Source organism: Phragmites australis, chromosome 20 (genome assembly GCF_958298935.1).
Source record: "Phragmites australis chromosome 20, lpPhrAust1.1, whole genome shotgun sequence".
Lineage (NCBI taxonomy): Eukaryota > Viridiplantae > Streptophyta > Magnoliopsida > Poales > Poaceae > Phragmites > Phragmites australis.
Window position 1 is genome coordinate 7763771 of NC_084940.1, and position 71714 is coordinate 7835484.

Below are 71714 nucleotides of genomic sequence, written 5' to 3' on the forward strand. Positions count from 1 at the left end.
TGCAACCGCAAAGAGCAAGAAATAAATAAATTAAGAAATAAATTGGGTTCACTGGTTGAGTATTTCTCACTTGCTAATTGGGTTCACGCAAACAAAGAGCAATCCAGCACCCTGCCTAGCTGGAGCGGCGGAGATTGGAGCTGCCTGCTGCGGTGCTGCCAGAGCCAGGTGCTAGCAGCTGAGCACTTGACCTGTTGAGCAGCTAAGCAGGTTGCTGGGTGTGCCTGCGCCTGCGTCGCTGTGCTTGCGTGGCCCTGCGTCTGCTCAGGTCGCCGGGCGCACCTGCGTGTGTCTGGCCACTGTGCCAGCGCCATCTGCGAGTGCGCGTCTGCGGCCCTGCACGGCTGGGTAGCGCCGCAGCGGAGGTCACCGCCTCGCCGGGTGCCCAGGTTGTGTGCCTGCGCGATGCGCGTATGCACCTCTGCGGCTCTGCGTGAGTGCGCGCCTGCGCGGCTGGGCAGCGGGCGGCGCGCCAGCGTGTGGCCGCATGCTGGCGACTGGTGTGCGCCGTCCGCCCTAGTTTTCTTCTCGATCTCGAGTTGAGGGAAGGGGATTGCGTTTGGCATGGCTGCTCCCGTGCTCCAGCTGGCTGATGGCGTGATGCCATGGCCATTGGCCACTATAGGCTATTGGGCTTTTGGCTGGTTGTAGGGCTTAAGAGAAAATCGGCCCAACTAAACTATATACATTCATTTTTTTGGCAAAAGTTGGGTATTAAAATGAATACCCTTGCATCATAAGAGGTCCGCCCCTTGTATTGCAGCTCGTGGTCGCCTCGATTGCACACTGCTTACATCTTAAGGCGGTCTGGATTTTGGAGCTGCTCGTCTAGGGATTGACGTGTTTTTTTAATGAAACACTATGATCGTCCTCTAGTAATTATATATTAATATTAAGAACAAAAAGTACAAAGGGAAAATTACAAACCAAAAACAAAGAAGATATATACATGTTATTCTAAAGATGCAAGCTATTGAGACATTGAATCAGCTCTGGAGCCCTTTGTCTTATGGATAACTATAGCAAATTCCTTTTTAAAGAGAGTCCAAGCTGCTTCAGTTGAAGGGTCTAAAATGTTGAAGATCTAGTCATTTCTAATGCACCAAATACTCCAGTATATGATAGTGACAATTTTCATTACAAAATGAACCCTAACTTTTTCCTAACGCACCGAAGGGAATGGATAACCCGATGATTACTGCTAATCTAAAGCCCCAACCGAGCCCAGCAATTCTTTGCGAAGTTACAAAGTAAGAAGAGATGCAGTCTACTTTCTTCAATTTGAAAAGTACAGAGATCATATGTGTAAAAGGGTAGCTGCGTATTTTTCTTGCGAAGGATTTCTCTTGTGTTCTGTCTATCCTTGAAAAGAAGTCAAAGAAAGACCTTATGCTTCATCCGATAACAGCTTCTCTAGTTTCATTTGTAGATTAGATGCACTTGAATGTGTCCAATTAAAACTTTATAAACTTTACTATTTGAAAACATGGAGTTCGCCCAAATATATGTCCATATGTCATCATTTGAACAAACAGAAGAATCATCAATGTGTTGTTGAAGAACTTGAAATTGCTCAAAAGTCTCAGTAGAAAGAAGCAAATTAGAAGCATGATAAAGATTATCCATGCAAGTAGCAGCTTGAAGAGTTAGTCTTTTGTTTTTAACAAAAGAGTATAGCTCAGGATAGGAATTTTGAAGAATGGAACCGGTACAAAGATCATCCCACAGGAGGATGGTGCTACCATTCCCCACATGAGTAGCTGCTATTCCTTTGTAAATGTCAACCAGCTTAACCTTCGATTTCCACTAGAAAGAACCCTTTTTTTACATCTGCATGCAGACCTGAAGGATAATAGTTGTTCCAAATCAAATGATACCAAGGCAAATCCTTCTTGTTGTAGAACTTGTCAAGATTCTTTAAGGAGAAAAGCTTCATTATGAGTTCTTAAATTGATTACCCCAAACCCACCTCCTGCTTAGGCCCACAAACCATTTTCCAAGCAGCTAGAGGTGGCTTCTTTGTGTTTATATCAGAGCCTCCTCATAGGCAATGTCTTCGGTATTTATCAATTTGTTTGATGATAGTAGCTGGAATTTTGAGAGTGCACATGAAAAAAGTTGAGAGGGAGGAAAAAAACTGAATTTACCATTTCCAGCCTCCTTGCCATGGAAAGAAAAACAGAGGTGGTAACAAGATTCATTTCTGACCTTTGAATTAAAGGCAAATACTGTTCAAACTTAGGTTTAGTGAGGCCTAGAGGTAGCCCTAGGTAAGTGAAAGGAAGAGAAACCTTTCTGACAGTTAAAAGTTTTTGAAAGAACCTCCATCTTTTCCTCTGAAACATTGATAGGTACCATACCAAACTTGCTATAATTAATCTAAGACCAGTTGAATCAGTAAACGTATTGAGTAAATCTTTGAGGACAAAAGGTTGTCTTGGGAAAGCTGGTAGAACAAGTAAGGTGTCATCAGCATATTGCACCACATGAAAGTCTTGGTTAACACCAGCTTGGATAGGGAGTGAAGGAGGCAAGTCTTTGGCTTTGTTAATGATACTTTGTGTAACATCATAAGTTTTTAGCATTTAGATTATAGCAAAATTCACTTATTTTTAATTATTTCTAATTAATTAATCCAACATAAAATTGAGGAAGTATATGTTTGAATATATATATATATATATATATATATATATATATATATATATATATATATATATATATATATATATATATATATATAACTAGTTGGCTAAATTTAAACCCTGCAATAAGATGATAATATGCATTCTTGGTTTATTGGTTTCTCTCAATTCTTTGTGTGGAGATTGAATTGAATGTCTCTCAAATTCAATCTAATCTTTAGATTCAAATTCAGCTAGATCCAAATCTAAACTCAAATTCAAATGATCCTAATTAAATTAATTCCAAACCAAATCCACTTCTTTTTCCTCTTCCTGAGCCACCCTCTTTCTTCTTTCTTTAGTGCGGCCAAGCCAAGGCACCCGAGCCAGCCCTTTTTCCCTCTACATTGTGGGCCGCGACATGCTCACCCGAGCGAGCCATCCTAGCCCGACGTCGCCCCTCTCTCCTTCCACCGATGTGCGAGATCGGCCGACCGGAACCTTCTCCCTCCTGCATCCCTCCCTTGCATTCAAGGCGCCAGAGACCTTCGCATTCTCCCTCCGCTCTCGTCTTTCTCCCTCTCACTGCCAGCGTGCGACCTGAGGCGATGTTTGACACCACTACTTTGGCGACCACTCCTCCCTAGCTAGACGATGGGCACGCAGCCACACGCTGTTGGATTTCTGGTAAGCGCCACCCACCACCATCTTGCTCATCGAGAGACTGGGACACACACTGCTTTAGCCTGGGCCGCAACGCTTATAAAGTGGAGCTCTTCGAGCTCGTGCTTCTTCTTTTCCCCAAATTCGTCCCACAATCCCCAACACCGTTGTGTCGATCTCACCACCATCGTCGCGTGTTTCAACCTGGACTGCAAGAGAAGAAGAAGGACCGCAAAGGAAGAAGTTGGCCAGGTCCAAATCTCTCATTGACCCCCCCCCCACCTATGAGTTTGATGTTGGAACTCGAGGGAGATCTGTCGTCGCCTCTTCTTCATCTCCGGCCACCCGAGCCTCTTCAATGCTAGTAAGCTTCCGGCCACCTCCTCCCTTTTTCCCTTGGCTTGGTAGCTCGCTTTGACTTGCCTTCATGCGGCATAGAGTAGTCTGGGGCATTCTCTCCGCCGTCGCAGCAATGAGATCATCGCCGGCCACTTTTCCTTTCCCCTGTGCCACCCTCTATGCCGAGCAACCCCTTATGGTAGTGCAGGATTGCCTTGCAAGGAAGAACTGAGAGCCCCAAAGATAGGGGAGGTGTCATCATCAACTCCGACCACCGTCTAACGTCGCTCTGATAGCCGACCGTCGACGATGCCTGGCCCATAACCCTTGTCATGGACTGACGCTGGGAGCTTAACTCCAGTGAGGTTGTTGATGAGGCACCATCATGATTGCTCACCGCTGACCCCCTTCTCTGCTCCACTCCGTCCAACGAGATCGCGCACACGCCACACGAGCCTCCTGGCCATGTCAGCGTGGCCCAGTCGAGCATGCCACGTCTCAGCTCGCTAACGGGCCAGCCTGCTGGCACTACCCAGTGGTCGAAGGACTTTTCTAATGGGTCCTCGTTAATCATAAATCGCGCTTTGCAGAATTAAAGGATTTCGCGGAGGAACCGAAGGATCCTGACTTCAACCAAGGACTAGAGGAAAACTTTGGAGAAGGAAAATACTATCTCCTTGATCATTTTGAACCTAAGTTTCAATGATCTAATTGATCATCTTAAAACTTGACTTTTATCGCATGTGCTATATATTGTGCTATTTTAACTACTTGCAGTAGTTAAATCCTATCAAATAATTGTCATGCCTTAAATGTTATTATCTTGAATCCGTGTCACTCAAGGATTACCTATCGTTATCTATATTAACATCGAACAACTTCTTGATATCTAGCATTCTTAGGATTGAATACATCTCTTTGGTGATGTCACCTACAGAATACATCTCTTCGGAGATGTCACTTCTTTGAATATCAATTCATCTCATATGCCACAAATCATTGATGATTGTGGAATCCTTAATATCATGTGGGATATAGCGGGTGGTTTGTAAAAAGGGTGAAAATTGTCTTGGCGGGTGCAGGTAGAGTAGCCCTCCGGTGAGCATGCTCTTGGGGATTTGAGTTACCTGTGAGGTACTTGTTGGGACCGAGATCCCAGACAATATGGACCTTCGGTTACGGAAATGTCGAAGGGTCCTCGGGGTGACACGTGTTTGGGGTGGAACAGTTTTTCGATCCCTCTTCCGGGTACAGTATGGCCCTATTTATAGCCCGTACTCAACCACTCCAGGCGTGGTTTACAAGTCCTACCCCTTTACCTGCTACATTCTCGGAATATCCAAGGGCATTATGGTACAAGTGAGCATATTTACATAATTACAACTCTGCCCCGAACGACCAAAACAGGCTCTACTGTCCCGCCGTGATCTTCGTCTCCGAAGATCCACCGAAGTCTTCTCCATTCCGTTGTCCGCCCGATGGCCTTCGGCCCCCGAACAAAGGTCGGCTTCTACCTTCGCCCGCCGCGGTCACTCAGGACCGCTGGAAAGGACTTCATCCTTTGGTCGAAGGCTCACCTCCGTCTTCGCCGGCACGGGAAATCGAGGCTGCGGGCGCGCCTACACCCTTCGACCGATGGAGCTTCGTATTCTTCGCCACCTTCAGATGAGGTCCCTGAAACAAAATTGCAATGACAAGCATGCGATCTTTCCAGTAGACTTCGAGCTACCCTTCGAAGAGGGGGGGATCATCCCCAACAATACTCATTGCCAATGTTGAAGATGCATGTCTCGACCGTATAAAGGACCAAATCCGCCACCATGCTAAGCCACCCTAATGCAACCATTCGTCTTGTTATGGGTAGGACTTGACCTTTCTATCTTCCAACCAAGCTAGACATTTTACTAGGAGGTTAGGGGAGCAACGAGAACCTAAGCGTCTGTCAGGTACTCTGCGAGGGTGTTTATTCAACCAGGTTCTTTACGAAGGTCAAGGTGGTACCCTGACATCCCTTACGTAGGCCTAAAGCACTTTGGATATCTCGTAGTATGGTTCGATGAAGAAAGGTGATTGAAGTGTCTCGGTATGATTCGTTCCTCTGCTTGCAATGGTTAGAGGCTGAGCATATCGTGTGGGTACAATGTGTAACTGCTGCAGAGTGTAAATCTATTCAAATAACCGTGTCCACGGTCATAGATATGCAAATTAATGACCTCAGTTGGTTAGACTCAGGGCATGTGTATCCTTAATGGGTGAGTGTGTGGACTAGATGTCCGTATGATGAAGTTGTTGGCTCGATCTGCTAGGAGCTGAGTAGTACTGTAGGTACACCATACACATTAATAGGGATTGCAGAGTGTGATATGGCCCCTTCCAGGATCAAAAATCCCAGATATATCTTGTTACTTTGTTTAAACTATTTCAAAGTTAACAATAGAGAATATAACTGGATAAACTACTTTACGCTTAAAACTAACTATAAAGTATTATCCTTGAGTCATCCTTTAAGCATCTATCAACCCCTTAAGTAGTATAGAACTTGTTGTGTATCTTTCATACTCATTCTTGCTGTCATTCAGATGAGGAGATGGATGTCAACTTCGCAGGAGACGAAGGTGCGGATGAGGAGTAGATTTAGCAGTCACGTTTGCACCCGAGCTGCCTATGCTTTGGGTTGTTATTCTGTTGTGCTTTTGTTGTCCGGTTATAATGTGGAAATCGCTCATTCGGATAAACACAATGTGAACTTGTTCCTCACTATTCATTTTTTTGGGTAAAGAATAGGAAACTACTAAGTTTTTATGTTGCTTTGTTACTTAGGAACATGGGAGAAGCACCATAACCTTATCTAGATGTCACCCCTCGAATGTCAAGTTTACTCGGATTCAAAATTGAGCTCTAGTCGGACTCCAAATTCAGTTCGGAGTCTCACGATAACACGTCAATAAAATAGGCATAAATTTCGCATACAGAGTCCAATTGAGGCGTTCTTGGACTTGTTGAAAAGCTTATGATGAGACCTTTCCAATGGATCTGGTCTCACCCTTAGGTTCATTAGGAATTAATTAGAGTCATTAAAATAAAATTGTGTCACCGTTGTGGGCTTTGTCGGGTATTGTAAGCATGTCGAGGTCAAAATTCAAGTTGTGTATGCCTCTCCACAGGGCCACACAACCCTAGGTCGATCTCCTCACGTCTCCCCTGTATATAGAATAGTTGTCGTAGTTTATGCTTAAATTTTGCTTAGATTATTCTGTTTTAGAAAGTTTCATTGTATATCGATTTGTGGAACCTGAACTTTGAGTTCTTCATTGGTAATTAGTAATATTCATATTGCATCTACATGTTCTTGCTTGTGTTCTCGATTTGCTTGTAGGAAAAACCTTCATTGGAGATGTCAACTGTGTTTTGACACGATTGATAACCATGAAGCAGTGGTGTAGTGGGTGCGAGGATTTCTAATCTATTCTGGTCAAAGCCTTTGAATCATCAACATTGAAACTTCACCAATCGACTTATCATATTACCTTTGGAAGATCAGACATACTGTCATTAAGTGGTATTTTGAATTGACATTGATTTGATAAAAACATACTAATCTTGATAAATCAGTTTAAGGATTTCATAGCGAACATGCCCTTAAGAAGATTGTAGTAGAACATCTTTAGGGCATGTATATGATTTGGTGATTAATGACAATATAGTCAATAGTCAATAGGACTAACATATTTGTCAAGTATATTTTTTAATAGGTCTCATGAATGCATTACATAAAGAAACCACCACAGTCAGGATAAAGTTTGATTGAATTGAAGAAGTCCCAGGAGAAAAACCCTCACCAGATAGTCCGGTGTAGAACAACGTGTACACACCACAGAGCTTTATCTGCAGAAAAGAGCAAAACAGTTGAAGAATCCACTGGATAGTCCAGTGTTGATGAAAAAGATACACACCGGAGTATTCTCAGGGAAAGTTCACAAGCTGTGCATTGACTGGATAGTCCGGTGATGAAGGGTGTAAAGCACTGGAGCAATTCTTGCAGAGACGATTCCAACTGCTAAAGAATGGAGATCATGTGACCGGATTGTCCGATGAATGTATTATGTACACCGGAGCATTTCTTGTAGAGAAGGTGTGAGGAGTTGAAGATTGAAGCTTAACTCACTGGATGTTACGGTGTGAAGAGAAAGTGCATCGGAGGTTTGCACCGGAGTGTTTTACACAGCAAAGAAGTGGCGCAATTTGGTTAAAGTTAGCTCACATGAAGGTTAGGTGATGAACCACTGGAGTATCCGGTGTTCATGATGAGTTTAAGTGAAATTGAACGGCTAATTCCTGATAGTGTACTCACCAGATTTTACGCTAGCCATTAACCTAACGGCTCAGAAAAGCTGTTAACACTGGATTGTCCGATGATTGTACTTCTGTTGTTACTAGACAATCCGGTGTTAATAGCTTTTCTGAGCTATTGGGTTAATGACTAATGTGTGAGTTTGAGGCTATAAATACCCCTCAACTCAGTCATTTGAAGGTGTGGCTATCCACAGAAATCTATATACATTTGAGAAGATATTTAAGCCACCAAAGTGCTTAAAGTGATCATCCAAAACGATTAAGCACAAGTTTAGAGAGTGTTTAGTGCTTATAGGCCTAGAGTGAGTTGTAGCTAGGTGCTACAACTTGAAGAAGGGATCAAGGAGTGATCCTACCTTGTACTAAGTGGTATGCTGGTGTTTTGGAGTTTTGATGACTCACTGGCAACTTGAGCCGGAGCTTCTTAAGCTTGTTGACCCTCCGATTTGGTGTGTAGCGACTGCAAGACACGTATACAGGGATGAGGAGATCCTTACTTTGATGACTCAAGCTCCGAAGTGATCACAACAATAAGTGATCGGAAGAGAGGCTAGTGATGAGATCTTGTCTTGGTAGTTTGGTGGTTTATTTGACTTGAGATCTTGTCTTGGTGGCTTGGAGGCTCAAGAGTTATGATCGGATACCGACTGAGAGCATATCCTTGTGAAGCTTCAACGTGGACTGAGGTGATATTTATGTCATCGATATCACGAGATAAAAATATCTTGTGTCGAGTTTGCTCTCTCTATCTTATCTACGTTTCTACATTTACATATTTGCAATCTATTTTTGCGCATTTATCTTTCTAGAGTAATTTGCTACAATTGGTTATAGGTTGCAAAACTTTTTTAAATAGTAGAGCAGACACACTAGATAAATTTAGAGCATATTTAGATAGAATTTAAGATAGATTTATCATGTGAAATTTTTGAACTAATTTAATTTAAATTTTTAAGTATACTAATTCACCTCTTCTTATATGGTCACCGATCCTCACAGATTTCCTGCTGCAATCAGTCAGCCAAATTTTTTTTATCATCTTGATTGTGGAGTTAAGCAAAGAAATGGGCTAAAGTCACCAGCATAAGTGGGATTGACGTGTTTATGGTCTTGAAAAAACTGATGCCGTTTGGGAATCGAGTGACAGATCATCTGGTGATCGATGAGCCTCGAACAATCTTGGCGTGTCAGTCTTCTACTCCGCTCACCGTTTCTGAGTCCGGCTCCGGCATATTTCGTCTAACATTTCCCAACGTAGCATTCCGTTCATTGTATGCCTCCGTTAGACGATTAAGCAAGGATAAATAGAAAAAAAATTGCGACGAGTTGACACAAAATTGTTCAGGTCTGCACCGTACGTAGCTCCTCCAGAAAAGAAGGCTGTATACTGACAGGTGGTATACTCGATCATACCTGTGGCAAAATTCAACAAAATTGTTCCTAGAGAGATTCCTGGTTAAATTGCAATGGCTTGTCGTATTCACAATTGAAAGAAAATTACACTGAAAGACACATGGTTAGCCGCGCTAGTACAGTGTACAGACCCCTTTTTTTCTGCGTAAGGATACACTGCAAACGATTGACTTTGATTACAATATTAATCGATACATCTGACTTGAGCGCTAAAATTTGCAACACTTGCATGGGTTCAGATGCAGACAACTCTTATCTCCAACATACAATAGTCCTGAAGATAATGTGCAATAAAGTTCAATGTCGCAAAAAGTTTAGCCCATCCCTGAGGTCTGCTGGACGCGGCCCTGCCCCTTATTTTTGCAACACAAGGGTCATATCATCAGAGGTCATCAAACTTCATTTCAGAAATGTCCTACCATATTTTCTTTTCTGCAAGTGTGAAGTGAGCATAGTTCAATTGGTTAAGATGCTGGTGGTAGATCATGCCCATCTGAGTTAGACTCGGCCCGGTGCAACTGCAAGTAGGGTTCGTATCTGCGCGTCACCTTGGCTTTGGCATGGCATGGCATGGCAATTGGGAGCACCACAGAAATTTGTACTTTTTTATGTGATCGATCAGATGTCAATCATACATATATAGTTATATACATTGAACGGAACAAGATGCTCCACGTTGATCTGTATAATTCCCTGGAAGAAAAATGTTGGATTAAATAATTGCTAGTGCTGTTATCTCCGGCTTTTTTTTGATAAAAGGAGTTTATTTCATTAAGTAAATGAAAATATCCTGACCTCTATAGCCAAAAATGTATCGGTATGTTTATTATACAAAAAGTTTAAACTTAGGTATAAACTTTGTCTACCTATGAGCCAACACACCACATGACAGAATGATAAATCTAAGTATAGATATTGAATCTCCATCTAAACTTGACGAATATATCTATCATGCTGGTCTCCAGACGACAACATGCCACACTCATTTGGTCTGCCTTCCTCTTTCTCGAGAAGCGCTCATAACTGTATTCAGTACGTGCTACTGTACATGACCTAGATGAGAATATGTTTCGGTTATCTCCAGCTAACCGATCCCCTGATGAATGTGGCGGGAGTATAAAATGCTCTGTAATGTCGAATTAATTTCAATCGCAGCAAGTCTGTTTCCACGCTAGAGGACAAACATAATATCTGAATTTTTGGCCTCACAGAATACTTTGGTCGACACTGACCAAATCTCATCTTAAACCCGCTTGGCAAATATGAACCCACGTGATTCGACGAGAATTTTGAGAGTCAGTCCAGTTTCTCTAAAATTTCGTCATGGCTCCTACAGCCATACACCCAAAATTAGCTAAGAGCCTAGCCAGTGTTGTTGCGTCATATGCGTGACTTCTACTCGAATGATTCCTACATGTAGTCATTTGCGATTGGATGGTTGAAACAGGATGAGGCCCGGCCATGGAGCGGTTTGGCAGATCGAAGTTCATGGGCTCGATGGCCTCGTGCTCGTGGGGACTGGGGACGACAGCACGACCGAGCGGTTTCTGCATGTTGACCGACGTGTTGCAGCTTCCCGCTTGGTGTTTTGCGGCTCGTTTTTGCACACGTGCTTCGCCTAGCGACTAGCGTGCGCACGCACAACATAAAGGATATCTGATAGAATATATGATACGTTTGTTACGCTATGTTAGGATTATATTTTATTTTATATTTAGGGTTATTTGATATCTAAATTATCTGTACTCTATATATTTCGTCTTTAAAATTTAATACAATACATCGATCACATTAGCCAATTTTTATACTCTTTCATGGTATCAGAGCTTTAGATTCTAGTCATAGGCCACAAACCCTAGCCGCCACCAACTTTCGCACCGCGTGTCCTCGGGAAGATCGATTTCCACGATCTTCGCCGAGGGCAACATCATACCTAGGGTTTGCATCGCTGATCATGTTTTTTCCCGATCTATTGATCGGGGTTTTCTCTCTTATCGATTGTTGATTGGCGTTTCACTTTGGTTTTTTCGATTCAAGATCGGTTTGTGTCGCCCGCTGCCCGTCGTCTTCGCATGTCTCTACTCCAACCTCGGCAACAACTCCACCGACCGGGGTCTCCGTCACCATCCATCGTGCTCGTCGTTGCATGTCTTCGTCCATGCCACGTCTCCGTCGCCCCACGTCATTGCGCTGAATGCCCGGCCATGCTCCTGATCCGGCTATGTCTCGATGCCCCTGTCGCCTATGTCTCCTGTTTCTCGTCCACGCGTCAGTCAAAACGAGGCACAGGACACGAACACAGGCGCATGGGACGCATTACTCGACCTGGATTCGCATCTTCTCCCGCACCGCGACGACTCCACATGAAGGGAACCACTCCGCATGCCGTCTCCATCTCCTGCGACGACTCCACGCGCACGGGACCACTCCACGTGACCAGATTCTACCATGCATGCATGTCTTTGGCTCAAAGCCCCACGTGACCAGATTCTACATGAATGCATGTAACAATTTTTTAATCCAACCATGTGTGTTGGAGTCCACCGCATCGCCCATCTCCGTCCACACGTCGTCGCAATTTGGCATCATTGTTGCCTCCACCAATTGGGACCATTTGCTCCGACCATCTTGCGCGCCCTCGGTTTCGTCTTGGCCGATCAGTAGCAGCTCTCGTCCTCCTCATCCACGAGTATGCACGTCTTCTTGAGCACTGGGGCTACCGCTATGTAGCCTTTCGGCTACAGTGCTGCCGCTCGTGGTTGTGCCTCTGCAGCGCCGTCGAGCCCTCCCTGGCATAGTCCAGTTGAATGGAGGATCCAGCCATCGCCCTACATCGCCATCTCATGCACCACGACACTTCAGTCGACCGATGTTGCCTCTCTCAGCGCGTCATTACCTCGGTCGTCAGCGCCATTGGTCTTTGTCACACTATTCAGGTTCTTCGTCGGCTTTTTCGAGCACCATCGCCACACTCTCTCAAACACCGGTGTCACCGCTCCAGGCTGCTAGTTCCGCCTTCCTCTCCCGCCTTCGTCCAACACCACCTCGTTGCTAACATTATGGTCTACTCCTCGACCTCTTCGTCTACCTCGGCAATTGCATGCTGCATTGACACCTTCTCCTCCTCACCGCTCTACATACTACGACTGTTGAGGCCTTCTCTGCTGGTCCCTCAGACACTGGTGTATGGCTGGGCTACCACTCTTTTATCACTCATTTACGACGGGTTCTAGGTTAATTCCTAAGTGCATTTTTATTATTATTTATTTTAAATTAGTACTAACTTAATATATATGTTTGATTAGAAGTGGCGAGTATTGAAAAACGGAAAGAAGTAAATTGCATAATACATACATTCCACTACCGTAAAGACGGTACCACTAATCATCACATGGGCTGATGGGTCCCATCCTCCATCTCATGAAGATGTCAGTCAGCGCACTACCTCAAGTGGGACCCATCATCCATAAACACAATCCCCTCCCCTCACGGCGCGTGAGCTCTGCCGCTCGCTCCATCGTTTGGAACATGCCGAAACGGATCAAACGGGCCCTTTGCCCCCACGAACTACACAAACACCCTCACCAAGCAAAGCAAATACCCGTGTGCACGCTTCCGATGCGCTCGGCGCGTTCGAGAGTCAAGCCCGATCCCGATCGCCACCAGCGCAGCTACGCCACACCACACCACACCACACGGAATCCAGCCCCAAACGCCACCAAATACCTGCACACCCAAAAGCAGCAGCAGATATTCCGATCCGGCAAAAACAATTCCAGAGACAGAGAGATTATCCCCCCCACCCCCCAAATCCCGTTCCAAAATTCCAATCTTTTAATTTGGGTTTTCCTCCAGCTCCGTCCCTCGGAGCAGTAATGAGGAGGAAAAGGAGAAAACGAAAAAGCTCCAGGAAAACAACGCACCAGCACACATCGACTCATCAAGAGAGGAAGCAAGTGCCGCGATGTGAAGTGAGCAGGCAGGCAGGGGCAAAAATCTGATCTTGACGCCTCCGCGCGGCCGTAAAAAATCTGATCTTGACTCCTCCTGGGGCTCGTACTGTTCTAAAGTTTGTGCCTTTGTGATAAGAGATTGTTGTTAGCCGCTGGCTTAGTTGGTTGGTCGCTGCTGCTAATGAGCCCTGCGTGCCTAATCCCGCCTGAGTTTTTGTTCGGGTTCTTGGAGAGAGATTTTTTCTCTCTCTCTCTGGATTGATCGCGGAGCCGCGCTTGGTGTGGTTGTTTGTGTGTTCGGTTCGATCGGGATGGGGGCGTGGGCCGATTCGCCACCACAACAAGTACGCCTCTTCTTTTTTATTGCCTCCGCAGTGGGATTTGCCTCGGCGTTGTTGTAGCTATTTCCGCAAATCGTTTAGGGCTGGCTCCTCGTTCTCGCGCACTTTACTCTTCTTTTCCCCTTTGCCCCGGATCGAATCCGCCCTTTCCCCTCCGCGTCCGGTGCCGAGGCCGTCGATTTGAGCTGCGCCGCCGCCGATTCGGCCACAAAACCGCGTCTTGGTACGTTTGGCTGCTCCGATTTGTTGGTTTTCGCTGCGGATTTGGGGGATTTTGGGGGATTGTTGGGGAGTTTCTGATCCGATTTTGGTGTTGCAGGGTTTGTTCCATGAAGGAGTGAAGTGGATTTGGTAGGGGAGGGGCGTGTTCTGCTTGGGCTCCAGCCATGTCTCAAATCCAGAGCTTCTCGCGGAACAACTGCGTGCTCCTCGCGGTGCTCTGTGGGAAGCATGCCGATAAGCGTGTGCCGGCGAGGGTGGGGCCGGAGGCGAAGCGACTGCGGCCGTCGTACCCGTTCCCGGAGCTCAGCTCGGCTGGGAGATTGGAGGTCAGTTGGTGCTGTTCTCGCTTGGGTGCGGTGATGGTTTTTCTTCTGTGTCTAAGCTGAATGCGGGGGCTTTTGAATGCAGGTGCACACACTGTTCAATCCTACACCGGAGCAGTTCCTCGAGGCGCAGCGGGTGGTACAGCCCAATTTCTTGTACATCCAAGGGCAGCAGCTCGATGATGAGAAGGAGATTGGTTCACTTGTGTGGGGCGACGCCGATGTGTCTGACCCGCAGGCATTTAGCTCTCTCATCAGCCCACCATTCCCCACGATTGTGAGCTCCAAACTTTTCTCAAGTGTGAAATGTTATTATTTGTTAGTCGAAATGGCGACAGGAGTTTGTAGTGCTATGCAATTAGCTGTAATGGAATGACAGTCACCAGGGCCTGATATCTGGCTGCATCAGTTCCTAGCTGGAGGATGCTCTTGAGTTTTTTAGATAACTTGGTAGTAACGTACTGCAAACATGATGTTTTGAATTTTGGTGTTTGAACCTGCAGCAGTCGTTCCATTTTGTTTACTTGATGATTTTGCATTTTGCAACAGTTGCCTGTTACTTGAGAAAGGAGGTAGATTGTCTTGTCTTGCACTACCCTTGTCACCACTACTTGAGTATATTGGGTACCCTGGAGTTAGGTCCAGTTCTGAATATGCAATACAGAAAATAGAATCTGGCTATGCCATGTGTCCTGCAATATAAAATGTGGTTTCATTTAGTACAGAAAAGACAAAACATTGCCTTTGCGTAACCTCTGTAATGTTCTAATGTCTTTTCTGTATAGCTGCATGGCTTGCTATCCAACTTGGCTGAGCTATTAATAAGCAGAATTACTTTCCAGATTGCATTGGATTCACTTGGCCTTATACAGTTACTATGTCAGATTCTATAAAATTTTCTTCAGGGTTGCTGATAACCATACTGTCTGGGTGTTAAACACAGGTTTATCTGGAAGTTCCTATTGGCGAAAAACTTGCCCAAGCAGTTCATACAAAGGTAGACAGCTTCCCTGTACAATTTTCGTATCTCTTGAGCAACTAGAGTATATATTGTCTGCATCTTAGAGTGTACTTCATGGAGATTGCTGCATAAAAAGTGTCTAGAAAATTTCCAGTTTCTTCAATTTTCTTTTGCTTTTGTTGTGGATCAATGTCAAGTTGTTGGTAGCTTATTTTTACAAATTTGCAATGCCATGTTTTGTGTTCTTATATTCTTATATTCTTCATCATGTTTTGTGTTCTTATACCATATGTTATTAATTTATATTCCTTGAAGTGTTAATGAACCAATTTGTCGTGTCTGGAATTTCATTTCAGGGAATCCCATATGTAATATACTGGAGAAACTCATTTTCATCTTATGCGGCATCTCATTTTCGCCATGCATTGATGTCAGTGATACAAAGGTATTGGCTTCCTTTCCTCGCCTTCTATTATCTTCAAATAGAAATATTAGCTGATAATTTTCTTATGTTTGGATGTAGTTCGGTGAGCCATACATGGGATGCTTTTCAGCTTGCTCATGCATCCTTCCGGCTATATTGTGTGAGAAACAATCATGTGCAAAGTGTTAAGCTTGGGCCTCGTCTACTGGGAGATGCTCCAAAAATAAATATATGCCCGCCAGAGAATGAAATGGCTGAGGAAGAAGGTTCTTCTGAAGGGTTCCCTGCTATAAAAATATATGATGAAGAAATCAACATGAAATTTCTTCTCTGTGGAGTGCCATGCACCCTGGTAAGTTTTTTAACATGTAATTCCAAATTACGTACTTGTGTTATCCAATGCAAAATAAGGGTTGTATTGTTGTCTTTCCTGCAGGATCCTTGTTTATTGGGCTCTTTAGAAGACGGTCTGAATGCACTTCTGAATATCGAGGTATGGACAAGAATTATAGCTCTACAGTGTTTTTTTGTGCTGGAACTTCTTCTGTCTGGAACAGATATGATTCCTCAACCATATCTGTTGTTTTGAGATACACTTCATGAACTCTCGGTTTAAGAAATTATAATCTCACTAGACATTATCAAAACTGTTTTGGTTTGTTGGTGTATATAATAGTAGCTCAAGCATATGGTAACACTATCGCTCGTATGCTCTTGTTTCAATATTGACTAATTTTCTTGGACATAATTTTAGTAAGGATACTAGATTCCTAGAACAAAATCCACCATGATGTGTAACACCAAGACATTGCATATTCGGTATACAAGATAAGAAGCTTTAGTTCGTGATGTCTGTTAATGAAAATTATAGGACATCATTTGCAAAATGCATTGTTTCGTATTTTAGATATCTATATATCATGGAATTTTGTAAAACCTGGAAGCTGAGCGATCCAGCCTTTTTTGTTTTGTTTTGAAGGATGCTGACACAAAACAATATGCAAATATTAGATGTTTCATGGATTTTAGCTAATTCTTATTTATGAAACTTTATACTACTTTTGATTTTTCTATCCGTGCATTGTTAAAAGAACTGATGTAATGGCTGATTTATTTTTTCACAGATTCGTGGGAGCAAACTGCAGAACCGAGTCAGGTATCGTTAGTTGCTGGCTGTTTTACCACCTTTGTAGTGTCGATGAGTCCATTTGCCAAGTTTGATTGTCATGCACAATTATGTTGTTAGTTCATGTTCATTCCAGTTAGGCAGCTATGTATATTTTAAACTTATCGATTCATGCATGAGATGAAAATGATACAATGATACTTCTTGAAGTAGGTCACCATGGGGGTTGTGGGGGAAGGGGGTGATTGACTGAGTGAGCCTCAATTGGTAAAAACAACATATATGTAGTATCTGCCTTGTTCATGTCAAAGATGCCTCAATATTGATCAGCCATCATATTAAGAAGCATTGTTATCTACAGTTTTGTTTTTCAACTGCCAACATATCTTTGTTGTAGATGTTTGATTTAGTGTTCATCCTATCTGCAGTGCTTCTCCACCTCCTCTTGAAGCTGCATCGTTACCACGTGGTATGGTTACAATGCGTTGTGATATTAGTACTTGCAGTTCTTCTCATGTGTCGCTCCTTGTTTCTGGTAGCGCACAGACTTGTTTTGATGATCAGGTACATATTTCTGAGAACTTGGGGAAATCGTTTTATCTTTCTGCAAAAGTTACAGTGAAAATCATTCACCTGTCTATGCAGCTTCTAGAGAGCCACATCAAGAATGAAATTATTGAGAAGAGCCAGTTAGTTCGTGCTCTTTCAAATAGTGAGGATAAGTTATCATCAAGTGAGCCTTTAATCTCCATGTCCACAGCTTGTGGGGCTTCTACATTTGAAGTTTGGATGTCCCTTCCTAAGTGGGCAGCACAGGTTGGTTTACTACATTGGTCGCAGGAGATAAGCACTGATTAGAATCCCCATGATATCCTGAAGTCTCTTAATTTAACCATCATATTTGCAGCCTTATGAAAATTTTGGGGCTTCGAGTCCTTACATACGAATGAGTATTCATCTCTGAACATTTGTTTTTTGCTATTTAGGTTCTCAAGCATCTAGCACCAGAAATGTCATATAGAAGCTTAGTCGCACTTGGAATTGGTTGTATAAATGGTACTCCCGTCGCTTCATTCGAGAGACAAGATGCAGACCGCCTTCTTTTCTTTTGCACAGGTCAACGTAAAGATTTAGCTACTGAAAATGGTCCGCATTTCCATCTGCCGAGATGGTCTGCCTCCCTTACCAAGGACAGAACAAAGGTAGGTTCAGAATCAAAACCAAATTTGATTGGTGCAAATGGAGTTTTAGAAGACAAGAAACACCTTACGGAAGGGCCTTCCTCGTTCCCATCCATCAAGTCTAAATTGAAGCCTGCGACTATGAGGCCCATCCCTCGTTCTCGAAAGCAACAAATGCACCCTTTTATGGGTTTCCCTGAAGCCACCGTTCATGAAGCTAGTCAGATTAAGCTGAACTTGCCAGTTGCGCCACCTGTGAAGCATAGTTTAGCACCTGCTGCCCCAACAACGCATAGAAAATCAACATCAGGGTCGTCCCATACACAATCAGTCATTCAATTGAATCCTCTGCCAATGAAGAAGCATGGATGTGATAGGTTGCCTATCCAAATGTGCTCTGAGGTATGCTTCATGGACCTTCATCATGATGATATGGTTCTGTACAAATACATATTCAGGCTAGAATATTGATCTGTTCTCACTTTTGTAGGAGGACTTCCTGAAGGATGTCATGCAGTTTTTAATTCAGAGGGGCCACAATCGACTTGTACCTCATGGAGGACTAGCTGAATTTCCTGATGCAATCCTTAATGCAAAGCGCCTTGATCTCTATAACTTGTACAAAGAGGTATATCTTTACTACTATTTATTTATGCAAACTAAGGAGGTCTAAGGAAGATTTGTTTTTGCGAACTAAGGAGGTCTAAGGAAGATTTGTTTATGCAAACTAAGGAGATCTAAGGAAGATTTGTTTATGCAAACTAAGGAGGTCTAAGGAAGATTTGTTTATGCAAACTAAGGAGGTCTAAGGAAGGCAAGTTTGCATGTTTTGTTTGCTGACAGTTTTTGATTTTTCAGGTGGTATCTAGGGGTGGATTTTATGTGGGCAATGGCATTAATTGGAAGGGTCAAGTCTTCTCAAAGATGCGCAACCATACTGCAACAAATAGAATGACTGTATGTACCTACTTTTCACTTCTCGTGTTGTTGGTTTTTTGATTCTGCTTTTATCCGTCATGCTGAAAGACAAGTGGATAACCTGGGCCTTGGATTGCTGTGTAGCACAGTTTTGCACTTGTGCTGTTTTTGCCGCACCACTGTTGCCTCAGTTTCATCCTTCATCATTGATACTGGTTAAAGTTATTAATGCTTTGAATGAGCATTGTTTTCCATTCTAATTTGGAGGATGCTCTAGTGTAGTTTCCATCTGAAGTTCATGATATACTGTCCCTTTTTTACCCCCTAACAAGTTAGTTTTGCTGCTGCTGACATCGTGAAATGCGTAATTATTTCTAATTTACACATGTTTTCCTCTATATTTAGGGTGTTGGAAACACATTGAAAAGGCATTATGAGACATACTTGTTGGAATATGAGTTAGCGCATGATGATGTGGATGGGGAATGCTGCTTACTTTGTCACAGGTTTGATGGCATATTCGTTCAATCTGTCTGCTTCATTACTCAATTGTCACGATTAAATCTAACACCTTCCTTTATGTTATTCCAGTAGCGCACCTGGAGATTGGGTGAACTGTGGTTTATGTGGTGAATGGGCCCACTTTGGTTGCGATAGACGACAAGGGCTAGGCACTTTCAAGGTAAAAGAAGATAATTTCTTGATCTTATTCTTTCCTGAAGTCATAGCTTGATTTCATGAGACACTTCTTTACAGGATTATGCAAAGACAGATGGATTGGAATACATCTGCCCCCACTGTAGTCTAGCAAACTACAAGAAGAAGCTGCCCCAGCCCCCGAAAGTTGCTAATGGTTTTGCGAATGCCGCTACTGTATCACGAAATGCTTAATTTTCTTCATTTGCCCCCTTTTTCTTTTTTGCTTCTTTGCCCCATGTTTTGGGGAGAATAGTTATTATAGTAGAGAATAGGCTGATGGAAACAGGGCGAGAGGGCCTTGAATGTATGTAGTGTTTGATCTGTATTATCCCATTAATTTAGCAATTCTAAGATTTATATAGCATGTAACAACTGACAACACAGAGAAGTTCCTATAGTAGTTTCTGGTTAGATTCAGTGTAAGCGCCTGTTTATATGAATTTCGCTGTATTTCCAGTTTCTGTTGCCTTGGAATGTTTGAGGGAACAGCATGGAGTGGTCTGGGACCTGATATTGCAGGCAAATTGTGGTGCATTTTATTCCCTAATTATGCATTCATAAGAGTTCCTTTCTGGCCCCAGAATCGGGCAATTCTGGCCAGATTGGATCGGCAATCTGAATCTGGGACAAGCCATGTTGGGTAGCACATCTCATTCGCAATTCGATTTCAACTGTACCCATACGGGTTGCACTTCTGAAGTCACTGCTCACACATGATCCTGCGTGACACTTTATTACTTGTCACTGCTAAATGGCTGCACGGTGATCCACGCAATACACTATAGCTAGCTAATGCATACAGTTCCTCAGAAGAGGAGACCACCACCAGCCATGCCGTACGGAGATGCGCCGTAGCTCGGCTGGTAGAAACCACCACCAGCCATGCCGTACGGAGCTGCGTCGTAGCTCGGCTGGGACTGCAGGCCGCACATCGCCGGCAGCTGCTGCGCCATCTGCGCCGCCACCATCATCGACGTCTGGCCTTGAGCACCTTGCTGACATCCATTGACCCCGCCTTGCTGCTGCTGTTGCATGATAGACTGGACCATGCCGTAGATCGCCTGGTGGCGGTACTGCGGCTCCACCTTCCTGAGCTGCCGGCAGCACAGCTTCCGAAGCACCTGGCAGCTGCTCGGCGGCAGCGGGCGTGACTGGAGGAAGGGCATCGCCACCGGGTTGCACTGCTGCCTCAGGAACTCGCCGCACTGGCTCAGGTTCAGGCTGGTGCCGTAGTAGTCGCCGTAGCCGCCCTGCGCCGTCTGCTGCTCATGGCCCTGCCACTGCTGCCCGTGCCATTGCTGCTGCTGCTGCCACGGGTGCCATTGCTGCTGCTGCTCCCACGGGTGCCATTGCTGCTGCTGCTGCCACCACGGGTGCCATTGCTGCTGCTGCTGCTGCTGCTGCTCGTGACTCTGCTTCCCGCAGCCGCAATTGTTGGTCGTCGCGGAGCCGCTGCTCGCGGCGAGAGCCAGGAGAGCGAGGACAACGAGCATCTTCTTCATCGTAGTTTGGTTCGGGTGATCTATCGATGCTTCTGCTTCGATTGGTTTGATTTGCTTTGGTGTCTACTCTTTAAGCTACGCTGAAAGATTACCGATAGATGGTGGTGATGGATGAGTGCGTACTCGAAGGGTTACTTATAGCCCTGACGGCGCGATTTCTTGCACTCTTCGGATGCAGATGACTGTGAGATTGCCTTGCCAAATGCGTGCTTGGTTTGGATATATAATGTGACTCACCACTCACTTTACGTATGATCCGGATTAATCCTGTTCTCTTGCGAAGCTAATTTTGTTGCGTTCGTGCAGGTTGTTGAGATAAACTGGATTTGACTAGACGGCTTGATACATATGGCTTCATTGGGTTCACTTTACACGTCAAGGATCGTTGTCCGTCTCATACTTTCTGTGAAACAAACTGTGTAATGCTGTGCATGTTGTCAGGACTCAGGACACGGCCGGACAGACATCATCAGGTCACTCGTTGTACATGCGTGCCAAGGTTTGTTCTGGACTCCATCGGCCTTTTGTCCACTTAAGGTTGTAACCTTTTTGTGAGCTGTTAAGGTAGCATCCGTCGCTAGTGCTAGTGAACGTCAATATATGGTTCGCTTTACATGTCAATGTCATGCCTGCGACGAGCAGCGCGGCAATGGAGAAGGGTCAGGACGGCAAGGCGGGGAAAATGAAGCGCGAGTTCGGTTTAGGAGTTTAGTTTCTTGGCCCAATCGGGCTGGTGTTGGCTTTAAAGGGTAAGCCGTTGTACTGGATGCGTATCGATGAACAAGCTACAGAATTGTTTCCTCCCCATGTTTCTTCTAACAGCAAACTAGATATCTCGGTTAGGATCTTTATGGTGAAACTTGGTCATCCTGTTTGAGTTTTAGACTCGTGCGCAGGTGGGTGTGCTACATGAGTTTATGTCTTTAATCTCAGTCCCGTGTTGTTGTGAGGATCAGGACACAACAATGGGTATCCAGAGCCTGAAATCCACCTTCATTCCTATGTTTGATTTTTTAGAAAAATAGGGATGTCCCTACCCGCTCTCTGAGAAGAAGAAGAAGCAGGAATGAAGGTGGATACGATGGACATAGATCATTTCATAGTGTTTTATTCTTCCTTCCTTTTTCTCCTCAAATGCGACACAAGCTAAATACTAGAGTTTTTTTAATATTTTTATTAAATATTTAAATAAATAGACTTATGATGGTAAGATTTTTAAAAATAGGCGTCTATCGTCCTACCCTTTCAGAGAGTGGTAAGGATACTACGGTAGCACTGCCACCCCTTATCGCCCTCTTGGAGGGTGGGTGGGGCCCGCCGCCCTATCCGTCCTTTCAGAGAGTGGGTCGGGACCTCCCTCGCGTCCGCCACCCTTATTGCCCCTGAGAGGGCAGCCACCCTCTGAGGGTGGTTAGGGGCCGGTCCCGCCCCCTTCTCCTCTATATAAACGGTAAAAGTTTCGATACATAGTAGTATTTAGAGTATGGTAGTTTCGAATATCTAAATTTTACAGAATAATATATAAGTAATAATTATAGCTAATTAGAAACTTTATTAAATACACAGAGAGTTAATTAGTTTAATTTGGTTAGTTTGCTTAGGAGCAATATTAAATAAACCTATTTTTAGGCGATCATCGGTGTCGTAATTTTGTTAGAGTTTTGATAATTAGAAATATAGTTTTTCGGTATTAACATTGGATATATTTTCGGATGTTTCCAGGGATGTCAGATAAATTATATTTTTAGATATATTATGGTGAATGTCAAATTAGTTATGATCCTAGCGGTGTAGATCTCTCTGGGTTTCAGCATGTCATTAAAGGACTTAGTAGAGCCAATGAGAGGACCATAGTGGGCGTGTGCAAGTAGCTGATGCACCATTTTCAACTGAATCCCCAGCAACATGAGCTTCAGCTGAGAGCTGTGCTAAGTCGTGCTAATCAGGGGTACTTTGGGGAGCTCATCCCGATCAATGCGACATCTACTTGGAGGCAGTATATAGATATATCATGTAACCGTGGTCTCCCTCTTGTGCTATTAGCTGAGGCATACCAAAAGGATACAACAGAGATAAACTCTGCGGAAGCAGTAGCGGGAACAAGTCAGATAGTGGTAGATGAAGCAGACCTAACAAATATCGGGGACAAGCAAGATGTTGGGGATGTGCGTGAGATGCAACCGAGGGGTGTAGCCGATGAGGGAGAGCACATCCCTAGCATAATTGAAGAGATGTAGATGGAGGATCAAGAGCTGGAGGAAGCCATTATCGATGAGGATTCATCCGACGAGGAGGGAAATGCTCTGTTCCTACAGAGTAGAGGAATCAGGAATTTTCGAAGCTAGTGATCAGTGAGGCTCATCGGAAACCATGGGAATATCATGAGAACGAAGTGTCCCAGGGTGCTATGTACCCTACTTCCACCACAGAATCACTCTCACCACAGAATCACTTCTACCCTACTTTCACCATAGAATCACTCTCACCACAGAATCTGAGCTCTACCAAACGGCCCCCAAGTCCTGCCATTAGGGTTTGCCTTCGTGGAGAGTGAGAACAGGGACAGTTGGTATTGGTTCCTTGAGCGGGTGAAGCATGCTATTGTTCTGGATTAGCTAGATATTTATTTGATTCATGATAGACATGTGGGATTATTGTAGGTTTTGCTGGATATGCAATATGGGAGTGTTCGACAGTGTGTTACAGCAAAGTGGCTCGACTTGAAGAGCAGGTGGTGCATGAGGTATATGAGTGCAAACTTTTATAGACAATTCAAAAACAAGGACTTGATGAGGCTTTTCAAGAAATTGTGCAGCCAGAACCACCAGAGAAAGTTCAATTGGATGAACTATCCATGAAGCAAACATATGAGTTAGAAGCCACAGGTGATAAACTGATTGCTCTTGGACCTCTCCCAACAGATACTCCTCAGATAGTAAGGAGGTCAGGGTCAGCTATCAAGAACTTTTCACAGTGGATACAAAATGAGCCAAAAGAAAAATGAGCTTTGATGTACAACATTGGTGGGGCAAGGTATGGGATAATGACAACTAATCTTGCTGAGGTCTACAACTGGGTCATACGGGGTATGAGCTCCCTCCCACTTGTTGGAATTATAGAAGGTATTATGCATGGGACTTGCAGATATTTTATTGATCGCTACGCAGCTGCTTCTAAGGCAATAGAAGATAACCGTATGTTGTATGGATCGATGCTATGTAAGTACATGGAGAAGGCCACAAAGAAGGCACATATGCACCGCGCTAATCAGGAGGGAACTACGGAGCACATGTTCAGTGTCCTGTGTTGTGATAAGGGTCGTAGGGGTGGCAGACGTGAGCGGCATGTGCAAGAGTGCGTGCTTATGATTGGAACATGCATCTGTATGTGCCAAAAGCCACAATTGCTACATAGACCGTGTACACACGTCATAGCTGCATGTGGGAAGCACAATATGCTTCCCAGGCAATATGTTTCAAAGTACTTTATGAAGGATCAGATACTGAACATATGGAACCATGAGCTGTATGGCTATGGTATTGTTGATACATTTACAAGTAATCCAGGTCCCTCATTAATCTATATACTAGACTTCGAGAGGATGAAGAACACACCGGGGCGTCGTGACAAACTCGGCGGATTCGAAACGATATGGATGAATCCGAGGCGGGTCCAAGGGTGAAGCGATGCAGCAAGTGTAATGAAACAGGTCACACATACAAATACTGTCTGAAAAATGTACCTGTTGTGTAGGTGGGGTCATGATGGTGGTTAAGTGTGAATATATTTAGCGTATCTCGATGTTATATTTGTAAGGTATTCGCCTTAGTTAGCTACGTTGCATTTGGACCTTACATTTGTACCTGATTGTATACCTACATGTTGTAGTATATTCATGTAACTTTGTGTACGTGTATGTTATATGTTGTTCATGTAACTATGTGTAAATTTTCATGTAACAGATTGTTTATATTATTCATGTATATTTAGTTGTAATGTATATTTGGTTTCAACATATATCATTCTTGTCTACATGTTGTAATATATTCATGTATATTTAGTTTCAATGCAGATATGGCGCACCCACTGACCCCCGAGCTTCTTAACCCTGTAGTGGACAAGAAGCACCGTAGCTTCTTGTCTGCCGTTCACCAGATGGAGTTAGGAGTTTTCCGACCACGTGGCCCTGTGGAGCTACTTACGATCGACGATCATTGGAATCATCGATATGTCGCTAACTAGCTACGTATGTGCCAATTTATTTATTTATTGCATGCCCCACATTCACTTTATATTCCCAATGGTGCAGGTTGGCATCTGGATTCCTACCGCTGTGTCGTTTGGTGGAGGCCCGAGCGACAGAGAACCCTGAGGCAGCGGCGAGATGATTCTATTTCGACCGCTCCATGATCGCTGCACTGGTTGACTGATGGAGGCCTGAGACCCATACTTTCCACCTCCCCTGCGGTGAGATGGCTCCAACGTTGCAGGATGTAGCCTACCTGTTAGACTTACCTTGCACCAGAGTTACCGTTGGAGTCATTGACATGGATGCAAATTGGATGAACGTCATGCATCAGTGGTTCGGCCCTGTTCAACGAACTAACGATGCACCCGTCTACGTGCCCAAGTTCCTGTCGGATCCACGAGGGCCTACGAAGAAGTGGACCATAAAGTTCCAGGTACCTTCCAATTTACCTTCCCAATTACTTTACGATTTTAAAGATATTTTACTCCTCATCATTTGCATTACTTGTAGCCTGCATACATGCACCCGGAGGTCGGCTTGTGCTCGGTCTCGAGGCACTTGGAGGCCTACCTACTTTGGTTGTTTGGCTGGGTTATGTTCACCAGCAGCCAAGGCCACCTGGTGTTGAGGACCCTTGTTCCGTACACGAGGTGGATCACAGATGCGGAGCCCGATGATGTTCCACAGTTGAGCTAGGCCTCTATTGTCTTTGCTACGATGTAACGAGTCTTGTGCGACGCGTGCACGAAGAAGGAGCCACTAGCCACATTTGTTGGGTGCCCACTACTACTGCAATTGTGGTCTTACAAGCGGTTCGCGATAGGCCGGCCTATTGTGGACCGGTCCTCGTACCCAGAGGAACGGTACGGCAAACCTGAGGAGGACAGGCCCACCATGACCTCGCTGTGGTGTTGACGCCGGGTACGTACGCAATATATTAATGCTTTACTTGTCACATGTTTTAGTTCTGGATTCTTACTATGTTTCTCCATAGCCGCACTGGGCGCATGAGCAGGCCCATAGCACGTACGAGCTTTTTAGGTTGCAGTTCAACCATCTTCGTCCAAACGATGTGGCCTGGACCCCCTACAGCTACTTGTTCATCCAAGACCATGCGCCTTTCGGTCTATCTCCATTGTGTAGCCACGACGAGGAGTACTGGCTTACAAAGAAGCCAGACGTCTTCAACATCTACGTTGAGGAGTACTCACCCCACCGCATCATGAGACAGTTCGGATGCTTCTAGGCTTTCCCCCTCATTAACATTCGCATGGTTCCAGGCCACGTCCATAGGTAACTAAAATCAAGTAAATAGTCCATATCATTCATCTCATTAACAGTCTATTTAACGTGGTTGACTTGTAGGTATACACGAAAGGGATAGTCGAGTGGCAACCTCTAGGCAGATCGCTTGGCGCCGTACATCTCAATGTGGTCCCATGCCCTTGAGAATGTCGTGGAGGAGGCTCGTCCTTTCAATGAGCCTAGCTTCGAGGAGTAACTACAGTGGTACGTCCCACATATACGTACACGGGTCACTTATACCCCAGAGACTGTCCGGCAACACATCGCGTCGACTACGGAGGCCTACCCGGGCCATTGGGATGAGGATGCTGCTATAGCGGTATGTGTAATTAACATCTCATTTATTTATCATATAATCCCATAAGAACGACTATAAACTAAAATTCTCATTTCTTGTTTGTTTCAATAAGCCGATATCATTTATGATATCCATAGGGATGCGACTGGAACCATAGACCGCCTCAGGCAAGGGGTGCAGCTAAGTGCGGCGGATGTAGCAGGGTTTGTCAAGCGGGTCTTCGACAAGACCGCGTGGGCCCTGAAGCTTACCTCTTGTCAATCCACCGCAGATGTCGCCGGTGCTCCTGCCAGGTCAAGTGGGGTCCACGCAAAATCATCCAGGAGGTCTGATGTGCAACGCCGTCCACCGGGACTGGCACCCACACGGCCACTGGACCACACCCTACATGCTTGGACATAATAGGTACGGATATTTCATACTCACGGCGTTTAGAGATATTCTTTTGTTACTGATGCATCAATTTCAAACAAATATTAGGTGCACCTACACACGTCTCGACGATGCCACCTAGACCAAGCCCAGTGCCAACACCCTCACTTCTTGCAGGCCTCTCAGGTAATGGGCGACACTACATTACCGTATTCAATATATTCAATAGTATATCTAATATATTCCGCAGGTTACTACGGTGATGAAGCCGGGCTGTCTTCAGCTACACCTCGACCGGTCTCACCTCCACCGTTCGCCCCATACTACGGCACGCACGCCTGGCCATCTACTATTGCACCTGCATACCATACATGTACAATATTGTATTTTATACAAATACTTTCATTTGCATATTTTATGTATCTAATAAATTCATCTGCTCGTAGGCCCCTCAAGTCAGTACACATAGACAATGGCGGAACCTTCGCAGTCGTCATACCCGAGTCAGGAGGATGAGCTTGGGCCAAACCCCCCGTTCGACCTCATGAGGGACTTCTTCGGGGCCACACCGAACTACGACGTCGTCGCGCAGTCCCAGCTACCCAGTGTTCCACTTCGGACACATCACACCCAGGAGGAAGCTTCGACACCTTTGATCCCTACTAGGCCTACCAGGCAGGTTGATCCACCCGACACCCTGACCTACTCTAGGGGTCACGTGAGGGTAAACTAGGGGCAGTGGCTCTGGGACCATGATGGTGGGACCGACTGATGGCAGCGGGGGAGACAACAGTAGGATTGTACCTTTGCTTTTGTAACTTACATGTCTATTTAATGATGCATCTTCGATTAACGAACTATTCTTACATATTCGGACGTGTCTACTCTCTATATTCTACTTAACATATCATAACTGCATTTCTCCTTGCATGCTGGATAACGCATGCTGGGCCTCATCCATCTCTTTGACATGCTCTCGTGCTTTCAGCCCATTCCCAGATAGGTTGGCGCCCTCTCCTTGCACCCCTCGTATGTGATACTTTTCTTTTATCAAATTACTGTGATAATTTTGTGACTTTAAAAACAACGGTAGCTTATTTTTCTCCTTAAATATTAAGATAATAGATATATCATTGCGCCTCAATGCAGTTCTGGTTAGGAAAAAAAGAGAGACGGATGTGAAAAATGAAATAAGTCATAGGGGAATGTCCACGACCTCCTTGGGAGACTGAGAACAAAGTTAATTTCGTTCTGAATACTTCGTTTGCAAATAAATGCTCAACAAGGCAGAGAATAAAGAAAAATGAAGAGGGAAAAATATGTGTCTTTGTTCACAGAGTGAGAATATTCAAGAAAGAGGTCAGTAAGATGATACCAGAATAAGGTTTGGTGAACATGAGAACCGAGACAGTACAAGGCTAATTCCTTCCGTTTTTGCATTTCCTCATCTTGTTTCACATCTTTCGAAGCGCTTTGGCTTAGTAGCAACGAAACGAAGAAGAAGAAATGACGCACGAACTGACTCCAAGCTTTCCAGTTAGCATAACAAACCTTGGATCATCCAAGTAACAAGTTCAGTTCGCTGGTGCATTTTTTCCCTGGTGCTATGTTCCGTAGGTGCAATGCCGCAGGAAGGAACAAAAGCAAGTACAGTGTGGTGGCAAGATAGCAAACGACGAGCACGAATCTTTTGACCTTTTCTTTCGGGCGACGCGGAAGTGCTGTACCGTTCTTGTACTTCCAACTGGACGATGCGCAGGCTTGGCTATGCTCGATAGACGAACCCTTGCGTTACACAATCGAGCTAATAGGCTCATGGGGTAGTACTAGTTGAAAGACTGACAGTGACCCAGCGAGAATTGTGATTAGTTACAAGTCACGTAAGGGTGTGTTTGATTAGTTACAAGTCACATAAGGTTACGTAGAATCTTAAAAAAGTTGTTTTCTTATTTGGATTTATTGTTATAGTTTGATTTAGTGGATATAAAGATATAGTTTTATCTTAGCCTAATGAATATAGGCTATATATCCGCTCGTGTAGATGGACGTATTTATCAGTGTCATATATTACGTGAAAAATGGATAAGAGTGGCAAGTCATAATCGTTACCCGTCACTCCGAATGCGCCACTAATGATATGTAATAAGTGATGGGTAAGAACGCGTCACTAATAAGGTCATTGATGACGGGTAAAAACTTAACCCGTCACTTATTAAGGTCATTACGTCACTTATAATTTGTTTGTGGCCCGTTATTTATGACTGATATATAGTTTTCGCGCTTTTTAACGTGAAAAAAGATATTTTTCACCCAAACCAATCCAACTCAGTCCTATCACCATTCACCACGTCTCTCTACCTATTTTTCAAGCTATTTTTAGAATGTGTGTTCCGTGGGAATCGAACTCGCGACGACCCCTCGTGCGCATAGCTGCCTAACCATCTCAACCTCACGTGCGTCCTGAAGGGACTCGGATAAAAGGTCCTTTTAACTGTGACCCGTCACTTATTACAAGTCATAAATGACGGGTCACAGTTATGACCCGTCACTAATGTTAATTTTACAATAGACATAAAAACCAGTTGACTCGGAGTGCCTTTGATTAAATGGTCATAACTTTTGTATATGGACTCCGATTTCGACGATGTTTTTTTGACTTTACGGACATCTACAGAAAAAGTTACATCCGTTTCTCTTCGACTTTGTCGTGTTCGGCAAATTTTTCGAGACCTAAAATGGCTTGAAAGATTAAGTTCTCGCCTCCGGAAGTTTCTGCACCGTTTTCGGAACAAGCTTTTGTGTCCATAGCCGTTATCCCTTACATCAAACTTGAGCAGAAATGTATAATGGTTCATATTCTAGTGCTTCTGAAGTGAGAAACATAAGAGAAAAATAAAATAAAAATAAATTTTTTTAATGTTTAGATCGTTTTCTGTATTTCTGAATAACGTCATTAGTAACTTGACCCGTCATCAATAACTGGCCTACGATGACCTGTGAGTGATGAGTCGTCATTAGTGACGGGTCAAGTTTTTATCCGTCACCAATGACTGGCATTAGTGACGGGTTATAACTACGACCTGTTATTTTTATCATAAGTGACGGGTCATATTACAACCCGTCACTTATGTAGTATTTCCTTTGTTTGTTTTTCACGGAGTAATAAATTCATCTTTATACCAGTAATCAATCACACTATCAATTCTTGTATCTATTCACACGAGCTTAGATTCAGTCAACCAACGTAAACTGAGATTGATCTATCCAAATAGGTACAACAATCAAATATTTTTTTTAATAAATATAACTCTACTTAACTAACTTTATCTTTACTTATTTATATGATATAGCTCTAAAAATCTCGTCTAGAAACCAAATACACCCTAAGTGAATGAGCTAAGGCATCGGTAGCAACAAAAATTTAGGTACAGGTCCAGTTTGCACACGCATATAATTCAGATTCTACATATGAGGCTGAACGGAAATGCTCCAAGATCCAGATGAAGAGTATCGCCTAATCTTACAACACCGATCACCGATGACAAGTTGGATTAGGATGGTTGACGCGTTCTTAGCCTCGGCTTCTCGCTTTCAGCGGTAGGTGTCGCTGGCCCTGTTGGTGGGAGGCAGGGTCACGTGTAGCCACCATGCATGCATATAAGCTTGAATCCAATCAGGAATCCAGTGGAGCGACCAGTATGCTAACTGTGGCTAATTGCCCAACTTGTTCGTCATTTTCTTCGTGGTGGCCCATGGAATATCTTTGCTGCTAGCCAGCCAGCCAGCCTCGGAAGTCAGAATCTGTAATATCCCGAAATCTCAGCAAGGCTGAAATCAAAATCATTTTAAGGAAATCAAATTCAAACAGAATTTTAAAACCTTTTCCCTCTCACTCCCGCCACTCACGTGCACGCACCCAAGCTCACCAGCCACTGGTCTTGTCACCGAGGCATGATAATGCCGCCCGTCTAACCCTGCCACCTGCCTAACCTCTGCCATGTACCAACAATGAAGTCGTTGTCTACACCGTCACCTCTCCTTTTTCTCTGGCACCATACGATAATAGTATCCGAGAATCTCGTCGGCTCGGGCACACGCACGAAGAAAAGGCCGCCACCATCTGGGCTGCCGCGCCGCCTTTTCTGGCCATGCCACGCGCATCCAAAGCAACTACATCGCCATGTCATGTTGCCGTTGACAAGCCATCACGCGTCGAACCACACGCGGAGCTACGCCATTGAACCTCACCGCTGATCGTTGTAGCCTTCGCTCAGCTATAAAGGCCCAGCCGCTCGAACTTCGCACCTCACCGCCACTCGCGGAGCTCACCAAGGCAAGCTCTGCCCTCCACTTCTCTCTCTCTCTCTCTCTCTCTCTCTCTCTCTCTCTCTCTCTCTCTCTCTCTCTCTCTCTCTCTCTCTCTCTCTCTCTCTCTTTCTCTCACTATTTCCCCCTCTGACGGCAGCCCCCATCAATCCATCACTAGATACCGCCGCCGGCCAATTGGACCTGCGGCGAGCTTCACCCGACCATCCTTCACATCCCTCACCCCTCTACCTAACCCCTCCTCCTCTCTCGCAAGCCACAATGACTGCGGGCATCCGCCTCCATCGCCAACCACCAATAGTACCTCACTGGCCAAGCCGAGCGTGGAGATCCCTCACTCGCACCCCATGCCCACTCCCAGCACCCAAGAGCCCTACCCAAACCATCTCTTCACGTTTTCCCCCGTCGGCCGCCGTCGCTCCCAACTCCGGCGAGCGACTAGTACTATTCCGACTGCGGCCTGTTTCTCCTTTTTTCCAGATTTATTTTTTAGAAGCCCGTTTCAGCTCCGTTTTCGACGGTTCTTTTGCTAATATTCATCTAAATTTAAGCCCTATCCATTCTCATCAATTTCATAATTTTTGGAGTTTAATTATATTTTTGTGTGTATTTATTTTGTTGTTATGTGCTACGCTTTGGAGGCCAAAGCGTTTGAGTGTCTGACAATATTAAAACTTTGGTCTTGAAGACTTTTTACTACGGCCAAATCCCTCGTTCATTTAATATCGATCATATGGTATTTTACAAAATCCACCTTATAAAAATAAACTATTGCATATGTAAAATTGGTATTTTTGTAAAATTAAATTTATAGTCGTACCCTTATTAATATTGTATGTATATATTTATACCCCTCGATGTAGAGCAAGGGTTAAGCCTTGCTGAGTATGTTTGTACTCACCTTTGCTTATGTTTTTAGATGAAGAACTGGATTTCATTGATGTCGACGGTAAAGATGGCAAATAAGTTTTTGTCGTGTCTGCACCCAAATTACATGTTGAATAGCATGTCCCCGTACTTATCATGTTGTGCCCTCTGGTGTTGTAGACTATATAGCTCTTGAGCCTTTGTAAAAGCCTTTATGTGTTACTAGCGATTTATTTTACCACTCATTTGATATATATATATATATATATATATATATATATATATATATATATATATATATATATATGATATCACTTGTTATAATACTTATGTTTACCAGCAACTAATTTATAGACTGTTATAATAAAGTTTTAAGCATCGGGATGACTCCTGGCGCTTCATAATCATAATTCAAGCTTTGTGCCATGCTCTGCCTACAATACCGCCCATCATCCCTACAGACCATGCGTCTGCATGCCAGGTCAGACGATGGCTACTGGAACGAAACCTTGCCATGAATGACGACGACTCAGCGACGTCAAGCCATGAACCCGTCGCACGCCTGGATCCCCGCCACCCCCGCGGGCTGCCATGCCGCGCGTGCGTAGCAGCGTAGGCTACCTGCGTGAGAGAGCGGGCGACAACGAACCAGCACGCCGCTCTCTTGTCTCATCCAACGACAGCGGCGGCATAGGTCAGCTCGTTGCCATGCCAGGCCACCCGGGCAGCTTCGCAGTTGGACCGGAGCGGCCGCGTTAGGTGAGTTTGCTCGGGTATATGGGCCGGTCCTTAGGAAAGCACGAGAGCTCGCTCAGTTGACGCCGCGTACCGTAGTGAGCAAGGTTGGTGGTAGAGCTCGGGTGTGTGTGTGGTCAGTCATTTTACGCGGCGGACCGCACCTAAGGAAGGTTGGGCTGACGGAAGAAGATTTAGCAAACAAATCAAAGGAAAAGGTCTCTCTCTCTTTCTCTCTCTCTCTTTGTGGAAAGAACAGATAATTTCGAAATGATTCCCTGAAGAGAACATTTTACGGTTCATGCATGGGCATCTGAACAATCTAACTGTCATTGCGATCGAAATGCCACGAAGCTACCGAGAAATGATCGACGGGGAGCACGCATGAAGTTATAGCCTGGGACGACAAAGCTAAAGGTCACAACCACGCGCTTTGTGCTCCGCAGATGAGATGATTCGTTGACGTTCCGGCACATACCCACGTTCCAGGATTCTCCGGGGCGCGCGAACGGAACAAAACGCCACTCCAGTCTGCTTTGACTTCGCTAATCTGCTTTCGGTCTAGTGTTAATGCTTTGTTTCCGCCGAAGTACAATGCAGTAAAAGTATTAAAACAGAGGTGAACGAACCACGCGTTGACACCATCACTGAGCTCGAACATTCACTGCAATTTACTACCACGCACCGACATTGCATTGCATCTTCCAGTTACACGTACGCTATATAAAGACACCTGATGATCGACTTCTTCGTATATTTCATACCAACAACACACACACGTTAATCGATCAGCGCCTGATTGATACGACATGGAAGGAGGAAAGACGGTGGCGGTGGCGATGGTTCTGACGCTTCTGATCCTTTCAGCTACCGCTCATGGCATCCTGCCGGCGCGCTTACAGGGAGGAGTGGGAGGTGACGGCCACGGCCACCGTGATCGAGCCGCTGAGTCCGCTCCGACGGTATCTGAGAAATTAAGTTAAAATGTATTTTAGTTTATTTATAATAAATGATTGATATTGATATTTATTTGGTTTGATGATCTTTAGTTTTGTATGAGTTTTGATGTGATTTGAATTGATTTGAGATTTTAATTGAGTATATTGATTATGGATTAACTGGAATTAGAGTTGGAGATATATATTTATTTGTCTCATGGTGTGCAGGTGATGGATGCAATTTGATGGTCGACAACGGAATGATCGGGACCAAGCAGAGTGCTTGATGCCGAACGATAAAAGTGGTCGGACGAAATCAAGAGTGATTCTAACTGAACACGTGAAGGTCAAGCAAAATATGGAAGATAGATGGAGATGATGCGTTGATAAAGTCAAGTGAAGATGATACCGGTGCAAGTGACAAGACGGATTGAGAGATCGGAAGCGGGAGAGACTTGCTGGTAGTCATGATCGCAAGTCGGAGTACATGCGTCGATATCGGAGCCCTTGCTTAAAGTGTAAGCAAGTGGGGAGTCACGCTTTGAGAAGCGTGCTTGGGTTTCGCGGTTTGGCCTCAAAACCATGAGAGAATTGGAGGAATATGTGGTACCATCGCAAAGCTTGCATCGAGACGAAGCTAAGTCGTAAAGGTGTCACGATCGTTCGATGAATCGAGAAGAAAATAGACTAAAATACCCTCGGTTATAGGTAAGAGTGTACTACAAGAGAGGGGTATTTTGAAAAAAAAAGTTAGAAAACTTAAAGGTCAAGTTTTCTAGGCTCATAAACAGAGGGGTAAGGCTATAGGAGTAGATGAATAAGCCATTTTGAGCCTATTGTGTCATCCATATGAAAGCATTGTGCTAGGGTTTTAGAGGAGAGGAAGAGAAGTGTTTAGCGTATATATTAGATGAGAGTTTTGTGTGAAAAATCTTTTGTAATCTGCTTAAAATAGGGTTGACCTCTGCTATAATGAAGTTTATTTTTCTTCATGTTATTGTGCTCACCTCCTTCTAGTTTACCTCTATTAGTTTCCTTACAAGTTTGAAAGTTTTTCGGTTTTCGGATTTGATTTTTGTTTTGATTTTTGGGCTGAAATTTCATTACCTTGTGAGGTCATTATTCTTATTGCTAGAAGCATAAAATTCACATACACACGCTTATGTGATGGGGTCTTAAATTCTCTTACCTGTAGACAATTAGCTAGTTTTTCTTGTGCTAACAACTTACCGAGTGGTTTTACTTTGTCTTCCTTAGTTCATATCACAGAGGAGCAGGTGGTTGCACTGGATGATGAGGATCTTGCTCTCATTGTAAAGAAGTTCACCCGCTTCTACAACAACAGGAGAGATTAGAGGAGAGGGGGCTCTCATGCTTGTTTTGAGTGTGGTGATACCACTCACTTCAAGACGGACTGTCCCAAGCTCAAGAAGATGGAGGACAGCGAGCACGACTACAACAAGTATAAGAAGAAGAATAAGAAGTCTCTCATCAAGAAGAACCATGATAAAATGGCTAAGAATGCGGCCAAGACGGCTTCTAGGGCATTCGTGGTACCTCTCAGCGACATCGATATCTCATCAAGCGAGGAGGAGAGCTCGGAGGAGGAGGAACCGCAAGTGAAGAACAAGAAAAAGACCAATAACTTCACCAGCCTCTGCTTCATGGTGGATGACAACAATGATAGCGACCCCGATCTTGATCCCTCTGAGGTATTACCTTCCTACAACCAGCTTTCCATGCAAGTTGATACCTTGAGTGATGCTCTCGTTAGCCAGGATATGTTAGTTAAGAAAGATGTGTGTGAGTTGAAGGAGCTTCAGCCTAAGTATGAGTCTGTTTGTTCTGAGCTTGAGTTGATTAGGTCTAGGGCCAAGGTTGAGGATGAGGATTATGAAAGTTACTTGGTTGTCATGAGTGAGCTTGTTGAGCTTCAAACTGTACATGCTCAAGTCATTAGTCGGCTTGAGACTGTCGAGAAGAAGCTCCTTGAGGAGGAGTCTAGACCTACTCCCTTAGGTGCTTACAATAATTGCCATTTGCTTTCAAAGGATGCTGAAGTGAAAGACCAGCATATAAAGAAGCTAGAGTCTAGATTGGAGAGTGCTGAGAGTTCTACGAATGTGCAGCCTAAGTGTCCCACCCGCATGATCCTTAAGGACAAGTTTAGCTGGGTTAGAGGGCAAGTTGAAAAGCTCATGGCTGAGAATAAGTATCTCCTTTCTCTTATGGAGAAGTTCTCAGAAGGCAAGGGCAAAATGGATTTGATCTCAGTGAAGACTAAGATGTGTGCTGATAAGCCTGAGTTAGCTTTGGATTTGAGCTTTTAAAGAGTTGCTTACACCAGTTGTGGCAAGACTGTATTCACCCCACCCACTACCCTAGAGTCAGAGAAAGCCAAGATCAATGCCTCACAACTCATGCTAGAAAAGAACAAGTCTAACCTCAACCTACAAAGAAGAAACTCACAACCAAGAGAGCTCCACAGCCTAAGATGAGGGCTCCTGTGAGAGAGCCCAGAGTGACCAGCAGTCAAGCTCCCGAGGTACTTTTACCATTGCACCTACTGTTAGAGGAAATGTCACTTGGTTGGGTTTTTCTTTTGCCGTAAGAGATATGAGAGGTGTGAGTGGGAGTGGAGTACCCGGGACATGTACTGCCCCTCTGTTGGTGTGCATGAGCCTTTTCCCTGCTCCTACCCACGAGTCTCCAGCGCTTTTCAGTCTTTTTCTAGAGGCGTTACCAAGCGTGGATTTTACCATAACTCATATGATTTTGGTCCATATGTAAGAGGTTTTGAGTCCCAGCGCTTAGGCAGATCACATTTTCCTCATCGTGGTACTTACCCCCAGCGTGTTGGTGTTAATTTGCATGCAACTACTATTTTTGCTTCAGGACGGATGACCCAGTACTAGATTCTCATGAGGTTTTTTATGAACCCTAGTACTGAGCCATCCACCTTCTATTCTTCTTCTATGTAGGTGGCAGGTGGAGGCCTGGAGAACAAATGGCTCATTGACTCTTGCTGTTTGCGCCACATGACCAGAGATTCATTATGGTTCTCCAGCCTCACCTTGACAAAGCATCATGAGTATATCACTTTCAGGGATGATCGGAAAAGTAGAGTGAAGGCCAAAGGAACGATAAAGGTAAATGAGAGTTTTACTCTCAAAGATGTGGCTTTGGTTGAGCATCTGGGATACAACCTTCTTTCTGTATCGCACTTGCTAGATAAGAACTTGGAAGTGCATTTTAAACACGATGCTTCTCGAGTTCTTGATTCTTCTAGCATCTTGATTTGTCAAATTTCCAGAGTTGGGAGAGTTTTTGGAGCTGATTTTTTTAAGTCTTTTGGTTCTTCTAGCTGTTTGATTGCACCACCTTCTTCTGTTCTTTGGATGTGGCATAAGAGACTAGGACACATGAGTTTTGATTTGCTTACTCGTTTGAGTACCCTAGGTTTGATTCGAGGATTGCCTAAGCTCAAGTTTGAGAAGAACCTTGTTTGTGCTTCTTGTCGGTATGGCAAGATGGTTGCCGCTCCTCACCCACCAGTCAATCTGGTGATGACTGAATGATCTAGAGAACTTCTCCATATAGACACTATTGGTCCTTCCCGGGTTTGCTTGGCGGGCGAGAAGTGGTATGTTATTGTCATTGTTGATGTCTTCTTTCACTGCTCTTGGATCTTCTTTCTTGTGAGCAAGGATGAGTGTTTTCACACTTTTGGAGCTTACCTTTGAGATTGTTCAAAGAACTTCCTGGTCCATTAAAAGCAATTCACAGTGATAATGATACCAAGTTCAAGAACTATCTCTTTTATGCTTTCTGTCTTGAGCATCAATTTTCTACCCCACATATTCCTCAACAGAATGGCGTGGTTGAGAGGAATAATAGCACTTTGGTGGAGATGGGTAGGACGATGATCGATGAGCATAGGACTCCTATGAAGTTTTAGGCAAAGACTATTAGCACGACGTGCTACATCTTCAATTGAATTTTCTTGCGCTCGATCTTGAATTTGACTTCTTATGAGTTGTGTTTTGGGAGGAAGCCGAATGTTTCGTATTTGAGAATTTTTTGGTGTTGGTGCTTCATCCTTAAGCGTGGCAATATTGATAAGTTCGAGTTGCGTTCTTTCGATAGCATTTTCTTGGGGTATTCTATTCATGGTCATTGTTATAGGGTCTTTAATCTTGACACTAACACCATCATGGAGTCCTATGGTGTGACCTTTGATGAATCAATCCCTTGTGCTAGCCCTGTCTTTGAGTGTGCAGGTGACCAGGAGATGAGCGAAAGTATCTTTGTAGATGGCGACCTTCCAGCTTTCGGCGATGACGGGGATGATCCACTACTTCCAACTACCACACTTGCTCTTGTGGGGGAACCGTCCAAATAATATTCTAGTTAATCACCAAGTCAATCATTTACATAATTATGACTTCAACGATTAACCAGAATGTCATCCCGATAGTCCCGTCACGTGTTTTGTGCTCAAGATCAGAACACATGCCTTTCCAACATAAGAATCATAACCAAGCTTAATAAACAGCGATTAATTAAATCATATTACAAGTTTTTAAGTATTTACAAGTTTAACAATTTACAGTAAAAGAGATCTAAGAGGATACTAAAACTGATCAACTCCTAGCCAAAAGAGAAACTACGCAGCGGAAACAAAAGCTAAAGACAACAAAAGATGGGTGAAGCCATATGCCCGTAGGCTTCACCCCAAAAGCTTGACCTCCGAGTAGTTGCCTACTCATTCCCGCCGCTAGCATCGGTGGACGTGAAGTAGCCAAACAACGTCTCTTACTCACCTACAAAACATGTAGAACAGATGAGTACGAAGGTACTTGCAAGATTTAATCCATGTAGGGTACATATAAATAACCCGACTCTAAGGATTGTGCATTGGGCCATAAGGTTGATTAAACACATGCGCCCGCAACCTAAACACATATGTGTGAGCATCTAAACATAACCAACATACCCTTCCAAACCTGTAACTATCAACCTGCACATGAGTATAAATGGAACCAAAGTAATACATCAATAGCCAGCCATTAACATTACCTAACATACCATCCATACCACTATCTCACATTCGTAACTCCGATGCAAATGAACAGAAACATGCTCATGACTGAGAGCATGTCAATTCGAATTGTTTTTACATCCTGTAGGGGGGTACTCCTTTACCTATACGACTCGAGGACCATACCGCTCACGTGTCCACATAGGCCCACACGAGGGTGTACTCGTGTCAATCTTTCCTAATAAGCCCCAACTGTTTGATCATGTGCCGATAGGTGCAGAAGTCATTCAGAACTACTCCCGAAGCAAACTGGATACCCCTACAAGGTTGCCCGCTCACACCATCGACTCGCACGGCAAAATGCCACAGCTACAAAGGTATTCAACTTATCGTTCTCATATGCGACATGTAATAAGTACGAAAAGTGGTAAAGCCAACTACACCGATGGGCAGTGCTTAACCGATGCAAAGCGGTCTATGGTGCCCGGATCCTCTCCCGAACTACCTCGAGGAACTCCGCCAGGATAGAAGACACCCCTAACATCGTTCACATCTTGTCTCATCCTCACATCTCATCCAACGATTGACATGGTAATCAATATTCGTGAACAATAAGTACCTCCTTTCTCATGAATAATGGTTGCACCATCGCTTGACTTCTACCAAGGACCTATGCATTGCTAAGCATTTCAAATAATTTTTAAGTTAGACATCAACAATGTTATCAAGGCTACAAGGATATGGATCATCAAATAACTAAGGTAGGACAATGAATCACATAAGTTCTACCCATAGAAGCTCGACATCGACTTATTGAACATGCAAACTTACATAAAGAATTATTTATCAATTTTAGACTCCACAATTCAAATCGAAAGGTGCCATATGCTTAGATGTTTGCCTTACTACTCTGGGGTTTGCCTGATACTTCCCGCACAACACTCACAAAACTCCAAAAGGTTGGCATCGCCTTCCCTCCCTTGGATCGACGGCACAACACCCTCTAAACGAATCAAAATGCAATGCATAAACAAATGTACGACGGAAAAACACGCAAATGATGCATCCTTGAAGTATAATAGAGCATTGAGCTTCAAAAACATTTGCAAAAGACCGCTAAGTGATTAGGGTTTCGAAGTTTTGAAACCCCGGACAAGGTAACCTAAGTATACCTAGCTTTAACAGGCTGGCAGTTAGACTGATACAGAGGTGGCGATCTGACGGGTGGCCACCAGAGAGTTTTGGCCTCTGACGATTGGACCGTTGGCATGGTGGTGGTCAAACCACCCATCAATGGTTATATCGGCTGAAGTGGCGGTCAAACTCCTGTATAAATTTTCAACTTGGATTCTCCGGTTCCAACTGGCGGTCAGACCGGCCCTAGCGGTGATTAGACCATCAAACCTTGCTGGCAGCGCCTTTGTGGGGTCGCCGGTGAGGATTCCAACGAGACTTTCAACAATGAAGGGTACCAAAATGCTCTTTGGGATTAGTGGAGTATTTCTAAAGTGATTTGGACATCATTTATCGAGCTAAACTCAAAATACCCCATGTATTGGATCTAGGCTAGGTTGAACTTGGGCCTAAACGACGCGAGGGTCGAATCAAGATTGGAAACAATGGGGAAACGATAGGGGATAGCTCACCTCAGCTTATGGAAGCTTTCTATTGGATTGGAATGCTTCGGGGAGGCTCCAATTCACAGATTAGCTCCCGAATTGGTGATGAAGCTTACGGTCGATGAACGGGTCTCCGACGAGGGAGAAGAGGGGGAAAACTTGGGAAGTCCTCTGGGAAGCTCGTGGGAGTTCCCACCTCCTATCCCTGGCCTTAGAATGCGACGAGTAGAGCTCTCTTTCTCTCTCTAGGGTCGGGTGGAGAGAGGGAGAGTGAGAGAAAAGTGAGAGGGAGAGAACAAAAGAAAGTGATCGATCCACTTAACCCGAGCCTTTGTGTGTTGATGGTCAGACCGCGAGCTCGGGCGGTTAGATAGTGGGAAATCCACGTGGTAGCCCACGTGGTAGTGCACTTGGCGGTCAGACCGCAGGTGACACTGGTCAGTCCATGAGGGGGTTCTTTTGCTGCAATTTTCCTAAGTCTCCCCTCATCATCCTCCTTCTATTCTTTTCCTTCTCCCAAGTATGTTTGGATTCTCCAAAGTACTCTAAACCATCTCTAAGGTGTTTGAGACATGTTTAACTGATTTTTGATAGACAAACACGTGCAAGCACATATGATTACGATTCTGCATGCCTAATTACATAATTAGCATTTTGGAACGTGATAGCTCTTGAGCTGGTTCCTGTCTCTTCTACACCGGCAGAGGGTCCTGCAGCCTCTACTTTCATTTCAGCTGCTTTTGAGCCTGCACCAGCAGTGTTTGAGGGGGAGATAATCTCGCAGTGCGAAGCTCCTCAGCACATTCAACAGCGACACCCTCCACAGATGATTATCGGTGACATCAATGAAAGGGTAACGAGGTCCAAATTTTCTCATTATTCTCATTTCACTGATTCTGCATTTGTTGCTTCCTTTGAGCCCCATGATGTTGGACATGTTTTATCTAATTCGAGTTGGGTCGATGCCATGCATGAAGAGCTAGAAAATTTTGAGAGAAACCAAGTTTGGGTCCTTGTTGAGCCACCCCAAATGTTAACACCATAGGCACCAAATGGGTTTTCAAAAACAAACTGGGGGAGGATGGGTCTATAGTAAGAAATCAGGCTAGATTGGTAGCTCAGGGTTTCACTCAGGTAGAGAGGATAGACTTTGGAGAGACCTTTGCACCAGTAGCTAGGCTAGAAGCCATTATGATCCTCCTTGTATTTGCGGCATCCTGATGTTTAAAATTGAATCAAATAGATGTCAAGAGTGCTTTTCTAAATGGTTTCATAAAAGATCTATGTCAAGCAACCCCAGGCTTTGAGCATCCCAAATACCCTCATAGAGTATAAAAGCTTCCTAAAGTTTTGTATGGGCTTAAGCAGGTATATAGGGCTTGGTATGATAGGGTTAGGTCTTTCTTGGTAGGGCATGGGTATATGATGGGGTCAGCTGATAAAATTTTATTCACTCTCAAGCAATGCAATGATTTCTTACTTATTCAGATTTACATAGATGATATCGTTTTTTGTAGCTCTTCTCATGCACTTGTGATCAAGTTTGCAAAAACTATGAGCACAGAGTTCGAGATGTTGATGATGGGCGAGCTTAACTTCTTCATTGGACTTCAAATCAAGTAGTGGAAGAAAGGCACATTCGTCCACCAAGTGAAGTACACCAAGGATCTACTGAAGAAGTTTGACATGAGTGATGCAAAGCCATTAATGACACTAATGGCTACCTCGATCGTGCTTGATTCGGATGAAGATGGTGAAGAGATGGACTAGCAGGAGTATAGGAGCATGATCGGCTCCCTCCTGTCCTTGACAGTGACAAGACACGATATCCACTCTGCCATATGCTTGTGTGCTTGCTTCCAAGATTCACCGAGGACGTCTCACCACCAAGCGGTGAAACACATTCTAAGGAATATCAAGCACACTTTCGAGTATGACCTTTGGTTTTCTACATCCTCTTCGCTTTCTCTTCGTGGCTTTTCTGATGCAGATTTTGCTGATTGTAGAATTGACTGGAAGATTTCCTTTTATACTTTCTTAGGTACTTCTCTTGTATGTTAGTCTTCTTGCAAGCAGTCTAGCATTGTGCAGTCTACTGCTAAAGCTGAATATGTAGCTACTGCTCACAGATTTTGTGATGGTTACTACTTTAAGACATTTTGGGTTAGATTTCAGGAGTATGCCGCTTTTGTTTGACAACACTGGTGTCATAAGCTTAGCCAATAACCCAGTTCAACACTACAGAACCAAACATATAGATGTGAGATTTCACTTTCTAAGAGACCACAGTGAGAAGGGAGACAATGAGTTAAGCTACATAGATACCCAATACTAGTTAGCCGTCATCTTTACCAAGCCTCTAGATGTAACAAGATTTGTCTTTCTGAGGGGAGAGCTAAAGGTGATATGCCCCAGAGGCAATCATAAATATGATTATATCACACGCCTATGTTAATGTACTTTTGAATAATATGTTATTCCAAAAATGACTACCTTTTACATTGATTGGCAAGTATGTAACTTGTTCACAAAACTCTTTGTTTATGTCGTGATGCTATTCTTAGTCGATCCCTGGTTGCATATCATTGTGATGATACATAAGATCAACACATGTATTAATTGATGATCATGTTTCCTGGATCATAGGTATAGAGATATCATGTCAATAATATGGACATTTATATTAGAGAATATGATGTTGGATAGACCCACCTTGAGATACTGCTGGAATTGTTATTTATGATGTGCCATTAGTTGTTATCTCAAATGGTGTACCTGCAGGATCGTTAGACCTAAGATCATCATTGATTCTCATAATGTGTAGTGGCATACTTTGAGGCTGTCAAATGCTATTCCGTAACCGGATAGTCATAAAGGTAGTTTTCGGGTTTGTCATCAAACATGTCGTGGGGTGTGAGCGATCAAGATGAAATTTGCCTCTCCTTGATAATGGGAGAGATATCTCTGGGCCCCTCGAGGTAGTTGGATCGAGAAAGTGCATGATCATGCCAATATAATTAAAGAGTTAGTCATGATGAATCCACTACTTGATCAAGTGAACGGTTGAGCTATCACATATATGGCACATATCTTGTCTTAAGCTTGACTGGTATCGTGAGGTGAAGGATCAGTGCATGTTTATATCAAGGTTCAGCCGATATGATCTTTTGTGTATACTCGGGAGTCAACATGTCTTGCTAGGGACCACTATTGATTTCAGTTTGGAATGGGTTTGTACATGAACCTAACGGGTCACACACTTAAAGGGTTGGAACAATACATGCGAATTGGATTCGTATATGGGTTTTGATTGGATTGTGATCCATGAGAAGTTAGAGTCCTAAAGGGCTTCCAACGTGGGAGCCCATTGGCGAGCTCTATATAAGGAGAGGCGTGGGTAGGGCGTGCTAAGGTTGAGCCACTCCGAAACCCTAGCCGCAGCTTTTACACGATCTCTTAAAACCCTAGCCGCACGTGCAGTGCTAGCACATCGGCGCTCGGTGTTTCTACCCAGTACATGTGGATACCATAGAGGCACTGCTGCTATTGCGGCGCTAATCTTCTCGGTGAGTTGATCGTGATGTGCTCGGGACTGGTCGTCGGTCGTGATGAACTGGTCGACGTACCTGCTCGTCTGATCGCGGAGCACAACGCAATCACTCGGATCTGGTCCAGGACGCGACAGACCTGATCGGGAGCTGGTCAAGGAACTGATCGAGGAGCACGATCACCTGCTCATAGTTGGTCAGGGAGCATGACTACCTGCGTGGGGCTGGTCGCAGATCTGATCGAGAAGCTGCTCGAGGAGTTTGACGCGCACGGCGTTGGATTGGTCTACTCCAACTCTTCTTCTGCTGCACTATGTGTCGAGTGGTAACGATCTATGATCACCTATTAACATTGTTTCCTGGGTGAATGTGGTAGAAATTTTTTATTTTAGGCTAGCGTAGCCTACCCGTTACCCAACAAGAGCTTGGTGTGTGTCATCCCTATGACATTGTATGAGGGGAAGTTGCCTTTGTACATGCTCTATCTTACTTTTATTGCATTTGCATTGCAGAGAATTTTGTAAGATAATTATGTTAGAATGCTTCACTTATATGTTATTTGCACTTACTTTTACTAGTTGCAAATTTGTGCTAAGTGTAGTGGATGTATAACAATTAGTGCAAGCTTATGCTTTTATTGAAACATGATATAAAAATCTGTTGAGCAAGCTTGTGTTTTCTAAGAATTAACTCAAAATGTGAACATAATTTCTTGTCATCCTTGAGTATTTGCTTTAGCTTGATCAGTGCTTAAATTAGGTCTAGTTCTGTAAAAAGCTTGTGCTATGCCGCTTTGTTCAGTTCAGCTTGGAGGTCTTTGACATTTGTCTATGTAAATATTTAGCCCATGATTAACCTTGGGAGAGCGTGTTCTCTTTTATGTCGTAATGGTACAACTTGTTTTGGCTTTGTGAAAAATTGCATATCTTGAATCCTATGTTGAGTTAATAAAATGAATGATCAAATTTTGAGTTAAAATTGAATCCAATATGGTGGCTTAAGGCTTCATGTGGTTTGTCGAAGAAGTGAGCCATGGTTTCTTAAAGCTCAATTAAGGATAGTTAAATAATCAAAAGAAAGTTAATTTGTGCTTTAATCTGCTAAGAATGTTACTTTTCATGTTGTTAACTAAGACTTGGATTAATATGTGGGTGTTTGTATAGCCCGTCAGATTGAATTTGGTTGCCTAGTTTGAACTTGACATAGCACTAGTTTCTCTAATCTTCGCACTGATCATGAAATTATGGATGCTTTTGTGATGACATCTTTTGGATAATTGAACAACATGATTAAAACTTGCTTCACTTCCGGTGCTTGTGACATGAACTCACTTCGAAACTTTGTGTGCCTTTGAGTTATATTGTTTACTCCTCATAGTGCTTTGACATCTCTAGTCCTTGCAAGTCCTTTGGGATCTATATGTGAAGCTTTGTAACCTTGTATTTTATTTGCACATCTTTTGTATTGTTTTGTATCCTTGATGTTTGTATTGCCAAAGGGGGAGAAAATATGCCAAAGATATTATGCATAAATATTCAACAAAGGGGGAGAAAATTGCATTTATCTAGAAAGAAAGGAGAAAAAAATATAAAATATGCAATCATCAAGGAGGAGTAAGTTTTTGTTTTGTATTTTTGAGTTTTTCTTGCTCTTTTGAAATTTTTAGCTCGTTTTTTGCCTCTCTTAGGGTTTTTGCAACTTTTATTATGCCAAGTGACCTATTTTCCTTTTTCTCGAGTTTTTATTCACTTGGATGAGCTTATCTTGTTTTAATTTCTTCAAACCAAAATATTTGTGCTTTGAGGATTGTCAATGTACTCATCAAGGGGGAGATTGAGAAATCAAGTTAAAATGTGCCTTGGTTTACTTATTATGAGTGATTGACATTGATATTTATTTAGTTTAATGATCTTCGGTTTTACATGAGATTTGATATGATTTGAATTGATTTGGGATTTTATTTGAGCATATTGATTATGGATTAACCGGAATTAAAGTTGGAGATATGTGTTTGCTTATCTCATTGTGTGCAGGGGATGAATGCAATCTGGCGGTTGACGGCAGGATGATTGGGACCAAGCGAAGTGCTTGGTGTCGGACGATCAAGGAGGCCGGGAGGAGTCAAGGGTGATCCTAGCTGAATACCTGGAGATCAAGCAAAGTATGGGAGACAGATAGAGATGGCGTGTTGAGAAAGTCAAGTGAAAGGGATACCAGTGTAAGTGACAAGGTGGCCTGAGGGATCGGAAGTTGGAGAGACTTGCCGGTGGTCAGGATCGCAAGACGGAGTACAAGCGTCGATATTGGAGCGCTTGCTTAAGGTGTAAGCAAGTGGGGAGTCACGCTTTGAGAAGCGTGCTAGGGTTTTGCTGTTTGGCCTCAAAACCGTGGGAGGATTGGAGGAATACGTGACACCATCGCGAAGCTTGAGTCGAGGCGAAGCTAAGTCATGCAGGCGCCGTGACCGTCCGATAAATAAAGAAGAAAATAGACCAAAATACCCTCTGTGGTATGTAGGAATATACTACAAGAAAGTGATATTTTGGAGAAAAAAAACTAGGAAAGTTAGGGGTTAAATTTTCTAGGCTTATAAATAGAGGGTAGGACTATGTGAGGAGATGAACCAACCATTTTGAGCCCCTTGTGTCATCTATATGAGAGTCTTGTGATAGGGTTTTAAGAAGAGGAAGAAGAGTGCTTAGCCTATATATTAGATGCGAGCTTTGTGAGAAAAAATCTTTATAATTTACCTAAAATAGGGCTGAACTTTGCTGTAATAAAGTTTATTTTTCTTTATGTTATTGTGCTCGTATCCTTCTAGTTTTCCTCTGTTGGTTCCCTTGCAAATTTGCAAGTTTTTCGATTTTCGGATTTTATTTTTATTTTGATTTTTGGGTTAAAATTTTAACACCTTGTGAGGTCATTCTTCTTATTACCAGAGGTATAAAATTTATATACACACGCTTATATAATATGGTCTTGAATTTTTTTGCCTCTTGATAATCAATTTGGAGAGTTTTGTTGTTAGGTGTTCATCTTTTCTTGTTTCTTTATAAGTTGTGATCTTTCGAGTGCTAAGATATATAGATTGATCTTAAAAGTAACCTATGATTCATATACCATTCGTAGAGTTATGTTGCCTCAATTTTCTCTTGTTAAAACTTTTCTTTATTTTTGCTTCCACTTGAGTTTTAAAGTGCGTTGGGTGATTCAAATAGAAGAAGATCATTAATTTCGTAAGAAATTTATTGAGACATCAATTCACCCATATAATCATCAATCTTGTTCCTATAGTATCCGAAGGGAGGGCGGCGCCAAGCGATCATAATATGCCGATCTAAAACCTTGCCCTCCTCCCGTGTAATTAAGTGCCACAACCAGGGGCAAAGCTACAGTAACAGGCCTGAGTGCATTGGCATCGGAAAAAATCTCCATTATTAATATTTTTTTATCTCCCTGACCACACCTGCTGCAGCTTAATGCCAGTACGAGTGTCCATCTTGATTTTCTATCCTCAAGTTAAGTATTTATAGATACCGCTATTTGTGCTGCATAGTATAAATTTCATGTTGTTGGGACTTGGGAGGATGCCAGGGCCGTACCGTACTATTTGAGGGCCCTGTGATAAAACCAAAATCGGGCCTCGGACCAAATACATGCAACTAGAAAATTATGGTCCATTTCCCCTTATTTGCTTATAAGAGTATGAAGCAAAAAAGTACGGGCTGCGGCACTATTCGAGATGCAAGATTTCCATATGAATTTTGACAGACACAATTTTTTTCGAGATTCTCAAATTGAACTGTTCTCTTAAAATTGTGTGAAAAAAAATAAATGTGTTTGAAACAGGTAGAATACCCTCATACTTCGTGATTGTTGATGTTTTGTTTTCTATAAAATTCTCAAGATGCAAACATGGCTACATTTAAAAAGGTTTTGTTTATCTAAGTTATTTGCAAAAAGAATCATAGTTTTCTCCAAATTGAAGCAGTAGACCAAGTACGGAGTTTAGTGTAGATGGAGATTAACTTCCTTAATTATGTAGATTAAGCCACCAATTAAAATCTAATCAGAAAATGGGGCCCATAACCTTTGCACTTGCTGATCTACGGCCCCTGGAGAATGCATATATTTGTGAATAGTCATGGACTTGCAAAGCAACTTTCTTCTTCTGCTTCATTCGCTCAGGTCTTCAATTCGAGTATAGAAATAGCCAGTGCACCATGGCTACGACAAGCGGCCATTGGTGCATGGCAAAATGATCAAGGAATAACGAACACCCAAACATAGCCTCCACAAACGTCTCCCCTCCCTTCTTTCTTCGGAATCCACACTCCCCAAATATACCATGGTTCTCCATTGTCTCCGCCCTTTCTCCATCCTCTCTGCCTTGGGTGATGTCAGGCAGAGAGTGGGAGCGAGGAGGAAGCGGCCAATAAAAGAGAAAAAAAAAATCACCAAAAAAGAGAGAGTGGAAGAAAAACAGCTCCGATCATGTCGTCGGCGTTCGGCGACTTCGGCCCGCTCACCGAGCGCCGCCGCGCAGAGAAGGCGCGGCAGCAGCGCAGGCGCCTCATGATCGCCGGAGGGACCGTGTCCATCGTCATCATACTCATCGTCATGGGTGGCGCCGCCGTCATGTACAGCGGGAAGGCATCCAGCGACGACGGCGACTCCAAGAAGGGATCGTCGCCGGCCAAAGGCAAGTCCGGCGGCGGGTCCGGCTCCGGGTCGGCCCCGAGCTCGCAGTCGGATCTCAAGGCCGTGTCCAAGAGCATCAAGGCGATGTGCGCGCAGACGGACTACAAGGACGCCTGCGAGAAGAGCATCGGCAAGGCCGCGAACGCGAGCGCGACGTCGCCCAAGGACATCGTCCGTACCGCCGTGGAGGTGATTGGCGGCGCGGTCGGCCAGGCGTTCGACCGCGCGGACCTGATCATGAGCAACGACCCCCGCGTGAAGGCCGCCGTCGCCGACTGCAAGGAGGTCTACGAGGACGCCAAGGAGGACCTCAACCGCACGCTTAAGGGCATCGACGCCGGCGGCAAGGACGGCCTCACCAAGCAGGGCTACCAGCTGCGGCTCTGGCTCAGCGCGGTGATCGCGCACCAGGAGACGTGCATCGAGGGGTTCCCCGACGGGGACTTCAAGGCCAAGGTGAAGGAGTCGTTCAACGACGGGAAGGAGCTCACCAGCAACGCCCTGGCGCTCATCGAGAAGGGGGCGTCGCTCCTCTCATCGGTCAAGGGCCCGGAACGCCGTCTGCTCGCCGAGGAGGGCGAGTCGCCGCAAGCCGAGCTGCCCCTCGACGAAGACGGCGTCCCGGAGTGGATTTCCGATGGTGAAAGGAGGGTGCTCAAGGGCGGCGGCTTCAAGAACAACCTCAAGCCGAACGTGATTGTGGCGAAGGACGGCAGCGGCAAGTTCAAGACCATTAACGAGGCGCTCAGTGCCATGCCAAAGACATACGATGGAAGGTATGCATGTTCACTTCTATGCATCCATCCACGTTCTTGGCACAATGTTTGACGCGCCATCGAATTTTATTTCGTGTCTCCTAGATACGTTATCTACGTGAAGGAGGGGGTGTACGAGGAGTACGTGACTATCACCAAGAAGATGGTGAACGTGACAGTGTACGGCGACGGCGCCAAGAAGTCGATCGTCACCGGCAACAAGAACTTCGTCGACGGGTTCACGACCTTCAAGACAGCAACCTTCAGTAAAGATGCCGTGCATCATCGTCGCCTTGTGCCCTCTGCTTAATACGATCGGACTCCTAAACTGACGCGTGTGCAATTGCCGTTGCTAGATGCGCTCGGCGACGGGTTCATGGCGATCGGGATGGGGTTCCAGAACACGGCCGGGGCGGAAAAGCACCAGGCGGTGGCGCTGCTGGTGCAGTCGGACAGGTCCATCTTCCTCAACTGCCGCATGGACGGGTTCCAGGACACGCTGTACGCGCACTCCAAGGCGCAGTTCTACCGCAACTGCGTCATCTCCGGTACCGTGGACTTCATCTTCGGCGACGCGGCGGCCATGTTCCAGAACTGCATCCTCGTGCTGCGCCGCCCGATGGACAACCAGCAGAACATCGCCACCGCGCAGGGCCGCGCCGACGCCCGCGAGGCCACGGGGTTCGTGCTCCAGAAGTGCGAGTTCACGGCCGAGACCGCGCTCAGGGACGCCGCCCGCCCGGCCATCCGCAACTACATCGGCCGGCCCTGGCGCGAGTGTTCCCGCACGCTCGTCATGGAGTCCGAGCTCCCGGACTTCATTGACAAGGCCGGGTACATGCCATGGAACGGCGACTTCGCGCTCAAGACGCTGTGGTACGCCGAGTACGCCAACACCGGGCCCGGCGCCGACACGGCGGGTCGCGTCGACTGGCCCGGGTACAAGAAGGTGATCAGCAAGGCGGACGCGGCCAAGTTCACCGTCGAGAGCTTCCTGCACGCCCAGCCCTGGATCGAGCCCACCGGCACGCCGGTCAAGTATGACCTGTTCACATGATTCCGGCCGGGGATCGCGTGCGATGCGAGCGCCTGCACCGGCACGGCAGGGGAAGGGGGGCCGGCCGTGCGTCGTAGGGTGTCGATGACGAGTTGGTTGTCACTGTACACGAGTTCAAATGTTGCGGCTCTTGCATGTACGTCCAGTTTTAATTTGCATTGGTATATTGGCTGCTGCATGTGCTTTGTACCTGTAGATGAAGTTTTTTTTCCGGACCACGATTATGTTTTATTCCTCGTGCATGAAAGATTATGAACCGACACTGATATATCTCTAGTCGTAGTTTTTACACAACCAACACTAATAAAATGTTACTTATAGCTTGTTCTGTAGCAGTGTTGTCTAATTAAATTAAGAAACCTAACTACATGAGTCCAAAATTACATAAGAGTGACTAACCATGTCAAATATAAGAATAAAAGAATTATAATATGGGGGTCAATACCGTACGCTAAAAATAAAGGCTCCTCACTCATCTAAAGAATAGCGCTCGTCTCCTTAGACCATCTTCAGCAATTACCTTAAATTTTCATCTTCAAAAATACTATTACAGTATCCTTTATTTTTTTATCTCCAGCAGCTACCCTATTTCCTATCTTCTACCCCACTTTTTCTCTCGCTGGATCCGCTGTCGGCCTCTGTAAACAGTGTTGCTACAGACTGCTACAGTGTTGCTTCAGCATCCGACACGTTTTCCTGCCTCCGGGCCCACTGCCAGTCCCTGTGAGCAGTGTTGCTACAGTACTGTTACAGTGATACGTGCTGCTACAGTAGCCCGCAAAATACAAGTCCCGTCCTCTCTCCGCAACACTGTAGCGTCACTGTTTTTAGCACTGTAGCTCTAGATAGGGTACCTATTGGAGTGCAATTTCCAGTCCTACGGTACTTCAGATGCTGTTGGAGTTGACCTTAGCTTGATATCCGCAATAGTGAGTACCGCTATCTTATCTGGTTGTTTAGCTGAGTTCTGCAAAATATATTGATTACGTTTCAGTATAGAAGAGTATGGAAATTCTTTGACAAAGGAAGATACAGTGTGGCATGCTTCTTTTCACATTCACTACACCGTTTCCCTCACAATACACAACATAGGATCATACGGTGAAAACATGTGCCTGAACTTTTTTCTCTCATTTTCAGTCAACTGAATGTCTGAGTATTAGCAGCTCCATTGGAATTTCACCTTTTTCTGAAGAACTTCTATAAAGTTCCTCTATTCCAAATTGCTGTACAAAGTTAAGAGGACGTATTCGAACCAAATCTACAGGAAGAGAAATTTTCACATGTGGTTACGTACACATGCTTATCAGAACCATTTATTTATATATTAAGATTTATATTGAGAAAATAGGTAAAAAAAATTATAACATAAGTGAGGAGAATTAAAAGATGTATAAATATCATACGAGAGAGATGACCAGCTCATATAAAATATACGTGCACAAGTCATGCAGTTTTGCATTTCCAAGTTTACACACGATTTATCCAAACAGAAATACTGGATAGGCAGCCGGACGGCCCAGACCTACATGACCGCACCGCAAGGACCCAATGCACGAACGTATAGACGGAAACGCAAGAGGCCTATGAAATCAAATTGAAATGTAAATTAATTTATATGTGATGAGTAATCGGTAAAGTTGTTAATTTAATTTGTCGATTTTTGGATTGTTTGTGTTTAATTTGAATATTTTGATTATAGACTGACTGGAGTTAGAGTTAGAGAAATGTGTTTACTTATCTCATGGTATTCAGGTGATGGATGTAACTTGGCAGTTGACGGCGGATGATCAGGGCTAAGCAGGTATTTGGTGCTGGACGATCAATGAGACCAGACGGAGTCAAGGGTGATCCTAGCTATACATATGGAGGTCAAGCAAAATATGAAACGAAGAATGAAGACGTTATCTTGACAAAGTCAAGCGAAAGGGATGTCGGTGCAAATGACAAAGCGACTAGAGGGATCAGGAGTGAGAGAGACTTGCCGGCGGACATGATCGCAAGACGGAATACACGTGTCGATATCAGAACGCTTGCTTAAGGTGTAAGCAAGTAGCGAGTCACGCTTTGAGAAGCGTGCAGAGGGTTTTACGGTTAGGTCTCAAAATCATAGGAGGATTAGAGGAGTATGTGACACCATCGTGAAGCTTGCGTCGAGGTGAAGCTAAGCCGTGAAGACGTCGTGAACGTTCGATGGACGTAGTAAGAAATAGACTAAAATACCCTTGGTTATAGGTAGAAGTGTACTATAAGAGAAGGGTATTTTGGTAAAAGCTAAAAAATTATGGGTCAAAGTCTCCTAAGCCTATAAATAGAAATGTAGAGCTATGAGAAAGTTTAAACCAGTCACTTGAATCCCTTGTACCACCCATCTGAGAGCCTAGTGCTAGGGTTTTAGAGGAGACGAAGATTGGTGTTTAGAATATGTAATATGTGAGAGTTTTTGAGAGAAAAATCCTTATAATCCGTCTAAAATAGGACTGACCATTTTAAGTAATGAAGTATATATTTTTACATATGCTTGAATTTTCTTCTTTCTAGTCTTTCTCTATTGGTTCACTTGCAAGTTTACAAGTTTTTCTTTTTCAGTTATGATTTTTTTGTTGATTTTTATTTTTACCTTTGAGCTACGATTTTTTAACCTTAGAAAGTTGTTCTTCTTGTTAGAGGTATAAATATTCATATATTCATGTATTTGAGAGGGTCTTAAATCCTCTTACTTATAGACCATCAACTTAGAGAGCTGCTTCTTTTGATAACTATTTTTTGTTTGTTTTTCATTCAAGTTTCAACCTTTTATGCACAAAGACACATGGAACGGTCTTGAATAGAGCATATGGTTCATATTCCATCCATGAAGTCATGTTGCTGTGAAATTTTTTTTCTCGTTTTGTCTCTCTAAAGTTGATGCTTCTGTTTGCGTGTTTTTAAGAGTGTTGGGTGAACAAGGAGTAGATCATCTATTTCGTAAGAAATTTATAAAACATCTATTCACCCCCTCTAGTCGCTTATCTCGGTGCTACAATTGGTATCAGAGCTAACCCTAACTGGATTTGTAATCTGTAGGTGACATGGAGAGAAGTGAGAAGATTTTTTTGTTCGATGGTCGAGTTTTTTTACTGAAAGGTGCGCATTGAGACTTACCTTCCAAGGCAAGGAAGTGTAATATGGAAAATAGTTGATTCTAACTATGCAGTCTCTACTGCTCGTACATCTCAGCTTCAAATTGAACAGTATGAGATCAATAATAAGGCCATAAATATTTTGTTCATAAGCCTGATTCAGAATGAGTTTGACAGGGTCCAGTACCTCCGTACTGCCCAGGAGATCTGGAGTATTCTGAGTATCTTTCATGAAGACACTAATCAGATTAAGGTCAGATATCAAAGCATATACAACCAAAAATATGTTTGTGCAACGGCCTGGTGAATCTCTGGATTCTATGCTTGCTAGTTTTGATGGAATTGTGAGCAACCTTAGATCCACTGGTGTTTTACTCTACTCTGATCATGAGAGGGTGATCAAGCATATCTATGCTCTAGATTATAGCACATGGGAAGTAAATATCTTGAGCATTAAAAAGTCACCAAGTTATGACACATTAACTTGTGATGAACTCTTCAGCAAGCTCAAGTCCACCGAGATAGGCAAGATGGTTTGGATAGGCCTCAGAAACCCCCTGTTTCAAAACATGCGTTGGTTCTGGACCAAATGGTGACAATCAAGCTAGAGCTAACTATTCTTGTGCTAACACTTCACCAAGTGGTTTTGCTTTGTCTTACTTGGTTTCTATGACAAAGGAGTAGGTGGATGCACTGGATGATGAGGACCTTGCTCTCATTGTGAAGAAGTTCACCCGCTTCTACAATAACAGAAGAGACTGGAGAAGAGGGGGCTCCCGTGCTTGTTTTGAGTGTGATGATACCACTCACCTCAAGACGGATTGTCCCAAGCTCAAGAAGAGGGATAACTACGACTACGACTTTGACAAGCATAAGAAGAAGAACAAAAATCCCTTCTTCAAAAAGAACCACGACAAGATGGCTAAGAAGGCAGCCAAGAAGACTTCTAGGGTGTTCATGGCAGCTCTCAGCAACATCGACATCTCTTCAAACGAGGAGGAGAGCTCGAAGAAGGAACCGCAAGTGAAGAGCAAGAAGAAGGCCAATAACTTCACCAGCCTTTGCTTCATGGCGGATGACAACAACAACAACAGCAACGTCGAGCTTGATCCTTACAAGGTATTGCCTTCCTACGACTAGCTTTCCCTCCAAGTTGATACCTTGAATGATACTCTTGTTAGCCAGGATATGTTACTTAAGAAAGTTGTACGTGAGTTGAAGGATCTTAGATCTAAGTATGAGTTTGTGTCTATTGAACTTGCATTGCTTAGTTCTAGGTCTAATATTGAGGAGTGTAAGAGTTATTTACTTGTCATGGCTAAACTTGTCGAGTTTCGGAATGTGCATGCTCAAGTTGCCAGTCGGCTTGAGAGTGCCGAGAAGAAGCTCCTTGAGGAGAAGTCTAGGTCTACTCTCTTATGTGCTTGCAAGAATTGCCCTTTACCTGCAAAGGATGTTAAACTAAAACACAAGTGCCTTAAGGAGCTAAAATCTAGATTAGAGAGTGTTGAGAGTTCTACGGATGTGCAGCCAAAGTGTCCCACCTCTATGATCCTTAAGGGCAAGCTCAGTTGGGTTAGAGTGTAAGTTGAAAAGCTCATGGCTGAGAATAAGTACCTTCTTTCTCTTGTGGAGAAGTGCTCAGAAGGCAAGGACAAAATGGATTTGATCTTGGCCAAGACCAAGATGTGTGCTGCTAAGGCTAGGTTAGTTTTGGATTTGAACTTTGAGAGAGTTGCTTACATCAGTTCCGGCAAGACTGTTTTCATTTCACCCACTACCCTAGGGTCGGAGAAAGCCAACATCAATGCCTTACAATCCATGCCAGAAAAGGTTGTAAAGGTAAATGAGAGTTTCACTCTCAAAGATGTGACTTTGGTTGAGCATTTGGGGTACAACCTGCTTTGTGTATCTCAGTTACTAAATGAGGACTTGGAAGTGCGCTTCAAGCGCGATACTTCAAATTCTTAATTCTTCTGGCGCTTTGATTTGTAAGATTTTTCAAGTTGGGAGAGTTTTTGAAGCTGATTTTCTAAGTTTTCTGGTACTTCTCGGTGTTTACTTACTCAACCTTCTTCTAAGCTTTGTACATGGTATAGGAGACTAAGGCATGTGAGTTTTGATTTACTTACTCGTTTGAGTGCCCTAGGCTTGATCCGAGGATTGCCCAAGCTCAAGTTTTAGAAGAACCATGTTTGTGATCCTTGTCAGCATGGCAAGATAGTTACCACTCCTCACCCACTAGTCAATCTGGTGATGATTGAACAACCGGGAAAACTTCTTCATATGAACACTGTTGATCCTTCCTGGGTTAGTTTGACAGGTGGGAAGTTGTATATACTTGTTATTGTTGATGATTACTCTCGCTACTCTTGAGTCTTCTTTCTTGTAAGTAAGGATGAAGTGTTCTCACACTTTCGGAGCTTAGATTTGAGATTGTTCAAAGAACTCCCAGGTGCATTGAAAGCAATTCATATGACAATGGAATCGTGTTCAAGAACTATCTCTTTGATGCTTTCTACCTCGAACATGGCATTGAGAATTAATTTTCTGTCCCACGCGTTCTTCAGCAGAATGACGTTGGTGAAAGAAAGAACGGGACTTTGGTGGAGATGGCTAGGACGATACTCGATGAGTATAGGACTCCTAGAAAGTTTTGGGCTAAGGCTATTAGCACAGCGTGCTACATCTCAAATCGGATTTTCTTGAGCTAGATCTTGAATTTGACTTCTTATGAGTTGCGCTTTGGGAGGAAGCCAAATGTTTCACATTTGAGAGTTTTTGGTTATCGGTGCTTCATCCTAAAGCGTGGAAATCTTGATAAGTTCGAGTTGCATTCTTCCGATGATATTTTCTTGGGGTATTACAATCTTGACACTAACACCATCATGAAATCCTGAGATGTGACTTTTGATGAATCAACCCCTTATGCTAGTTCTGTCTTTGAGTGTGTAACTGATCAGGAGATAAGAGAGAGCATATTTGAAGATAGCGACCTTCCAGCTCTTGATGACAATGAGGATGATCCACTACCCTCGACCACACCTGCTCTAGAGCTGGCTCCTGCTTCTTCTACTCCAGTAGAGGGTTCTGCAACTTCTACTTCCACTTCAGTTGCTCTCGGGACTGCACCAGCTATATTTGAGAGGGAGGTTCTCTCAAGGTGTGAGGCTCCCCAACACATTTAACGGTGACACCCTCCACACATGATGATCGGCAATCTCAATGAGAGGGTAACTAGATCCAAGTCCACTCACCATGCTCATTTAACTAATTCTGTATTTGTTGCTTCCTTTGAGCCCTATGATGTTGGACATGCTTTATTTGATTTAAATTGGGTCAATGCCATGCATGAAGAGCCTGAAAATTTTAAGAGAAACCAAGTTCGGGTCCTTATAGAGCCACCCCCTAATGTTCACACCATATGCACAAAATGTGTGTTCAAAAATAAACAGAGGAAGGATGGGTCTGTAGTAAGAAATAAGGCTAGACTACTTGCTCATGGTTTCACTTAAATATAGGGGATAGACTTTGGAGAGACCTTTATATTGGTAGCTAGGCTAGAAGCCATTAGGATCCTTCTTGCTTTTGCAGCATCCCAGGATTTCAAGCTATATCAAATAGATGTCAAGAGTGTGTTCCTAAATGGTTTCATACAGGAAGAGTTCTACGTCAAGAAACCCCTAGGCTTTGAATACTCTAAATACTCACATAGAGTATACAAGCTTCAGAAAGCTTTGTATAGACTTAAGCAAGCACCTAAGGCTTGGTATGATAGGCCTAGTTATTTCTTGTTAGAGCATGAGTATATCATGGGATCGGTTGATAAAACTTTATTCACTCTCAGACATGACAAAGATTTTCTACTTGTTCAGATTTACATGGATGATATCATTTTTTGTGCGTCTTGTTATGTATTTGTGGTCAAGTTTGCAGAAACTATGAGTAGGAAGTTTGAGATGTTGATGATCGGTGAGCTCAACTTCTTTCTTGAACTTCAAATCAAGCAATGCAAGCAGGGTACATTCGTCCATCAGACGAAGTACACCAAAGAGTTGATGAAGAAGTTTGACATGAGCGACGCGAAGCCCTTAGCAACCCTGTTGACTACCTCAATTGTGCTTGATCCAGATGAAGATGGCAAAGTGGTGGACCAGCGGGAGTTCAGGAGCATGATTGGCTCCCTCCTGTACCTGACGACGACAAGACTGGACATCCACTTTGCCCTGCCTCTGCGCACGCTTCCAAGCTTCATCGAGGATGTCTCACCATCAAGCGGTGAAATGCATTTTGAGGTACCTCAAGCACACTCTGGAGTATGGACTCTAGTTTTCTGCTTCCTCTTCGCTTTCTCTTTGATATTTTTTCGATACAGATTTTGCTGGGTGTAGAATTGACACGAAGAGTACTTTTGGTACATGTTATTTCTTGGGTTCTTCTCTTGCGTGTTGGTCTCCTCGTAAGTAGTCTAGTGTTACACAGTCTACTGCTGAAACTGAATATGTAGTTGCCACTAGCTGTTACTTACAGATTTTGTGAAACAGTTGCTACCTTGAGGGACTTTGGATTAGATTTCAGAAGTGTGTCACTTTTGTGTGACAATACCAGTGCCTTAAGCTTAGCCAATAATCCAGTCCAGCACTCCAGAACAAAACACATTGTTGTGAGATTTCACTTTCTAAGGGACCACAATGAGAAGATGATATAGACTTGAAATATATTGATACCTAATACCAACTAGCTGACATCTTCACTAAGCCTCTAGATGCTATTAGATTTGCCTATTTGAGGGGAGAGCTTAGTGTGTGCCATCCCTATGACGTTGTGTGAGGGGGCGTTGCCTTTGTATATACTATATCTTACTTTTTTACATTTGTATTGCATCACATCATGTAAGATAATTATAGTAGTTGAGCTTTAACTTGTATATCTTCAGTATTTTTTATTGCCAGACTTGAATTTGAGATGAAACATTTCAAGCAAGCTAGATTTCCTTAAGATAAAATTATGTATAATATAAGATGCTACATTCTTCATCATCATGTTCATAATTGCTTTGGCTTAGTCAATGCTTGTGTTAAGGCTAGTTTGATGAATATCTTGTTTTAATTTTCTTGGTTCAAGTCAGTAGATTGAGGAACATTGCATTATATTTTTTTATCTTTGTCAAATTTTTAGCTCATGATAGAACCGTCGAAAAATATGTGTTCCTTGTGTAGTAAAGACACTACTTGACTTGATCATGTAAAATCTTGATTCTTTTTGAAAATATGAATAATTTTGTGGAATCAAGTATCTTGTGCTAAAATGTGATCCAATACGGTTGTCTTGAAGCCTCAAGTTGTTTACCGTACCCAGTCGCGCGATACTTTGCTTGGATAATAGGCAACTTGAGGATAAAAATAAAAGAAATGTGTCTAATTGTTCAATTTTGTTTTAAATCACTTGATCTAATTAAGTCTTGGTTTCATATGTGAGTCTTTGCAAAGTCTACTATCATGAATGCTTGTTTGCCTAGTTTTGTAGTTGGTTAGTTCTTAATACTTGTATTGCCTCGGTACAAGTAGATGCTTATGTGATGTATGCTTTGAACATGATTCGACTATGTGAAATTAAATGCGCCAACTAATCTTTCGGGTTTAGCTTGTACAATTTTATGCTCTTGTGTCACTGTTTATTTTTGAGCCTTTATGCATTTGTGAGCCATCTTCTACTTTCCATAGCTCTTTGAAATTTCTAGCTTTTGCAAATGCTTTGTGGTATACTTGTGAAAGCTCATTAGGATTGCATGTTCATGCATTACATAATGTTTTATTCTTGATGTTTGCATTTCCAAAGGGGGAGAAATGAAAATTTTGCATCAAATCGAAGAAAAATCTTGCATAAATAAAAATTGTGCATTCATCAAGGGGGAGGATTTGATTATGTGTATTTGAGTTGTTATTGTTCTTTTGAGATTTTTGGATTGACTTTGCCTCTCTTAGACCTTATGCAACATTTCTTATGCCAAGTGACATGTTTTTACTTTTTCTTGAGTTTTTGGTCACATGGATGAGCTTGTCTTCTTCAAACCAAAATCTTTGTGCTTTGGGATATTATCAATGCACTCATCAAGGGGGGATTGAGAAACCAAGTTAAAATATGCCTTGATTTATATGTGATGAGTGATTAATAAGGTCACCGGTTTAGTTTGTCGAGGTTTGGATTGCTTGAGCTTAGTTTGAGCATTTTGATTATGGACTAACTGGAGTTAGAGTTGGAGAAATGTGTTTGCTTGTCTCATGGTGTTTAGGTGATGGATGCAACTTAGCAGTCGACGGCGGGTGATTGGAGCTATGTGGGTGCTTGGTGCCGGACGATCAAGAAGACCAGACGGAGTCAAGGGTGATCCTAGGTGTACACGTGGAGATCAAGCAAGGCATGAAACGGAGGATGAAGACGACGTCTTGATAAAATCAAGTGAAAGGAATACCGGTGCAAGTGACAGGACGGCCTGAGGGATCGGAAGCGGAATAGACTTGCCGGTGATCAGGATCGCAAGACGAACTACACGTATTGATATCAGAGCGCTTTCTTAAGGTGTAAGCAAGTGGTGAGTCACGCTTTGAGAAGCGTCTCGAGAGTTTCACGGTTAGGTCTCAAAATCGTGAGAGGATTAGAGGAGTACATGCCACCATCACGAAGATTGCATCGAGACGAAGTTAAGTCGTGAAGACACCATTGCCGTTAAATGGACGGAGCAAGAAATAGACCAAAATACTCTTGGTGGTAGGTAGTAGTGTATTATAAGATAGGAGTATTTTGGTAACAAATTAGGAAACTTAGTGGTCAAGTTTCTTAGACCTATAAATAGAGAGGTATGGCTATGAGAAAATTTGAACTAGCCACTTGAGCCATTTGTGCCACCTATTTGAGAGTTTAGTGCTAGTGTTTTAAAGGAGAGAAAGATGAGTACTTAGCTTATATAATAGGTGAGAGTTTTTGAGAGAAATTCCTTATAACCTGTTTAAAATAGGGCTGATCTCTTTGAGTAATGAAGTTTATGTTTTTGCATATGCATGAATTTCCCTCCTAGTCTCTCTCTATTGATTCCTTGTAAGTTTGTAATTTTTATTTTTTTCAGTTGTGATTTTCTTGTTGATTTTCGTTTTTGACTTTGAGCTAGATTTTTTTAACCTTAGAAAGTTATTCTTTTTATTGCTAGAGGCATAAACGTTCATATACTTTTGTATTTGAGAGGGTCTTGAATCCTTTTGCCTCTAAACCATCAACTTAGAGAGTTACTTCTTTCGGTAACTGTATTTTTGCTTCGTTATTCATTCAAATTTTATTTTTTATGCACAAAGACACGTGAAACGGTTTTAAATAGAGCCTATAGTTCATATTTTATCTGTGGAGTCATATTGCCTTAGAACTTTCTTTCTCGTTTTGTCTCTCCAAAATTTAAACTTTCGTTTGTGTGTTTTTAAGAGCGCTAAGTAAATAAAAAGTAGATCATCTATTTAAAAAAATTATAAAACAATTATTTACGCCGCTCTAATCGCCTATCTCCATCCTACTACCTTTGACTGCCCAATGCAACGCTTGCCATGCATCAGTCAGGTAGCCCAACGATCCACATATTCGAAAACAAAATATATATTTTTCCCAAGAAAAAAAGTGACCCAACGGCACATATCTTGGGCTACAAATAACCTGCGGCAGTCCGGCACATTCGCTGACATAGTGGCCTACGGCAGGCCACGACGACTCCAGCAGCGATGCGCCGCTGGCCGGCAGCGACTCTGAAGTCGACCTCCCCCTCCTATCAGACGGCCACTACCGCCCCGCCGTGGCTGTGGCTTCCGCGTCCGCGCTGCAGTGGATCCCCTACGCCGAGGCGGTCTGCGCGGTCCTGGGACTCGTGGGCGCGTCCCACGAGGACCTCCGCTGCCGCGCGCAGCAGCTATCGCGCTGGCTGAGCGGCGCGGCGGGGAAGCCCTTCGCCGCGGGCGGCGCGCGGTTCCCAGAGGGCGGCCTGTACGTTTGCGCCGACCTCCCGCCGCTCGGGCCGGCGCTCCAGGCCGCGCAACGGGCGATCATGCAGGTGGTGGTGAGGGACGCGAGCCACGGCGCGTGCTACTAGTATTACGACACCGTCGGCGAGCTGATGTGGCTGCTGGCCAGCGACGAAGGGCCAGGACCCGCGGTGTTCAACCCCGAGAAAATCGAGTCATTGTTCGCGCCCGAATGGGTGGAGACTGGCCGCTGTTGTGACAGCTGAGACCGTTGATTTCGTTGTCGTAGCTTAGGCTCGTAGTGTGGTGCTAATGTTCTTGTTATCGTCTCTGTTGTCTCCATTGTGGTGATGCTTGGATTATTTTCGGGAAATATTAGGCTTCGATCCAGTTGAACTTCCTAGTTCAAATATAGAGGGTGTGACTACGTACTGCCGATTGGATGAACAATCTACTGGTCCAACTCTCATTGATTTGAAAAGCTTTTAACTCTTTTTTCTGAATTTCTCGTTTGGATGTTTTTTTCCATAACGGGTAGTCCCAAATTTCATTACAAAGGTAGGTTCCAGTTCGACAAGAAAGGAAAACAAAAGCTTACGTAAACTGCGACTAAACATAAATCTAAACTTCCCGTTTGGATGTAAACACCTTTAGATCGAAAGTTGAACTTTCAGATTGCAGGGAACGCTTCCAATTTGGATTCTTGAAATTCAATAAATTGGGATTGGACACTTTTGATTCAGGTTTTGTGACCGTCAGATTGAGGACAAGCACCTCTGTCTTTCAACTTTCAAATTGCTCACATCGTTCAATTGGATTCAACTCGAGGTCTAAACATCAAGAGAAACTGCTTTTTACTTGGTTTTTCTTAAGTTTCCAGAGTGAAGCAGCAAAGACCAAAACTCCCAATCGGAAATGTTATGTTCCAACTCCACTCTATTGGATTGCTCACGATAGTTCTTCTAGTTCTTACAGTACCAAGAGATTTAAGAGGAAGAACAGAAGAGAAAAGGGGAATGTAACTGGTAGGGTACAAGAGGTTTGATCATAATTGCCTGCCGCCTCTCACCCGCAGCGGCCTTCTAAATACCAAACCGGGCACCCCGCACTTGGCCCGTTCTGCATCTGGATACAGAGTCGTGGGCTTCCTCACGCGGGCCGTCTTTCCTTGGGCTGCAGCTCCATGCCCAATCTCTGCTCCACAGTCCCGTCCTGCTCCCTTGCTTCCCTCAGCTGCATTAGGAATACCTGGGCCGTAACAGCGCTCCCCCCCCCCCCCCGCGTCCATCTTCAAAACCGGCTTGCCCCCAAGCCGGTGCTCGCGGAAAGCAGTGTTGTAGCTCAGAAAGACGCTACCATGGTGCCCACTATACATGTTGTCTAGTCCATTTGATGAGGACTTGCTCCACCACCTTGGATCCCAACAGGTGTCGACGTGTGCGCAAAACCTCCTCCAGTTACAACAGAGGTGCGCCATCTACCACAGGTTCCAGCAGGTTCGCCGGCGTTGATGTTGTTGGGGGATTCACGCGCCGTAATTGAGACAAGTGGATCACCGGATGGATACGACTAGACTCTGGCAATTGCAATTTGTACGCCACTTCTCCAACACGCCGCAACACCTGAAACCGGTGAAAGAAACTAAACGCAAGCTTATGATTAGCACGGTGAGAGATGGAGGATTGGACGTACGACTGCTACTTGAGGAACACCCAATCGCCCAGTTGGAAAGAACGCTCAGAGCGAACATGGTCCACCTGATGCTTCATCCTTTGGCAAGCTCGGTGAAGATGCTAGTGTAGCAAATAAGTGCGGAGTTGACGCTCCTTTGTCCATTCAACCAAGTCCGGTGGTGCGCACACGGTTGAATCAACAATGCCAAAGTGTCTTAGGCTGTGGCCATAGAGAGCTTTGAATGATGAACATCTGAGTCGAATGTGGGGAGGTGTTATACCAAAATTCTGCCAATGCGAGCCACACATGCCACTTGTTGGGACATGAATGCACGAAGCACCTCAAATACGCCTGTAGATATTGATTGATCCTCTTAGTCTAGCTAGTGCATCTGTGGATGACAGGCTGAACTCATCGTCAATTGAACGCTCGCCAATTTTAATAGATCCTTCCAGAGAGAGCTTGTAAAAATTTGGTCGCAATCTGTTATCATCGACTGAGGAAGGCCATGGAGCTTCTAGGTGTTGTTCACATATGCCTACGCCACTTGTCAAGCGGTGAATTGGTGAGATAGCGATATAAAATGAGCATACATCATCAATTTGTCAACGTCCACGAGTATACTATTGAATTCTACTGATTTGGGTAATCCCTCTTGAAATCCAAGGAAACAACTTGCCACACACACTCGGGCACGGGTAGAGGTTGAAGCAAACCTGGATAACGAACTAGTTTTGGCTTTACTTGTTTGCAGTTCTAACAATCGCTAACAAATTTAGTTACCTGCTTCTTGAAGCCTGGCCAAGCGAACAATTTCCTCACCCGACTCTAAGTTGCTTGAATGCCGAAGTGACCGCCCAACGCACTGGAGTGCAAGGCTTGCAGAATTGACTGCTGCATCGCTGTATTATGCCCCACCCAAATTCGGCAGTGGTATATGAGTTTAGCTATCAATTGTTGAGCTATTGCATCTTCCTTGTACCCCGTTGCAATGTCTATAATCCAAGTGCGCACGGATGAAGAGATTGTCGTTAGTCGCACACTAGCTCCACATTGTTTTTGGATAGAGCATCTGCAGCTGTGTTTTTGCTTCCCTTCTTATAGATGATCTAGTATATCAGACCTTGCAATTTCGCTGTAGCTTTCTGTTTCCATGGGGTTATAAGCCTCTAATCTTACAAGTGCACAAGACTATGCTGATCAGTGCATATAACAAACTCTCCACTCTACATATACGTTCCCCAGTGGTCAACCACCATGAGCACCGCCAAGCTTTACTTCCCATAAGTCGACAACAGTTGATGTTTTTGTCCTAGTGCCTTGCTCAAATACGCCAATGGATGGCCATCCTGCATGGGCACCGCGTCGATGCCTTTGTCAGATGTGTCGGTTTCCAGCATAAAATAAGGCAAAGCCAGCACATGTGCAGAGATGAACGCGCTCTATAGGGAACAGAAAGCCTCTTCTAGTTTAGTCCAGCGAAATACTGAATGTTTCTTCAGCAAATCCGTGAGCATGCGACTGATAATCCCAAAATTGCGCACAAACTCCTGTAATATCGAGCTAACCCAATAAATCCTCACACTTCTTTCACTGAATTTGGTTGCTACCACTGAGCCAATGCTGAAATGTTCTACAAATCGGTTGCCACGCCCGCCGCACTAATGACATGGCCCAGATACGTCAATTGGCGGCGACCAAATGCACATTTTATCTTTTGATGTGCATTTTGTTTTCTGACAATATAAGAAACACCTTCAGGATATCCACTTGATCGTGTAAATTAGGATATCATCAATAAACACATGTACCCCCTTTCGAGCCAAAATGGTGTTCATCATACCTTGGAAGGTTGCCACCACGCCTGTCAATGCATACGACATCATCTTGAATTTGTAGTACCCGTGATGTGTTTTGGACACAGTCTTCATCTCGTCCGCTGGCTCCGTTCTAATTTGGTGATAGCAGACGTGAAGATCCAAACTCGTGAACCAGGTCGCACCTGCTAGATCGTTGAGTAGCTCATCAATAATGGGGGGTGGATAGCGAGCCTTGACTATTATTGAGTTAAGATGCTGGTAATCCACACAAAAATACCACGAGCCATCTTTCTTCTCCACCAGGAGGACCGGCGAGGCGAATGGACTATTGCTCAGTTGAATGACCTCTTGTGACAGCATCTCCTTCACTTGTTTCTTTGATTACAGCCTTCTGTGTCGGATTATAGCGGTATGAGCGTAGATTCACTGGTTTAGAGCCCAGGATTAGAGGGATTGTGTGGTCAAATGGCTGCCTAGGTGGAATATCTTCATGTAAATGTTCCTCAATTTCAGTATCTTCTGCGAGACACAAATGCAACACTGTCTACACTGCACCTCTCATTTCCAAGCTTTTAAGCTGTATTGATGAGATCATTTCACACTCAGTAAGTTGTGGATGCACCCCATCTCCCTCCATGATTAAAGGATAGAATCTTTTGGCCCCAATGAACACTCATGGGACTATGCAGCCTAAGCCAGTCCATCCTAAGGATTAATTCATAGTAGTCTAGAGGTAAAACTTTCATTGTGCAACTGAATGATTGGCCTCGGACCCACCATCGATAGTTTTGAATCTCCCTGGTACTTAGTAATGTGCCACCATCTGCAATTTTTACAGTAACCGGTCTGGTTTCCCTAACAACACTGGATAACTGACCTCCAAGCTTTCACTGATAAATTAATTGAACTCCCCGAGTCCAAAAGCATTAGAACAACTCTCTTCTAAATATGACCTTGCAATCTGATCATCTTAGGCACTTCCAAGCCATTGGCAACTTCCTTGGATATGGTCATTAGCATTTCAGTCTCCACATTGTTGCCAACATCTGACCCAGTTTGAACAGGCTCAACTGGATTATCCAGCTCTAGGTAGTCCAACAGTTAGTCCACTACCTGTAGCTGCACAGTTGAAGCACACTTGTGGTGGGAGACCACTTCTCTCTGCATCTGTAACAGAGACCTCATGCCCTGCAATAAGCCTTGAGTGACGCCATTCGGTCCTCAGCCGCTTCTGTTTTGGCTGCTTCAGGATTGCGGTGATCGTCCAAGTGATCACTAGCACCTAGTCGCCCATGGCCTCTTGGGGCAAGGGCAAGGGAAGCGCGGCCTGAGATTACCCGCACGAGTGAAACAAAGCCTCCCCTCTTTGCTCCCATCGACGACCGGCCTCCAAGATTTCCTCCTATCACAATGAAAGAGGCACGACAGCATCGGGTGTTTGTGTGTGGTGTAAAATGACTGCTACTATAGTGCCATCGCAAAGGCCATAAAGAAACTGGGTCACAAAGAAACTAGGCTCCCATGATGCATGATGCGCTAGTAAGTTATGCATCAAGGAATCAAAGCGATCAGCATATTCAGACACTGAAGCATTTTGATGGAGATGGGTAAATTTATCCTTGCCGAACTTATCAATAATGGCTTGGAGGAATTGATCCCAATCCGGTAGTGTGAGATGGAATTGATTGGATTGTAGCCAAAGTGATGCACTACCACTAAAATGCAGCATCACAATGCTAACCCACATATCTGGTGGAATGCAAAAAATCCTAAAATATGCTTCACATTTAATTTTCTGAGATTTGGGCATGTCTCCATCGAATGGTGGAAAATCCATGTGAGGAAGAGCATGATGAACGCCCCCCGCCCCCCAAAAAAAAAATCCTCTAGAACAACGAGATGGCAAATCATAAGGTGGTGAGGAAGGAAAAGCATCAGGGAAAACATGCATACCCTTGATCGGAGGCGGATTGAGGGAAAATTCCACCAATTCCTTCCCCCGGTGAGATGTGTTGATGTCGTGGCCGATCAGCCCAAGGTTGTTGCCCTCATAAGCATATCGTGGATCGTCTAAGCACTTTAGATATGGTGGTACTTGAAGTAGGGGAGGGTGAGGATTTATCGTGATGCCACTTCACTCCGATGCTCAAGTGTTGCATTTGCGCCTTCAGCTCCTTCATCTCGATGTGCAGCTCTCCCACTGCCACCTCCATTTCTGGCTTCTAGCCCGTCAACATTCGGACCACCAATGTCTGACCCCACCTTTGGGTCTCCCTATGCAAACAGTATCAGTCCCTGGATTAGTAGATGATACGCACAATTTCAATAGAAATGGATATCACAGACATACTTCGTATATTATACATGAATTAAAGCCTTATGATGCATCAGAATTCAGCGGGTAAATCTCAAGCCCTACAGGCAACTTGAGTGTGGACAAAACCTTAGTCTTCTACCCTTCATTGTCATCAGTGTAGTCTTTCTCAGGATCTTCAACTAAAGTTCAACAATGCAAGAGTGAGTACATAACGTATAGTCCTACCTCAAGGAATAAATAGATGCATAAAGGTATAACAAGGATAAGTCTATAGAATCTTTAGGTTCTGTGGAAAGCCAGTTTTGATGCAGGGGTTTCGTTTTACAAAGCTTTTTCAAAACAGTTGAGAAAAGCAAAGTTGGATTTAAGATTATGGGGTTGATGACCAGAAAATCAAAGTTGGATTTAAGATTATGGGGTTGATGGCCTTAGGGGAGATACAATTTGTCCCACAATTTCCCAAATTTTATAGTTGGTTGACACCATGTCCTCGCAAACTCAAGGCACAAAGCATGTACTTTCCAAAACACAGGTACTCTACCCACTTAGACAACAAGGGGTACTCACACTATAGAGCTAATCATTAAGATCACACCATAGCATTGCCTATGACTATGGGCATGGCTGTTTAAATAGATTTACACTTGACAGAGGTTGTACTGTTTTACCCACATGATATGCACAAGCCCACACCACAGTCGTGGTTGGAACTGGTATAACGAGACACAACACACACTTAACCTAGCCACAATATCAACCCACGGGTACTAAGATACCATGAACCTTAGAATAATATAAGGGGAGGATCACTTAGCAGCCCCATGGCTCAAACATGGCCTGAATAATTCAAGGGAAGGACCACATAGCAATCCCATGGATCAAATAGCCGGACTTCAGGTTGTACATCGCCTAAGTCTTCTCGGGGTCCCCATTGCCACTACTGGCTTCCGAGTGGGTACCGAGCTAAGTCAAAAGGGGGTTTAGTCAAGTCCTGCCCATACATAATGTATGGTTGCACAATGGTCACTAGGTGAGATGTCAAAACAAATCGGTCCTTAAGAGAACAAGGTGTGTTTCTCCCATCATCATGCTTATCATACTAACCAACATCAAATCATCTTTGGGGTTTCTTTATTAACACACTCACTCACACCACCAAGCACACACACCACATTTCACACATTTAAAAAAAAACATGATTCATGTTATTATGGTGATTCTTTTATTTAAGCAGAGCAGTCCTAAGCATGCTAGTAGACAAGCAACCATCCAAACAATCAACATATTTGATGTGAGGGACCTTCTAGGGTTTCAACAGACTAAAGGTAATCAATAACAAGGCATAGCTTTAACAAGCTAGGATATAGCTATCTTAGCAATTTAAATTAGAGTTAATAATTTAAGCATGCATATTACTATAGTTTAAAACAAGATTGTACTAGTTGTGTTTGAAAACATGGGTGCAATATGATCAACAGTGTATGACTTGCCTTCGTTGAAGCCCTCGTCTGCTTCTTCTTCGTAGTACGGTCCTTAGGATCTTTTTTTGAACACTTCTTCTAATCTACAAAAGCAAACATCGATAAGCGCTTGATCGGAAAACATCTACACGGATTTCTACGATGAATGATCGCTAAAGAAAGCGGATCTAGAAGCTCTAAAGGGATATGCTCTATTACTATCTACTGCTATGTGAATCAGAAACATGAGATCTACGTGGTGATTCTATATTTTTGGATGCACGTGTGTCATATTCCCTAATTCATATTTATCTAGCATTTTACCTAATTAACAAGTATTTACTTATTAAATATTCTAATTAAACTACTATTTATGCTAAAGGGCATTACATTTAATTATTATCTACATAAATTAAACTAGCGTAAACTAGGCACTAAGATTTCTTATATAACCTAGGTCATGGTTGACTAATTATCTACAACTAAAACTACTATAAAACTAGCTAAAGAGCTAATTCTAGTTTTCAGCAATGCATAAACGATTTAACAAATTATATTAAAAACTAATTAGATTACAAAAATTATGAAATTGACATTGTTTGATAGATCTAGAATTTATATGAATATCGGTGGAAGAATCATAAAAAACGGAGTTAGAACAGAGGAGAAACGGGATTTAATTCAAAAAAAAAAGGGATATTCCTAGAATATTCCTTCAACTAGGCTGGGCTCATTTTGTGTCGGCTCGACTCGGGTTTATGGCTCGGCTCATTTTGTGCTCGGCTCAAGTTTGGATGGTTGGCTCGACTAAAGGGCTCGGATTTGGAGGTGGACAGTTCGATTCAGATCCGATTGGATTGAGATCGAGAGGGAGGGGGCGAGCAGAGAGGTTGGTGGAGGATATGGTGGTGGCCGGTGGCAAGATCAGGCAGTGTCGGCTCCCGCGACTGGCAAAATGGAGCAGCAAGACCGGGCGGGGGCGAATCTGACATGGCTCTGGCAACGATGGCAAAGAGGAAGCAGCAACGATGGCGAGAAGGCATCAGCCAATGATAAAGGTGGACACAACGATGACAAGATCAGCCAAGGTATCTAGGATTTTGGGTCTCTCGCTTAGGGAAGAGAGGAAGAGAGAGAGGCGACAGTGGAGCTTACCGGCGGCGGCGCTCCGATGTGGTGGCGGTGGCGGTGCTTTGCTCGGTGGAGTGAGGGAGAGAGGAGGTGATGGTGGTGCAGCGAAGGGGGAGCTCGGCCCCTTTTATAGGCGGCTAGGGGCGAGCGAGGGCGGCGGCGGCACTATTGGCTATCATGGCCACAGTGCGGGGTGTGAGGCGAGGGATGCACAGGAATGGGTGGCAACGGGTTCGGGGTGACGCAACACTATGTTGCGCCCGACGATGGTGGGGAAGGACTGGGGGGAGAGAGATATGGATGGAGAGAGAAAAGATCTTTTGTGCTTTTTCATCTTTTTTTGGGTGAATTTACGGGTGTGACAACCGAGCTCATCGCTAGCAGTACCTTGGCGATCTCAGACATCTGCTGCTCCATTTTCGCAGCCTTTCTCTACTCCATCGTCAAGTACTTCAAACGCACCAAGTAATCCGAAAACTCTGCCAAGATCGACGCGGCTTTAATACCAATGGTTAGACCATCACCAACCGTTTCCCTTTATTTCGTTCCCTTCCCAGCCCAAAATCACTTCCCGAAGAGTTTCCTTTAAAGATTGGTTCCCTTCAGCTTCCTCCACTTCAACAACATTTCCTTCTCTATTCCCTTCCCCAATAGGCTTCCAATATTCTAAAAATTCCACGTAACTGCCATGACACATAAAATACTACTGCAATATGTGACACGTATACATTGTACATGTATTTCATACGTAAATGATCATACATTGTTCCTCTCCTATTGCTCTCTCTCTCTCTCTCTCTCTCTCTCTCTCTCTCTCTCCATCTTCTCTCTCGGCTAAACAGAGGCAGTAGCAGCAGCTCCTCTCTCCAAATCCTCTGCGTTCCAGTGGGGATCCGCCAGGTTCAAGCCCTAAAATCTTGGAGGAGCGTCGTCGTGCCTTTCTCTGGCTTCTCCTGGTCGATCTCACCTTTTTCCCTCGTAGATCTAGAGTGGCGCTGCCTTCTTCTCCATCTCCGGCGCCTATTCCGCCACTCTGCCGGTCGCGCGCACCATTCCACTGAGGTGGGCCAGGACCGCTCCGGCCCCACTGATGCTCCTGGAAGCTCCTGCATAGCGCCTTAAAGTTAGTGCACGTGGCCATCTACTCTTCGCTGACCTCCAACCATGTCACTGTCGAGCTACCGCTTCACCCTTACTGTCGTCGGCGTAGCTCCGGCCGCCTCCTACAACTGGATCCGCATGGAGCGAAGCATCGTGCAGAGCTGAAGCCGTCGGGGTGGGTCTGGACCTCAAGAGCACCAACACCATCACTGTCAACGTTCTGTCACCCTCCTCATGCG

The 71714-nt window shown here is 44.0% G+C and overlaps 4 protein-coding genes across 5 annotated transcripts; 3 read left to right on the forward strand and 1 right to left on the reverse strand.

Annotated features, from left to right (window-relative positions):
• The first annotated feature begins 12915 nt into the window (after positions 1 to 12915).
• On the forward strand, positions 12916 to 19957 carry LOC133901245 (AT-rich interactive domain-containing protein 4-like). Of its 2 annotated transcripts, XM_062342543.1 has the most exons (16): positions 12918 to 13909; positions 14006 to 14234; positions 14317 to 14508; positions 15175 to 15228; positions 15549 to 15637; positions 15716 to 15968; positions 16053 to 16109; positions 16741 to 16772; positions 17171 to 17306; positions 17388 to 17558; positions 17729 to 18325; positions 18414 to 18551; positions 18782 to 18880; positions 19247 to 19347; positions 19433 to 19523; positions 19598 to 19957. In XM_062342543.1, exons 2-16 carry the CDS (start codon positions 14073 to 14075, stop codon positions 19730 to 19732), a joined length of 2307 nt encoding a protein of 768 aa, XP_062198527.1. In that variant the 5' UTR covers positions 12918 to 13909; positions 14006 to 14072; the 3' UTR covers positions 19733 to 19957. The 2 variants fall into 2 exon arrangements, with proteins under 2 accessions (XP_062198526.1, XP_062198527.1); XM_062342542.1 differs by having other exon boundaries at positions 12916 to 13909; positions 15549 to 15968.
• A 389-nt stretch (positions 19958 to 20346) lies between these two features.
• LOC133901419 (50 kDa gamma-zein-like) lies at positions 20347 to 21195 on the reverse strand. The gene has a single exon (XM_062342793.1). It carries the CDS (start codon positions 21040 to 21042, stop codon positions 20347 to 20349), a length of 696 nt encoding a protein of 231 aa, XP_062198777.1. The 5' UTR covers positions 21043 to 21195.
• Positions 21196 to 48834: 27639 nt separating this feature from the next.
• On the forward strand, positions 48835 to 50990 carry LOC133902165 (pectinesterase-like). The gene is made up of 3 exons (XM_062343764.1): positions 48835 to 49817; positions 49902 to 50062; positions 50153 to 50990. Exons 1-3 carry the CDS (start codon positions 48835 to 48837, stop codon positions 50851 to 50853), a joined length of 1845 nt encoding a protein of 614 aa, XP_062199748.1. The 3' UTR covers positions 50854 to 50990.
• Positions 50991 to 61564: 10574 nt separating this feature from the next.
• LOC133901420 (uncharacterized) lies at positions 61565 to 62446 on the forward strand. The gene is made up of 2 exons (XM_062342794.1): positions 61565 to 61577; positions 61715 to 62446. Exons 1-2 carry the CDS (start codon positions 61565 to 61567, stop codon positions 62098 to 62100), a joined length of 399 nt encoding a protein of 132 aa, XP_062198778.1. The 3' UTR covers positions 62101 to 62446.
• Positions 62447 to 71714: the final 9268 nt, after the last annotated feature.

What these genes read in the sequence shown, in the direction of transcription:
- LOC133901245 (XM_062342542.1), top strand. Translation starts at nt 14,073, where the DNA reads ATGTCTCAAATCCAGAGCTTCTCGCGGAACAACTGCGTGCTCCTCGCG. An exon ending in CTATCCAAATGTGCTCTGAG is followed by an intron (nt 18,326 to 18,413) that starts GTATGCTTCATG and finishes TCACTTTTGTAG; the next exon opens with GAGGACTTCCTGAAGGATGT. An exon ending in TCTATAACTTGTACAAAGAG is followed by an intron (nt 18,552 to 18,781) that starts GTATATCTTTAC and finishes TTGATTTTTCAG; the next exon opens with GTGGTATCTAGGGGTGGATT.
- LOC133901419 (XM_062342793.1), bottom strand. Translation starts at nt 21,042, where the DNA reads ATGAAGAAGATGCTCGTTGTCCTCGCTCTCCTGGCTCTCGCCGCGAGC.
- LOC133902165 (XM_062343764.1), top strand. Translation starts at nt 48,835, where the DNA reads ATGTCGTCGGCGTTCGGCGACTTCGGCCCGCTCACCGAGCGCCGCCGC. An exon ending in CCAAAGACATACGATGGAAG is followed by an intron (nt 49,818 to 49,901) that starts GTATGCATGTTC and finishes CGTGTCTCCTAG; the next exon opens with ATACGTTATCTACGTGAAGG. An exon ending in CTTCAAGACAGCAACCTTCA is followed by an intron (nt 50,063 to 50,152) that starts GTAAAGATGCCG and finishes TGCCGTTGCTAG; the next exon opens with ATGCGCTCGGCGACGGGTTC.